This window comes from Salmo salar, chromosome 18 (genome assembly GCF_965601325.2).
Source record: "Salmo salar chromosome 18, fSalSal1, whole genome shotgun sequence".
Taxonomy (NCBI): Eukaryota; Metazoa; Chordata; class Actinopteri; order Salmoniformes; family Salmonidae; genus Salmo; species Salmo salar.
This window is the reverse complement of record NC_138308.1, coordinates 82,391,111-82,463,199: the sequence shown is the minus strand read 5'-3', so window position 1 is coordinate 82,463,199 and position 72,089 is coordinate 82,391,111. Positions and strand designations below refer to the sequence as shown.

General features: G+C 41.9%; 1 protein-coding gene and 1 long non-coding RNA gene across 2 annotated transcripts in view; both read right to left on the bottom strand.

The window, feature by feature from the left end:
- Positions 1–14,150: 14,150 nt before the first annotated feature.
- Positions 14,151–38,101, bottom strand: LOC106577835 (uncharacterized). Its single transcript, XR_001322206.3, has 5 exons — positions 37,897–38,101; positions 20,427–20,571; positions 20,294–20,338; positions 18,143–20,177; positions 14,151–17,997 (listed from the first exon to the last, which is right to left on the bottom strand). It is a non-coding gene; the product is annotated as an uncharacterized LOC106577835 (long non-coding RNA).
- A 28,285-nt stretch (positions 38,102–66,386) lies between these two features.
- Positions 66,387–72,089, bottom strand: part of LOC106577836 (coagulation factor XIII A chain) — an 18,950-nt gene continuing 13,247 nt past the window's right edge. Inside the window, exons 11-15 of the mRNA XM_014156198.3 lie at positions 71,679–71,835; positions 70,425–70,700; positions 70,049–70,209; positions 69,485–69,621; positions 66,387–67,161 (exon numbers count right to left, since the gene is read on the bottom strand). Coding sequence (XP_014011673.1) covers positions 67,020–67,161; positions 69,485–69,621; positions 70,049–70,209; positions 70,425–70,700; positions 71,679–71,835 — 873 coding nt within the window. The 3' untranslated portion in view covers positions 66,387–67,019. The remainder of the gene's footprint in view (positions 67,162–69,484; positions 69,622–70,048; positions 70,210–70,424; positions 70,701–71,678; positions 71,836–72,089) is intronic.

The window sequence follows — 72,089 nt, the reverse complement described above, 5'->3', positions numbered from 1 at the left end:
GGTACCTAATGGCAGTCAGGCTACCTCTGGCGAGTACATGGAGGGCTGTGCGGCCCCCCAAAGAAATGCCACCCCACACCATGACTGACCCACCGCCAAACCGGTCATGCTGGAGGATGTTGCAGGCAGCAGAACGTTCTCCACGGCGTCTCCAGACTCTGTCACGTCTGTCACATGTGCTCAGTGTGAACCTGCTTTCATCTGTGAAGAGCACAGGGCGCCAGTGGCGAATTTGCCAATCTTGGTGTTCTCTGGCAAATGCCAAACGTCCTGCACGGTGTTGGGCTGTAAGCACAACCCCCACCTGTGGACGTCGGGCCCTCATACCACCCTCATGGAGTCTGTTTCTGACCGTTTGAGCAGACACATGCACATTTGTGGCCTGCTGGAGGTCATTTTGCAGGGCTCTGGCAGTGCTCCTCCTGCTCCTCCTTGCACAAAGGCAGAGGTAGCGGTCCTGCTGCTGGGTTGTTGCCCTCCTACGGCCTCCTCCACGTCTCCTGATGTACTGGCCTGTCTCCTGGTAGCGCCTCCATGCTTTGGACACTACGCTGACAGACACAGCAAACCTTCTTGCCACAGCTCGCATTGATATGCCATCCTGGATGAGCTGCACTACCTGAGCCACTTGTGTGGGTTGTAGACTCCGTCTCATGCTACCACTAGAGTGAAAGCACCGCCAGCATTCAAAAGTGACCAAAACATCAGCCAGGAAGCATAGGAACTGAGAAGTTGTCTGTGGTCCCCACCTGCAGAACCACTCCTTTATTGGGGGTGTCTTGCTAATTGCCTATAATTTCCACCTGTTGTCTATTCCATTTGCACAACAGCATGTGAAATGTATTGTCAATCAGTGTTGCTTCCTAAGTGGACAGTTTGATTTCACAGAAATGTAATTGACTTGGAGTTACATTGTGTTGTTTAAGTGTTCCCTTTATTTTTTTGAGCAGTGTATTTTATGGCATACCTGAATATACAGATACTTTCATGTAATACATTATAGATCACTAAGAAATAACTCAGTGGCACACAGCAGAAGAGCCTATTGTAGGAAAATGTGTAATACAATAGCATATAAAATATAAGTGTCAAAACTATAAAATGCAGTGCATAGTCTCTCTTGACATTTAGCAGACACTCTTATCCAGAGCGACACAGGTCATTGCATTCAAGGTCAGTAAGACAACCTGTAATGGAGACCAGCCTAGCGGTGGAGGTTTCAGTGTTTGCCGGGGTAGGCCATCATTGTAAATACAAATTAGGTCTTAACCTCCCTGGGCAAGGTGGGACGCTTGCGGTCACTTCCTGTGAATTTACTTAATTACTCACGATTAACGTTCACAAAATACATAACAATTATTTTAAGAATTATAGATACAGAACTCCTTTATGCAATCGCGGTGTCAGATTTTAAAATAGCTTTTCAGCAAAAGCACATTTTGCAATATTCTGAGTAGATAGCCCGGCCATCACGGCTAGCTAATTTGACACCCACCAAGTTTGGCCCTCACCAATCTCAGATTTACTATAAGAAAAATTGGATTACCTTTGCTGTTCTTCGTCAGAATGCACTCCCAGGACTTCTACTTCAACAACACATGTTGTTTTGGTTCGAAATAATCCATAGTTATATCCAAATACCTCTGTTTTGTTCGTGCGTTCAGGTCAGTATCCGAAGGGTGACATTTCGTGACAAAAAAATTCAAAATATTCCATTACCGTACTTCGAAGCATGTCAAACGCTGTTTAAAATCAATTTTTATGCGATTTTTCTCGTAAAATAGTGATAATATTCCAACCGGGTGACGTTGTATTCGTTCAAAGACTGAAAGAAAAACATGGAGTCCTCTCGTGGACGCGCACTCCAGTGTCATTGTTCCCTGCCTGACCACTCACAAAAACTCCTGCTGGGCACTTTCTGTATGGAATCTTCTCAGGTTTTGGCCTGCCATATGAGTTCTGTTATACTCACAGACACCATTCAAACAGTTTTAGAAACTTTAGAGTGTTTTCTATTCAAATCTACTAATTATATGCATATTCTCGTTTCTGGGCAAGAGTAGTAACCAGTTTAAATCGGGTACGTTTTTTTATCCGGCCGTACAAATACTGCCCCCTAGCCCCAACAGGTTAACTGACTTGCCTAGTTAAATAAATGGGTGTTGATAAGGAAGCGAGGAGAGAGGACGCAATGATTACGCAATTGAGATTCTCCCAGGGCTTAAATATAATCCCATCAGGCCTCACCTTGGACTGTACCATTTTAGACCAATCACAATTCACTGGTACAATTGTCTTATATACAGGCGTGGAATACACAGTATGCACATATTCAGGTAATAATACATATATCAGCATAAGTATATACACTTAAAATAATCGTGTTGAAACATGCTTATAGCATACAATAGATTGGGCTAACATTTCTCTCCCTGCCTGAGATTCAACCACGTTACAGAACCCAGTAGCACAGGGGAAGTAGCGCTCTTGAACGCAGCTCTGTTTGATAACTGCTTTCAGTTCAGTTGAGAGACTGAGTCTGAATCGAGAAGTGAATTTAGTAAAGTTGACAATGAATGGAAAACAGTAGAATCAATGAATGGAGCAAAAAGAAAGCTGAAAGAATGGAGCTGAAAGACAGCTGAATGAATGGAGGAAAAAGAAAGCTGAATGAATGAAGCAAAAAGACAGCTGAATGAATGGAGCAAAAAGAAAGCTGAAAGAATGGAGCTGAAAGACAGCTGAATGAATGGAGCAAAAAGAAAGCTGAATGAATGAAGCTGAAAGACAGCTGAATGAATGGAGCAAAAAGACAGCTGAAAGAATGAAGCAGAAAGAAAGCTGGATGAATGGAGCAAAAAGACAGCTGAATGAATGGAGCAAAAAGAAAGCTGAATGAATGAAGCTGAAAGACAGCTGAATGAATGAAGCAAAAAGACAGCTGAAAGAATGAAGCAGAAAGAAAGCTGAATGAATGGAGCAAAAAGAAATCTGAAAGAATGTTGCTGAAAGACAGCTGAATGAATGGAGCAAAAAGAAAGCTGAATGAATGGAGCTGAAAGACAGCTGAATGAATGGAGCAAAAAGACAGCTAAAAGAATGAAGCAGAAAGAAAGCTGAATGTATGGAGCAAAACGATAGCTGAAAGAATGAAGCAGAAAGAAAGCTTTCTAAAATTGGAGTGGATGATGAAAGTAGGCCTTTGTTGGATAAGGATTTGTTTCTTGTTGGACTGTGTTATTTTAATAAGGAATGTTTTCTCGGAAATCTGAATAATTAATGTTATCTGGGAGATCTGAATAAGGAATGTTATCTGGTAGAACTGAATAAGGAATGTTATCTGGGAGAACTGAATAAGGAATTTACTAGTAGATCCATTGGAGGTCTCAAAGGAGGTGAAGTAATTGGAAAGTGGAGTCAGAGTGACCAGGAGTGGGCTCGTTCTGATTAATTGTATTTCTGAAAAACCGAAGGAAATTGCATTTGGACTCGCAAGAATCGCAATTCCAAAGTAACATGCTTTGAATTTTGAAGTAGGGCCCCTATTAAAGGAGCAATCTCTAAAGTGTCTATGGAAGTTGAGGCTGAATATCTCAAGAAAAGAATCCAAGGAGTGGTTGGTGCCCATCGCCTGATCCAAATTGCACCTCCCTACACATATAAAGCTAGACTACAATATGTAAGGTGTGCAGTAAGAACATTCGTCCCCAAACCTCTACAGTGCAAAAACTGCAAATGTTGTAGAAGGATGATGTACACTAAAGATCGGTGTATAGTGTGTTGCAACTATCGTGGGGATCATGAATTCATGGAGTGCCCTATAAGTGTGAAAGAGGTGGAAGTGACAAAAGTTAGGGCGGTACATCGGATATCTTATGAGGAGATTAAATTAGCAGATTTTTTTTTTGCCGATGGTAATGACGGCTATATTGGTTAGCTAATACAGTGCACTACTTTTTATTTGATGTTTCATTTTTTATGAATATTTTTCTATGATTTTTCAGGACCCCTACTTCTCACAGCTATGCTGGCATTGGAAGATATCCCATCCTCCCAGGCCCCTGAGCCTGAGTACAGATTGGATTTTTGTTTTTAACAAAAAAGAAGAGGATGTTATTTTTGTTGTTGGTAGTCTGTAGTCTTTTCCAACCCGCACATTGTTCCCTTTTTTGTGGGATCTTTTTGTTTTCACCTCGCACAAATTGTGGCGGCAATACATCTTTTGGGTGCAGTCTGCCAATAAACCTTGAAGAGGAAGAAGAAGAAGAAGCTTGGATTGGTACATTCGGATGAGATGCAGTTACGTCGGGTTGCCACCAGAATGCAAGAAAAGTCAGAATGAGAGGAATCTGGTCCAGCAGGAGTGAAATTTTGGGGAGAAAGTGGATCCTTGCCTTTTGGTGGATCCATTTTTGGTTTCACTGGGTGGATGGGGAAGGAGTTTCACTGGGTGGGTGGGAAAAGAGTTGGGTGAAGTTAAATCAGTGTAGGTAACCTGTAGTGGACTTATATTTGTTTGTATTTCTTCTGCATAGAGGGAGTGGGCATTCCGTGTCACACAACTTGGGTCAAGATCTGTTTCTTGTAGTGGAATAAGGTGGTGGGTTTTTAATGTGTAGGGTTAGTTGGAAGGGTTTTTATTATTATTTATTTTATGAAATAATTGGTATATAGGTGTAGGGTTAGTTAGTGGTGCATTTTTTACCTTTATTTTTGTTTTACAAAATCACGTCATCTTCCCTGAGACCTGGGGCCTATTCGAGACAGTTAAACATTTACAATGTTGCAGACAGCCTACTTCAGGTAAAAAATAAGACACAAGTCACTTGTCATGTTCTGTGAGGAATATTGTCCTTTCTGAAGTGTATTTCGAGAAACGCTTCACCCCTCTGAATGCATGTGTGAAGTAAACTGTCTAACTCCAAACTAATAACTGGAGTACTGTACTGGTGAGAGTGCATGGTGTCCTATCCTGGGTGGTGGGGTTGGAAACACTATATTACACATCAACCAGCTCTCTCTTCCAGGTCATCCACCAGGTAACGGTCTGCTTCCCTCAGGACCTGGTAGGACTGCTCTTGGGCATGAGTTCCCTTCCGCACAACCATGTCCAGCAGGGCCTGGTTCTTCAGGGTCATTGTGGTTTTGCTGACCACTTCCTCCCTCTCCACTTCAATCAGAACCCCTCTGTCCTGGAGACGTAGGAGTATGGGCTACAACAGTCCCAACGCCATCTTGTGTTTCTTGATAAAGGCTTGACCAGTGGGGATAGAGAGGTTGGCTAAAGGGGATACTGAGAATGGGGCTGAAACTGGATGAGGAGAAAAGTCTTATCTCCTTGCATTTACAAGGGACCTACGGTATAATATTGGCTTAGTTAAACAATACAATCAGATTAAATCCTCCACAAATATATATATAAACACTTTAAATGTGTACTTACTATTAGTGTGCAGTTGCCTCATTTCAATGTCTTCATTTCGATGGATTGGCCCCTCATTTGTTCTGCACTGTGTTTGGGAAACGCCTCCATTTGTGTTCTGTCTCCCATTCATGTTCACTGGTTTTGAAATGGTACCATAGCCAGCTTGCTTTTTCAACTTTTTCTATCTCTTTATTTCTCCTCTTCTTTCTCCTCTTCACCTCTTCCATCCAGTATTTTCTCTCCACGTTTGTTTCCTCATTGCTTTCTTTTTCTAGCAGAGGTTTCTGTTCATCTTCTGGAGATTCTGGACAATCGGTTGGGGTCTAACCGTCTACTTTTGGCTCACTAAGAAGAGACTTTACTCTTGTTATTTCCTCATCCTTCTGTTTATTGATCACCTCGAGTTCTGTGATCTCCTGATAGGACTCCTTGGATTCGTCAATGATACATGTTGACTTCATGTTTTGAATTGTTGTCAAAATGTTTGCGTTCACCCATGTGAGATTATAACATCTCTTCGATGTTATAATCTCAGGATCGATGGCTTCCTGCTCCATATAGAAATTCTCACATGGGTTTAAAAAATCATTTTTACCCCTTTTTTGATCTTGTCTCATCTCTGCAACTCCCCAACGTGCTCGGGAGGCGAAGGTCGGGTCATGCGAAACATGACCCGCCAAACCGCGCATCTTAACACCTGCCCGCTTAACCCAGAAGCCTGACACACCAATGTGTCGGAGGGAACACTGTTCACCTGACAACCGAGGTCAGCCTGCAGGCGCCCGGCCCGCCACAAGGAGTCGCTAATGCGCGATGAGCCAAGTAAAGCCCCACCCCCGGCCAAACCCTCACCCCCGGCCATAACCCTCCCCTATGGGATTCCCGATCACAGCCGGTTGCAATACAGCCCTTGATCGAACTCGGGTCTGTAGTGACGCCTCTAGCCCTGCGAAGCAGTGCCTTGGACCGCTGCGCCACTCGGGAGGCCCGTCCTCTAATGTCTTGATCAACTCCATGCTCTGCTGCTGGTGTGACTTGTTGTCATGGAGATGTCCACATTTCTCGATCAAGTCTTTAAAATCATTTTTGATAATCTCCTCACTGAGGCTAAATTTAGCAATGTTTTCCCCTTTTGTGAATTATACTACAGTAGGATGTAATACTCTCGTGGTAAGCAGATATTCCAGTATGTTCTGCTCACTCTCGTTAAAGAAGACTTGTCAGATGTGATTTTGATAACCAAGAGAACAGCGTTGGGCCCATATTCACATGACTTTACAGACTCTTTTATCAGATGTTTTATCTTCATTTTACTCGATCTGAGTGTCCAGACTGACTCCAGTCTTCACACGTTTCTTACTTAATGTCCAGAGAGTGAATGTCTTGTCAAGGATTATGTTTGCTGCAGTACTCTCTCAGCATCTTGACCACCAATGATCACAAAGTCCAGACGATTAAACAGGACCTCTGGTGATGATTTAGCAGGGAAAAGACAAATAGAAAAATGTGAGGTTTTATTTTGTTAAGTAGGAGTAGTTGATAACAGATGTTATGATAACTATAAGTAAACAAATGTCATGATTCCTTCTCTAAATTTGCAAACAGCATACAGTATATACAGTGAGGTCTAAAAGTATTTGGACAGTCACAAATGTTTTGTTGTTTTGGATTTAAACTGATACAGTCAAATGATGCAGTCAAATGATGCAGTCAAATGATACAGTCAAATGATACAGTCAAATGATAGTCAAAAATTTAGTATTTGGTCGCATATTCCTAACACGCAATGATTACATCATGACTATTACATTTTGTGACTACAAACTTGTTGAATGCATTACGGATAATCATGAATGTATCGTGAATTATGATGAGTGAGAAAGTTAGAGGCATATACAGTTAAATCAGAAGTTTACATACACCTTTGCAAAATACATTTGAACTCAGTTTTTCACGCTTCCTGACATTTAATCCTAGTCAAAATTCCCTGTTTTAAGTCACTTAGGATCACTACTTTATTATAAGAATGTGAAATGTCAGAATAATAGTAGAGAGAATGATTTATTTCAGCTTTTATTTCTTTCATCATATTCCCAGTGGGTCAGAAGTTTACATACACTCAATTAGTATTTGGTAGCATTGCCCTTAAATTGTTTAACTTGGGTCAAACATTTCAGGTAGCCTTCTACAAGCTTCCCACAATAAGTTGGGTGAATTTTGTCCCATTCCTCCTGACAGAGCTGGTGTAACTGAGTCAGGTTTGTAGGCCTCCTTGCTTGCACACGCTGTTTAGGTTCTGCCCACAAATTTTCTATGGGATTGAGGTCAGGGCTTTCTGATGGCCACTCCAATACCTTGACTTTGTTGTCCTTAAAACCTGTTTGGGGGGCATGTCCCACTAGCGGGACACCTACGACAACATCCGGTGAAATTGCAGAGCCCACAAATTGTCTATGGGATTGAGGTCAGGGCTTTGTGATGGCCACTCCAATACCTTGACTTTGTTGTCCTTAAGCCATTTTGCCACAACTTTGGAAGTATTCTTGGGGTCATTGTTCATTTGGAAGACCCATTTGTGACCAAGCTTCAACTTCCTGACTGATGACTTGAGATGTGGCTTCAATATAGCCACATCATTTTCTCTCCTCATGATGGCATCTATTTTGTGAAGTGCACCAGTCCTTCCTGAAGCAAAGCACCCCCACAATAGGATGCTGCCACCCCCGTGCTTCACGGTTGGGATGGTGTTCTTCGGCTTGCAAGCATCCCCATTTTTCCTCCAAACATAACGATGGTCATTATGGCCAAACAGTTCTATTTTTGTTTCATCATACCAGAGAACAGAGGCAAAAAGTGCGATCTTTGTCCCCATGTGCAGTTGAAAACCATAGTCTGGCTTTTTATATGGCAGTTTTGGAGCAGTGGCTTCTTCCTGGCTGAGGGGCCTTTCAGGTTATGTCGATAGAGGCCTCGTTTTACTGTGGATATAGATACTTTTGTACCTGTTTCCTCCAGCATCTTCACAAGGTCCTTTGCTGTTGTTCTGGGATTGATTTGCACTTTTCGCACCAAAGTACGTTCATCTCTAGGAGACAGAAGGCGTCTCCTTCCTGAGCGGTATGACGGCTGCGTGGTCCCATGGGATTTATACTTGCGTACTATTGTTTGTACAGATGAACGTGGTACCTTCAGGTGCTTGGAAATTGCTCCCAAGGATGAACCAGACTTGTGGAGGTCTACAATTTTTCTGAGGTCTTGGCTGATTTCTTTTGATTTTCCCATGATGTCAAGAAAAGAGGCACTGAGTTTGAAGGTAGGCCTTGAAATACATCCACAGGTACACCTCCAATTGACTCAAATGACGTCACTTAGCCTATCAGAAGCTTCTAAAGCCATGACATAATTTTCTGGAATTTTCCAAGCTGTTTAAAGGCACAGTCAACTTAGTGTATGTAAACTTCTGACCCACTGGAATTGTGATACAGTGAAATAATCTGAAATAATCTGACTGTAAACAATTGTTGGAAAAATGACTTGTGTCATGCACAAAGCATGACACACTAACCGACTTGCCAAAACTAAAGTTTGTTTTAACAAGAAATTTGTGGAGTGATTGAAAAACGAGTTTTAATGACTCCAACCTAAGTGTATGTAAACTTCCAAATTAAACTGAATATGTTCTTTTTTTACCTCCCCTGTTATTGGTAATGGTGAGAGGTTAGCTTGTCGTGGGGGGGTATAATCTTTGTTCCTCTAACTTTCTCACTCATTATTCACAATTCATGTGTTCAGAAACATTGTATTCTTATTTATAATAAATAGTTTCTCAAATGACACTTGTAGTGGAAATTTCAGTACTGAGAGAGACTTGGACAATTAGAGATCTTATATAGGCCCTAAATGTTCAGTCAGTCATTTCTACCCTTCCCATAAGCCACCTTGGTCCATCTCCTGGTTATCTGCACGGGATGTTGTTTTACTTCTAACCCGGCTTAGTTTCCCAGATGCCAGGAAGATGAGACAATGAGGCATTGTTCTAAACTCTTCAAGGCTATCTCTAGCTCGGTGACACCCACCACATGTTGTCTATGGAATGCCAGCTTTTAGATTTTTATCAACAAGTCATTGACAACCGGGTTCTTTGTATCAGTCTATGGAGAGAGGACACATTGGGAGTTCAGTGAGGCAAGGAAAATGTCAACCTTTTGATATAGCCTGCATCGTTTGGAGACCGCCAGACTGCCACTTCCTGCAGCTTAATGTTATCAGTTGTAGAATTGGTTATATTTCAAGCTTACATAAATAATGCTATTTGTAACTTCTTTAGCCCTTCTTACGTCTCTTACCTCACCTGGTCATTTATTGATTTAAAGGGGAAGTTCACTATTTTACAACCTTAATGTTAGATGGTTTCTCACCCTGAACTATGGGCCAGGAGAAACTCTAGTCCATGGTTAAGTTCTTCAGAAAAGCCACTACAAACTTCAGCTAACTTTAGCCATCGCTAGCTAAAATAAGTCGTCTTGTGATATCAAATATCACATCAAACCAAATAGTTGAGTTCATGATTTTGAATGGTTTATACTCAAATGTCAGAATGTGAATTTAAAACATTTTTTTTAAAGCAATGTTAAACACTGAGTGTACAAAACATTAGGAACACCTGCTCTTTCCATGACAGACTGACCAGGTGAAATCTATAATCCCTTATTGATGTCACTTGTTAAACCCACTTCAATCAGTGTAGATGAAGGGGAGGAGATTTGTTAAAGAAGGATTTTTAAACCTTGAGACAATTGAGACATGGATTGTGTATGTGTGCCATTGAGAAGGTGAATGGGCAGGACAAAATATTTAAGTGCCTTTGAACGGGATATGGTAGTAGGTACCAGGCGCACTGGTTTGAGTGTGTCAAGAACTGCAACACTGCTGGGTTTTTCACACTCAACGGTTTCCCGTGTGTATCAAGAATGGTCCACCAGCCAAAGGACATCCCGCCAAGTTGACACAAATATGGGAAGCTTTGGAGTCAATATGGGCCAGCATCCCTGTGGAACGCTTTCAACACCTTGTAGTGTCCATCGACATCAAAACAATGAAATAACACACATGGAACCATGTAGTAACCAAAAAAGTGTTAAACAAATCAAAATATATTTTATATTTGAGAGTCTTCGTAGCCACCCTTTGCCTTTATGACAGCTTTGCACACTCTTGGCATTCTCTCAACCAGGTCCACCTGGAATGCTTTTCCAATAGTCTTGAAGGAGTTCCGAAATATGCTGAACACTTGTTGGCTGCATTTCCTACACTCTGCGGTCCAACTCATCCCAAACCAACTCAATTGGGTTGAGGTCGGGGGATTGTGGAGGCCAGCTCATCTGATGCAGCACTCAATCACTCTCCTTCATGGTCAAATAGCCCTTACACAGCTTGGAAGTGGGTTGGGTCATTGTCCAGTTGAAAAACAAGTGATAGTCCCACTAAGCCCAAACCAGATGGGATGGCGTATCGCTGCAGAATGCTGTGGTAGCCATGCTGGTTAAGTGTGCTTTGAATTCTAAATAAATCACTGACAGAGTCAGCAGCAAAGCACCACCACACCGCGTCTCACAAAGAGATTGTAGATTGTTTTATAACCAGTATTCCAATCTAGTCAGCTGTGTCAAAAGCCTTGTTTATACCTGGTGCTGTTATGCATCCTTGGTCCTGATGTTGTACATATTGTATTAAAGTGTCTCTTATCCCGCCCACTTTGTCTGCATTGTGACCAGATTTCCTTGTCCCTCCCTGCTTGCAAATTGTCTGACAGATATTATTTTTAAATAATTAGAGCGTTCAAATGCTAGTTCAAAACCCCTAGGTGAAAAATATGTCGATCTGCTCTTGAGCAAGGCACTTAACCCTAATTGCTCCAGGGTTGCTGTTAGTAATGGTTGATACCTGGCCTTGACCGCACTCTCTGAGGGTGTCTCAGGGGGAGTGGGATATGAAAAAAATACACATTTCCATTTTACACCACACACTCGTACAGGTTACACACATGTGAAACAGGACAAATATAAGCACCCCCTATTTACACTTGTGAGATATCCAGACAGGATGCGTAAACATTGTGATCTGATCACAAATCAATGTTAATTTTGATTGTCTACACCGGTCTTCAAACGTGGGCACAATCAGGACAAAGGTCACATCTTAGCACCATGTATAAATGGGCCTTACATTTTTTCGCTAAAGTGATGGAAGAGTGTGGTTGAACCTTTTGAAACTGTATTGTATCTGCATGCACCTCTCTCTCTCTCCCTGCCTTTGTTCACTCCCCTTCACCGATCTGAGACAACATGTATGTAAACCGGTCGGTTTATATGCGTTCACACCTTTTTTTTACACCTCCAGTCATATCAGATCTGTGAAGGGGAGTAAATGAGAGCAGACCAACCTGAATAGAAACAAAACTTCTGCTACTCTTCGTCCACGTGAGGATACAATATTTTGCATTTCCCGGGGATGCCAGTCAGCTTGCTTGGTCCCACCCTAAGGGGGGTGAAACGCTCTGTCCACAACGTTAGAGACGAGCCAGCCAGGATCAGACTTGTGTTTGTGCGTGCGCGTGTATGTGTACACGTACGTGTGTGTCTGTGCAGGGAAACATATTTCTGGTTCTCATTCCAATCTTCTTATGACATCTAGTGGACTATTTGGGTATGGGACATACATGTGTGTTGTACTTATTACTGACCAGAGATATGGGACAATCAGACAGACAGACAAAACACTTTGACAAAACAGAACACACACCCAGACAGAACACTTTGACAAACAGAACACAGAGTCAAACAGAACACTTTGACAAACAGAACACACACCCAGACAGAACACTTTGACAAACTGAACACAGAGTCAAACAGAACACTTTGACAAACAGAACACAGAGTCAGACAGAACACTTTGACAAACAGAACACAGAGTCAAACAGAACACTTTGACAAACAGAACACAGAGTCAGACAGAACACTTTGACAAACAGAACACAGAGTCAAACAGAACACTTTGACAAACAGAACACAGAGTCAGACAGAACACTTTGACAAACAGAACACAGAGTCAGACAGAACACTTTGACAAACTGAACACAGAGCCAGACAGAACACTTTGACAAACTGAACACAGAGCCAGACAGAACACTTTGACAAACTGAACACAGAGCCAGACAGAACACTTTGACAAACAGAACACAGAGCCAGACAGAACACTTTGACAAACTGAACACAGAGTCAGACAGAACACTTTGACAAACAGAACACAGAGCCAGACAGAACACTTTGACAAACTGAACACAGAGCCAGACAGAACACTTTGACAAACAGAACACAGAGCCAGACAGAACACTTAGATGATCAAAGAGCCAGATGGAACACTGAACCTAATAAGTCGAACACAGAGAGACAGAGCTGTATTCAGACTGGATTCATGGTCCATAATCCCTGTCATAAATGTACTATAATAATTTATACTTAACAAAATGTAGTCAACAACAACCAAAAAATAGCACATTTTTGAGGGATAATTTTTGCATACCTGAATTGATAGAGACTTTATTGATCACGAATAAGTAATTCAGTGTCACAGCAGAATAGGCTATGGTAGGAAAATACAGTGCTGTGAAAAATTATTTGCCGCCTTTCTAATTTGCTCTAGTTTTGCATATTTCTGATACTGAATGTTATCAGATCTTCAACCAAACCCTAACATTAGATATAGGGAAACTGAGTGAACAGTTAACACAACAATTACATACTTATTTAATTTATTTCATAAAAAAAGTTATGCAACACCCAATGCCCCTGTGTGAAAAAGTAATTTCCCCCTTACACTCAAAAACTGGTTGTGCCACCTTTAGCTGCAATGACTCCAACCAAATTCTTCCTGTAGTTGTTGATCAGTCTCTCACATCGCTGTGGAGGAATTCTGGTCCACTCTTCCATGCAGAACTGCTTTAACTTCGCGACGTGTGGGTTTTCAAGCATGAACTGCTCATTTCAAGTCCTGCCACAACATCTCAATAGAGATTAGGTCTGGACATTGACTAGGCCATTCCAAAACTTGAAAAGTGTTGCTTTTTAGCCATTTTCATGTAGACTTGATTGTGTGTTTTGGATCATTGTCTTGCTGCATGACCCAGCTGCGCTTCAGCTTCAGCTTCAGCTCACAAACGGATGGCCTGACATTCTCCTGTAGAATTCTCTGGATACAGAGCAGAATTCATGGTTCCTTCTATTAAGGCAGAATTTATGGTACCCTTCTGTCACACTACCACCACCATGCTTGACCGTTGGTATGAGGTTCTTAATGTGGAATGCAGTGTTTGGTTTTTGCCAGGCATAATGGCACCCCTGCCGTCCAAAAAGTTATACCTTAGACTCATCTGTCCATCCAGGTTCTTCCAGGTGCATTTGGCAAACGAGTCAACTTTTTGGACAAGATGGGTCCCATTATGTCTGGCGAAAACCAAACACTGCATTCCACAGTAAGAAGCTGGGTTCTGTTTTTTATTTGTAAACTCAGGTTCCCTTTATCTAATATTAGGTTTTGGTTGAAGATCTGATAACATTCAGTATCACAAATATGCAAAACTAGAGCAAATCAGAAAGGGGGCAAAACCCATTTCATATCACTGTACCTGATACCTCAAAATATAACATGAAGTGACAAAACTATAAAATACAGTGACAGACATTCATATTTATTTTCATTTAGGTCATTTAGCAGGCACTCTTATCCAGAGAGACATGCAGTCAATAAATTCATCTAAGGTAAGTAAGATATCAGTCATTGCAAGTAAAAATGTATAAAGCCGCTATCAGTGAAATCAGCGCTAGTACTGTAAGAAAAGACAACTGTGAGTGTTAGTGCAAGAAAAATAAAGTTGAAACATACAGCTATTTGTCACATTGTATAAATGATTGGAGACAGGCAGATTAATTCATAATAGGGGGGTTTAATACCACACCCAAAATATACAACATGCCATGAAAAGCCACGGTGACGAAGCCCAAAACAAACACGTATACAAAAACACAGGGATGTAACCCAAACAAAAGAGCGAGGTAAAACCTCTAATAAATACACATTACAAGACCCGTAATAACAAGTGCCTAGAGGATGGTGAAGTAGACCTCCGGAACTGGTGCAGGGAAGGAGCAGCAGTACCGGGGGAATCCGTGACACTATTTCGAGATTTGGATTAAGGCTCAAAAGATTATACAGTGTAAAATTTTTCAGAGCAAAAAAAAAAACTATTTTTATTTAGTTTCTATTCTATTTTAAATTCGTTGTACCCAAAAGACTGTAAAAACACCAGGAAATCAGCTCCAGGTGATTTTAATTTAAGAAATCTGTTCCCAAATATTCCCACGCATAATAGAGAGACACATGATCGTAAACAAATGTAAGCTAGGTTTGAAATTACTATGTTTTAGTCGAACATTATATCTATTTGGGTTTCTTGCAGTCAATTTGCAGTCTACAATTATTTGTGATTATGTTCCGGCCACCCGGACCATCCACTCAACAAGAAAATTGTCTCGCTGCTGAATCTAGTTGATGATCCCTGGTGTAAAGAGTAAGATTAAAAAAACAACATTGTCCACAATGTCCTTCCACCACCACACCAGGGGGTGTCAAGCTTCAACCACAAAGTTGTTCTGATCAGGTTATTTACCTACCCTGAGTTGGTTGTGTTCAGTTAGTACACCTGTGTAGTAGAGATTGTTATACATAAGCCTTTCACAGTCAAGTCCCCTTCCCTGAGACCTGGGGGCCTAACCAAGACAGTTAAACATTTACAATGCTGCAGACAGATCATGTACAGTAAAAGATAAAACATAATTAACTTGTCATGTTAAGTGAGGAATATTGTCCTTTCTGAAGAGTATATTTTGTCAAATGCTTCACCCCTCTGAATGCATGTCCGAAGTTAACCGTCTCAAGTTAACCCCTCTTCTTAGAAATTGACAGGCTCTTCGTCCGGTAGACAGCACAGATAACTTCAAACTTATAACTGCAGCGTTTCACTGGTGAGAGTGCATGATGTCCTGTCCTAGGTGATGTTGGAACACGTTATTACACACCAACCAGCTCTGGCTCTTCCAGTTCTTTCCACAGTTTGTTTCTCTCAGGTAGAGCTAATAAATGCAGGTACTACCTAGGGTTGCAAAGCTACCGGTAGTTTCCTAAAGTAACCCAAATGTTCTTGATTTTTGGTAATTAATTAATCTATGGTAATCTATAGTAATTTCCGTAATACTTGAATAAAAAAAATATTCATATATAGTTAACATTTTGGATATGTGTCTATATTGTCCATGAGTTTCTAGTTGATAGATTATATGGTTCAAGATAAAATAGCAGGTTGATGTTTATTGTCATGAATCTTGCCCTCGGAACATAATTTACAGATTTCCGCTAGATGGGCCAGCTGCAAAGTCAAAATTGGCTATTGTAAAAATGTATGACAATTGTTTTATTTTTTAGCTTTTTGTTCTTAATTTAAGGTTATGGTTAAGCATTAGGGTTAGCAGTGTGGTTAAGGTTAGGTTTAAAATGTGATTTTATGACTTTGTGGCTGTGCCAGCTAGTGACCACTCTGCAGACCTGCCTCCAGAACAAGATTCATGGCGAAAAACGCTAACCTACGAGAAAATAGCATAATTAATTAAAAATGCATCTAATCAACAATGGAATTATTTTTTATAAATATTTTATAGCTTTGTCATTCTATTTTTTATTTTTAAATAATCTTATTTTACCTATTTGATCCCGCTTTAAATTACATTCAGCTTACAAAGGCTTCATAAAGCCTTCATAATGCATTCATAGGCACTACATAAATGTGTTACAAAGCATCAATAACTATGTCAAGCTCTATAAAGGGTTCATAAATGTGGAATAACTGTGTGATATTATCCCCAATGTCAAATGTGACATAACCCACTTTGTCAAATTACATAAACCTGTTCATTTTATTTATTTATTGGCCCATCCACCCTCTTCGGAGGACAAAAATTATTTTAGTTTTACAGCTTTTTGTTTTTATTTTCATTTACATTCTGTACTTTTTTTTACACAGTAGTTGTTTATTTGTGATGCTTCTTTTAGAGTTAATACACTTGTGTTTACATCATTGTAATGACCAAAGGGGTCTGAAATTATATACAGCGTCATGCGATATAGACTCTTTATGGATGTGTTATGAATGACTGAAAGTGTCTCACTTCAAACTAAGCATTACAGGAAACTACATAAAGTGTCAATAAATAGGTTATAAACGTTCTGCTGATTTATGAAGGTTCAATCATGAGCCACAGGTTACTGTAAGGTGTGAGAGATATTTAAATGGATTGATGGGCCTGTACAGCTTGTGTTTGTGTGTGTCAGAGCCAAGATGATTTGGAGTAGGCCTAGTCCTACCTGGAGGGCTTGATAACAACCTGTTACAATGGTGCCAACATTTTGTGACTGATCTTTCAGTGGGGGAGAGGGTGAATGTGTCAAAGACCTGACTTGGCCCAGCACCACACGGCATGGCTTGTTATATTCGTGTGTGTGTGTGTTTGTGTACTGAGGAAGCTTTAACTTGGTTCCAGAAGAAAGCCACTTTTAATTTCCTGATGTTGGGGACTTTCATCAAGGTCAGTGTTTCTTAGGTGTAATGTAATCCTGCAGCACACCATGTCACCCTTTATAAAGCACATGTTTATGTCACATTTGACATAGTGTGCAATGTCACATTTGACATTGGTGATTATGACACACAGTTAAGCCACATTTGTGAACCCTTTATAAAGCATGACATACAGTTATAGATGCATTGTAACACATGTATTTAGCGCTTACGAAGGCATTATAAAGGCTTTTTGAAGCATTTATAAGCTGAACATCATTTAAAGTGGGATAAATTATTTTATATATTTTACATTTGATGAGGCCACAGAGAGGGCCAGATATAATTACAGATAATCACAGACACCTGTAATAATCTGAAGTGCTCAAGAAGGCCACTAGATGTCATCTGATAAAATGAAAGTTACCAACATTCTGGTAGTTTACTGGTAAACTTTGAAAGTTACCAGTAATATACTCTCCCTTTGCAACCTTAGTAATACCATACATTAAGTAAAATGAAATTGATGAGAGAGCAAGATAAATGTGTGTCCGCGTGTTGTGTGCAGACGTTGTTTGGTACACATTAGGCCTTGCTCAGTCACGTCACCTTGCCTGAGACCTGGGGGTCTATTTACGAGTTACACAGGTCCTCCACCAACAAAAGGTCTGATTCTCTCAGGACTAGGTAGAAGTACTCTTGGGCACGAGCTCCTTTCCGCACAACCATGTTGAGCAAGGGTCGATTCTGGACTTGGTGGGTTTACTTTCCACATCCTCAATCTCCTCTTGACTCAGAACTCCTCGAACATGGAGACGCGTAAGTATGGGCAGCAAGAGTCGTAGTCGGTTCACCAACTCCATGTGTTTAGTGATAAAGGCTTGACCAGTGGGGGTAGAAGGGTTGGCTGAAAAGGTTACAGGGGTGAAATCAAGAAGAGGGGCAACAACCTGACTTTTTTTTTCTATTTTTATTGTTGAATAAAAATATGTGGAGGCTTGTTCTGCCTCTACCAGAATAACTGAGAATTAAAATAATTTTTGCATACTTACCAATACAGGACCGTTGAGTCATTTCATATGGCCTATCAAACCTTGATATTCTTCTTACTTATTTCTTCCATACAATAAGAGGTAGGAGACTTCCTGTTCAACTCTTTATATAGTTAAAAAAAATCTGTTCTTAACGTTCCAATGGTTTTCTTTGTCTCTTCAGCTGTCTTCTCTTTTTCCAACTCTTCTTTAGTTCTCCTCAACTCTTCTTCAGCTGTCCTCAGATGTTCTTCCAACTCTGCTTTAGTTCTCCTCAACTCATCTTCAGTTCTCCGCCACTTTCCTTCAGTGCTCTTTAACTCTTCTTCAGCTGTCCTCAACTCTTTTTCCAACTGTGCTTTAGTTCCACTCAACTCTTTGATCAGGTTGTCCTTATTGATTGCTTTGTCTCGCAGGTGTTGTGGATCGTTGTCCTCTTTTGCCTGTGTCTGATTATCTGTTTTGACTTTGGGACTTTTCAATACAAGCCTTTACTTCTTGCATTTCTTTATTCTTCTGCTTAATGGTCTTCTGCAGTTTTTCTATCTCCCTCTCACAGGATTCCAAGTCACTGTTAATCTTGAAACTACTCAGCTTTTCCTCAAGTCATGCAATCTTTTTTTCATGGTTTGTTATTAGATTTGTCATCTTCTCCACTATCCTCTCCATCATGTCCATGAAATTCTCATGTCTGTTTCCAGATATAATTTCCTCTAATTGCTTGATCAGCTTTGAATTCTGAACCTTACGTGACTTTTTGTCAGAAAGAACACAATACCTTCCTTCACATTTCTCTATCAACCCTTCAAGATTATAGTCAGTAATGTATCTCTCAATAGTGTGGGAGTAAAGAAGCTAGATGCAGCTGCTATGCTAAAGGAACATGATTGAATAGCAGGAAGTAGCAAGGACAATGAGTACAATGACCGGATAGAGAGCTAGGGGGCTACTAGGGGCAGCTGATATGCTGAGCCACTAATGTAAACAATGAGTACAATGGCCGGATAGAGAGCTAGGGGGCTACTAGGGGCAGCTGATATGCTGAGCCACTAATGTAAACAATGAGTACAATGGCCGGATAGAGAGGTGGGGGCATGCAGTGCAAATGCCGTCTCTGAGTAGGATGTCATGACAGAGATTGCATTAGCTGAGAACATAATAACATTTCCACCTTCTAACATACTATTGTCAGGAGGAGACAGGAGAAGAGTGGTGGCAAATTGACTGACATGTGAACAATATACAATACATTTATTTTTGTTGTGTAAGCTAGGGGGTTCTGCCACCATTGTAATCCAAACCGGAACAGATGTGTGCGTCATCAGGCGATAACAAGCAAGAACTGACACGGAGAGATAATTGTGAAGAACGGTCTAGGGAAGCTATTTTCATATAGAGGGAGGGGACTCTATACGTTATGCAAAGACAGAATCCTATAAAGATAGGACTCTGTAATATGAGAATTTAGTCTTTTCCATGGAGGGGCTCGGCTCTGTTGCGTGTGGTAGGGTCTTTCCATGGAAGGGCTCGGCTTTGCTACTTTGTATTAAAGCCTATATTGAATTCACAAGTTCTTGTAAGAGTGTTATATTTTTGAAGCAATATTCCACGACAATAGTTAGATGCAATTTGTCCAATTCTTCCTCATTTGTGAACAGCACCACTGTATTATTCAATGCTCTTTCGATAAATATATCTTCATATGTGCTTTTCTCTCCTTCCTCATTCTTGAAAATAGATATTGTCGGTTTTAGAGAGTCTGTACAACTGATTCTAATAACCAAGAGGATAGCGTTAGGTCCATCTGTAAATGAGGACCGGACAGATTCTATAATCTGCTGTTTTGTCTCCTCCTTACATGAACTCCCAGATCAACCTGCAGTGCGGATCAAAGTAATTTTACGACTGCCTAGCTTAGTCTCTTTCTTCACAGCTTGTTTTCTCCATGATGTCCAGTAATTGAATTCCTTTTTGTTCAGGATGATGTTTCCTGGTATATTCTTTCTAGCCCCATGGCAACCAATAAGCACAAAATCTAGTTCTTCAAAAGTGACAACTGTTGGTGACAGGGTAAAGCCATACCAAAAATAGTGTTAGATTGATTTTAGAAAGTTTTTTCTAAAGAAATTAAAGAATATTGTGATTAAGTCAATATAAGTTAAAATAACATACCATCTTCTGACTCATCCTCTACAACCAATGGATTGTTTTCAGAGGCTATGGAGAGAACAGAGTAGGATTACTTATCATATATAAATTAACAAACAACTGAACATGTTGGTGGCAACTAAGTAAAGAAACCTACCACTTGATCCACATCCCATTTAAGCCACTGCAATGTAGGACTCCCAATGAATTCAAAACCACTGTGTTAATGTTTGGCTGCAGTTTCTACCGGTAATTGAATCGATGACAATGGTAACCTGGTTCTTCTCCATGTTATGTTAATCCTGGGAGAGAATAGAAATAATTATTGACAGTTAGTCAAGAAAGCTTTAGAATTATAGTCAGTCATCTCCTCGGTGCCTTTATACGTGATACAGCACCAAACCAACCTTATGCTGAGATATTCCCCACAGCAGTTAAATGTTGTTGCATAATCATTAACCACGTTGACATGCACACAGTATTCTGGATAGTAGCTCATATCCTGCTTAAGGTCTTATTTGGGATAAGCTGTTTACATGCACCTTTGGTATCCCACTTACGAGTGCCCCTGTGTCCATGAATAAACAGAATATTCCTCATTTAAGTTCATATGGGTTAAATGGAATAGTAACTGAAATATGAACACTGACTATAGGCATATAACCTCTCACATGTAGCATAATATAATATTAACTCTTGCAGATGTATGCATTTCTTGCAGTTGTCACAGTTCCTGTTATTTGAGTGTGTTTCCTTGGGTTGCTTCTGGAGGGCACCCTTGCATGGTTTTCCAGTTTCCAGGTTACCCTGACTGTTCTCATTAGTTACACCTGTGTTTAATTACCATTTCTCTTCACCTGTCTATTTAGGATCTTCAGTTGGCCTGCAGCGTTGTTCAGGTCTTATGTTTTGTTTAGTGCACGCTGGTGTGATGGGTTGTTGTCTGTTTAAGGCTTTAGTAAGGATCTGGATTTACCCTTACCTCTGCTTGCTGTGTTCCTCTGCGACTGGGTTTGAGTTCGTACAAGCCGGAGAGTAACAGCAGTAAAATTATACAATAAATGTTAATTTTGTCTTGGGAACAGGAGTGGAGAAATATGATATGGTTATGAAATATAATATATAATATCAGTTAGGTCAGCAGACAGTACTGTGTTATCTTTGACTCTGTTAGGCCAGCAGACAGTACTGTGTTATCTTTGACTCTGTTAGGTCAGCAGACAGTACTGTGTTATCTTTGACCTCTGTTATGCCAGCAGACAGTACTGTGTTATCTTTGACTCTGTTAGGTCAGCAGACAGTACTGTGTTATCTTTGACTCTGTTAGGCCAGCAGACAGTACTGTGTTATCTTTGACTCTGTTATGCCAGCAGACAGTACTGTGTTATCTTTGACCTCTGTTAGGCCAGCAGACAGTACTGTGTTATCTTTGACCTCTGTTAGGTCAGCAGACAGTACTGTGTTATCTTTGACTCTGTTAGGTCAGCAGACAGTACTGTGTTATCTTTGACTCTGTTAGGTCAGCAGACAGTACTGTGTTATCTTTGACTCTGTTAGGCCAGCAGACAGTACTGTGTTATCTTTGACTCTGTTAGGTCAGCAGACAGTACTGTGTTATCTTTGACTCTGTTAGGCCAGCAGACAGTACTGTGTTATCTTTGACTCTGTTAGGTCAGCAGACAGTACTGTGTTATCTCTGACTCTGTTAGGTCAGCAGACAGTACTGTGTTATCTTTGACTCTGTTATGCCAGCAGACAGTATTTCAACCACATAAACTATGCACCCAAGATGAACAAAAGTCTTATCAGAAATGTTTTATTGTTTTTCTCAGCTTTTAATTTCCTTAAAACCGGTCAAATTGATGATATTTGGACATTTTGTACAGGACCAATCTCTCCACTGTTTAGGAGTTATTGCGTTTTCTCCCCTGTCCCTAAACAAAACAGACAACTTTACCAGTGTTAACTAGATTACTAATGCATTCATTCTATCAATGTAATACCTTATTCTGGGGGGCACTACCTTATTTAGTCTTTTGGGGCAACAAGTTATTACATGTAGGCCTATTTATTGCAAGGGGAGTGAACGAAGGTAGAAGGAAGGGAACATCTTCCTGTAATGAAATACAGCCAACACGTGAATGGAAGACTGAGGAAATAATAATAATACATTACATACTTTGTTTGCATATTTTGGTAATGGTTGAACTCAAACAAACTTTGAACAAAAGGGAGTTTGATGTTTAAGAGGACCATTTGTTTGCATAAAACTAAGGCCAAACAAAATTGATTCACTGTTTAACGGACCGTATAGCTTACTGGCTACATTCACCCTTAATTTAGACAACCTTCTGCTTATAATTTCTGACATTTGGTAGGCCATATTATAATTTCTGACATTTGGAAGGCCATATATTATAATTTTGGACATTTGGTAGGCCTTTTGTTTGTCAACTATAGTTACCTAGTGTTGCAATTCGGGCTGTTCCTGCCTGTGGGCATTCCTCAAGCATCCCATTGGTTCCTGCATGACCCCACCCCCCCCTATCGAGCATCCCATTGGTTCCTGCATGAACACCCCCTCTCGAGTATCCTATTGGTTCCTGCATGAACACCCCCTCTAGAGCATCCTATTGGTTCCTGCATGAACACCCTCTCTCGAGCATCCTATTGGTTCCTGCATGAACGCCCCCTCTAGAGCATCCTATTGGTTCCTGCATGAACACCCTCTCTCAAGCATCCTATTGGTTCCTGCATGAACGCCCCCTCTAGAGCATCCTATTGGTTCCTGCATGAACGCCCACTCTCGAGCATCCTATTGGTTTCTGCATGAACGCCCTCTCTCGATCGTCCTATTGGTTCCTGCATGAACACCCCTCCTTGAGCATCCTATTGGTTCCTGCATGAACACCCTCTCTCAAGCATCCTATTGGTTCCTGCATGAACACCCTCTCTCAAGCATCCTATTGGTTCCTGCATGAACGCCCCCTCTAGAGCATCCTATTGGTTCCTGCATGAACGCCCACTCTCGAGCACTATGGTTCCTGCATGAACATCCCCTCTCGAGCATCCTATTGGTTCCTGCATGAACGCCCCCTCTCGAGCATCCTATTGGTTCCTGCATGAACGCCCCCTCTCGAGCATCCTATTGGTTCCTGCATGAACGCCCACTCTCGAGCATCCTATTAGTTCCTGCATGAACGCCCCCTCTCGAGCATCCTATTGGTTCCTGCATGAACGCCCCCTCTCGAGCATCCTATTGGTTCCTGCATGAACGCCCCCCCCCCCTCGAGCATCCTATTGGTTCCTGCATGAACGCCCCCTCTCGAGCATCCTATTGGTTCCTGCATGAACGCCCCCTCTAGAGCATCCTATTGGTTCCTGCATGAACGCCCTCTCTCAAGCTTGCCATCTTCATGCTTGTGTGACACTTTTGATATTCTGTATTTCCCCGGATTGTCTACTATGTGATTCAAATGTGGGTCAAAAGGGAAATGGTTGGCGTCCAAAGTTATGGTTCTTTACTGCCGCCTACTGTACTGTAGCCCCCTGCATCCTGCCTATGTACCAGGTCCTGACTTAAAAATGGACCAATAGAAGTATAAAGAGGGGATGCAGGAATGCCCACATGCAGGAACGTCCCGATTTGCGGGCCGCAATTACACTCAGCTCATTTTATCAGGTAGGCTACTCAACAAATGGCTCTAAAGAGGAAGTTGTAATTGACTTTTAAATAAATAATCTTGTCATTGAGCATGGGACATAAAACAAACATCCATATCAAAGATTTGTTATCTTTGTCCACATTCATCAACACATTCATTTTTAATCATTGTTTTGATATTAGGCATGGTACCACAGATCAGTTGCTGTGTTTTTTGGTTCTCTGTGCTTCAGAGAAAAACAGGGAGTGGAGTAGAGGGGCCTGTGTGGTCCAGTGTTTACACCCATGGAATGTCTTTTCAGACCATGCTGTGTTAGTGCAAAGGTTCAAATGTTGTGGAATTACTGGTCATGCTCTAGACTGGTTTATAAATTACCTATCAAATCGTACACAATGTGTAATGGCGGATGGTTGCAAATCTGAGTCCATAAATAAGGGTTATTTGACTCGTAACGATGGCAGAACCCTTGTTGGTGCTCTACCTTTTTTAAAGGTTCTGTAAAGAGCCACGCTCATAAGGTTCTAAATGGAGCCTTTAAAAAAAAGTTCTATATAGCACTAAAAATATATAGATCCGTTTTTTAAAGATGATTTAAAGAACGGTTAGCCCTCTAGCAGAGACGTGAACCCCCCTGTTAGGAGGTGGCAGTTTTATGACTTTAACAACATCATAAATTCTGTGCAGAGACTCTTCTCTCCCTGACCATGCAGTATGGAGAGAGAGAGTTTCACAGTAAGACAAAGGGACTCTCCCGCCCAATTCTACTACCTCCCAGAATTTGAGAATTGAACAATTTTCCTATTTTGAAGAATGTGTAAATGGTCAGGGGGGCAGCTACGATCCGTCCACTTTGTTTCACCTCAAAAGACAGCACAGCCACAATAACCCAACTCTGTTTATACAAGGTCCTTAATTATGAGGCTTGCATCTAAAGGTTGGATAACATGTTTGACTAAGTGTAATAATACGTTTGAAAAGATTATAATGTGATTTAAGTCTTCTAAAATGAAAATTGTTTGTTTTAATGGTAACTCGTGTCCAGTCAGTGGCCACACCCAAGTGAACAGACATTGGTAGGAAATTATGAACCAACCCCTTTTCTACATTTCTATAAAAGCTCCATGACCCAAAGTCATGTCAGTTCCAAATACCATGAGGACTTGTCCTCATGTTTAAAAGGGCTAATTCTAATTTCAACTCTACAGGCCAGAAAACGTGAGAGCTTGCTCCACACGTGAGATGGTATGAACTCTGAACTATTGATTACTCAAGAAGTGAGTCCTAGATTACAGCCTAACAGACTGTAGCTGGAAAGGTAGCAAATCTAGTAAGAACATTGACCGACGCAGAAGACCAGAAGTGAGATGAACATCTCACTCCACGACAATTTTCAGATTGATTTGTTTTACTGTCACATAATGTGACTTGCAGGCCTGATGTGGCCTGTAAACCAGGAGAGTCCTAACACCACTGTGTTAGGGTATAACTAGGCACTCAAATAAAGGCCTTATGATATATGTAATGTATTGTCATAAATTATTACATTTTAAAGGCTAATAAGGTTGATAGAACCATTCAAAGAGGGTTCTAGGAAAAACAATTTATAGATGGTTCTAGGTAGAATGATATACAGGTGTGAGGACAGACGCTGGGAGACGAAAAGTAAGTACAGGGAGTGAACATTTAATAAATGACAGACAGGAAACAAAACACAGTGTCTGGACTGGGGAAACAAAACAACATTAATGCAGACACGTGAAATGAATCAGAGGGAGTGACAGATATAGGTGAGGTAATAAACAGGTGATAGAGTCCAGGTGAGTCCAATGAAGCGCTGATGCGCGTAACGATGGCGACAGGTGTGCATAAACGATGGTGGCAGGTGTGCATAATGAGGGCAGCCTGGCGCCCTCGAGCGACAGGGAGGGGGAGCAGGATAAGGGCGTGACAACAGGGGGTTATTTGAAAAACCAAACCAAAGAACCCTGTATGGTTCTACTTAGCACCTTTTTTTCTAAGAGTGCAGTTACAGCCTAGTTATAGCCCTGTTACAGCCCAGCTAGCAACACTTTAGAGATTAGAGTTGTTGTTACACTGATCATGTACCTTCACAAAATAGTCAATATTGTCTAACTATGCAACATTTAGTGTAGTTCAATGTAATGTTTTTTTTGTTTAATGACAATATGCAACATTTATTCAATTTGATTACATTTTAAATGTCCATGTTTGTTTTCTCTTTTGACTTCTATGTCAAAAAAATACTTACATCTCCCAAATCAAATCAATAAAATAAGACTCAAATATAATTTAATGTGTCTCATGTGTATAATAGCAATCGAGGATAATAACTTTATAGCATAAGAATATCACAAAAAAATATTGACAAAACAAATTTGAGATTGGTGCGTTCGTGCGTGCAGAAGGTTTAGGGGAGTTTGCAAGTCAGAAGTGCATGGGTCAGGCTCGAACCCATGTCGACTTTGGTAGCCTCTGTACATTTATTTTTTATTTTTTTTATTTTACCTTTATTTATACAGGTTTATTCTCATCGAGATAAATATCTCTTTTCCAAGAGAGACCTGGTCCAATAGCAGCAAGGGGAACAACGTTTCAGACAAACCATATTAAATACACTCACACAACATTAAACAAAACGATAAACACACACAGTAAAACAAAAACATATTACATTTAAAAATACAAACATCTTGACTAAAAACAGCTGGCCTAAATACAATTACACTCTTCTATAATATATACATGGATCAAGTGTTTGAACTCCACCAACGAAACTAGATCATCACATTTTAAAATGTTCAAAAGAGAATTCCAGGACCACGGTGCTCAGTAACTAAAACTATTTCTACCATGACCTGTTCTAATTTTTGGTACTGTTTGAAGCAAATCAGAATGGGACTGTAATTGATACTTATTTACTGACCTAACTAAAAAAGAACAGAGATAAAATGGCATTTTACCCAACATGGCCTTATAAATCAGTGTATACCAGTGTTTAAGGCTCTGGAGCAACGAACCGCCCTTGCTGTCTCTGCCTGGCCGGTTCCCCTCTCTCCACTGGGATTCTCTGCCTCTAACCCTATTACAGGGGCTGAGTCACTGACTTATTGGTGTTCTTCCATGCCGTCCCTAGGAGGGGTGCGTCACTTGAGTGGGTTGAGTCACTGACATGGTCTTCCTGTCTGGGTTGGCGCCCCCCCTTGGGTTGTGCCCTGGCGGAGATCTTTGTGGGCTATACTCGGCCTTGTCTCAGGATGGTAAGTTGGTGGTTGAAGATATCCCTCTAGTGGTGTGGGGGCTGTGCTCTGGCAAAGTGGGTGGGGTTATATCCTTCCTGTTTGGCCCTGTCCGGGGGTATCGTCGGATGGGGCCACAGTGTCTCCTGACCCCTCCTGTCTCAGCCTCCAGTATTTATGCTGCAGTAGTTTATGTGTCTGGGGGCTAGGGTCAGTCTGTTATATCTGGAGTATTTCTCCTGTCTTATCCGGTGTCCTGTGTGAATTTAAGTATGCTCTCTCTAATTCTCTCTTTCTCTCTTTCTCTCTCTCGGAGGACCTGAGCCCTAGGACCATGCCTCAGGACTACCTGACATGATGACTCCTTGCTGTCCCCAGTCCACCAGGCCGTGCTGCTGCTCCAGTTTCAACTGTTCTGCCTGCGGCTATGGAACCTTGACCTGTTCACGGGACGTGCTACCTGTCCCAGACCTGCTGTTTTCAACTCTCTAGAGACAGCAGGAGCGGTAGAGATACTCTCATTGGTCAGCTATAAAAGCCAACTGACATGTACTCTTGAGGTGCTGACTTGTTACACCCTCGACAACTGTGAATATTATTATTTGACCATGCTGGTCATTTATGAACATTTGAACATCTTGTCCATGTGCTGTTATAATCTCCACCCGGCACAGCCAGAAAAGGACTGGCCACCCCTCATAGCCTGGTTCCTCTCTAGGTTTCTTCCTAGGTTTTGGCCTTTCTAGGGAGTTTTTCCTAGCCCCCGTGCTTCTACACCTGCATTGCTTGCTGTTTGGGGTTTTAGGCTGGGTTTCTGTACAGCACTTTGAGATATCAGCTGATGTAAGAAGGGCTATATAAATACATTTGATTTGATTTAAGCCTACGCAAGGTCAATGACGACCAGCCAACAGCGCTGTAGAGATCACAATGGTGTGTTAGACGTTTCTGATTTGTAATGAACCTGAGGGCTGCATGATACACTGAATCAAGTGCTCTCAGGGTAGTGGATGAGGCCTGCATATATATAACATCACTAAAATCTAAAACCGACAGTTCTGGGGGGGGGGGGGGGGGGGGGGGGTATGAAATAATTTTTACAGAACTAATTTTTGCTATCGTTCTTTTTTTACATCCGTAATTAGACTGTGGCAACACGGAACACTAATAATTATGAACATGGTCTTTTGCCTGCTAATGCCTGCAATGCAGTGAAGAAAACGATATGACAACAATAACGTCTAATGTAACTGGCCCCTCTAACAGTACAACTGACCCCAGCTTAGCCCCCCAGTTGAAATGGTCTAGAACCGCCACTGTTCAGGTTATGTCGATATAGGACTTGTTTTACTGTGGATATAGATACTTTCGTACCCGTTTCCTCCAGCATCTTCACAAGGTCCTTTGCTGTTGTTTTGGGATTGATTTGCACTTTTCGCACCAAAGTACGTTCATCTCTAGGAGACAGAACACGTCTCCTTCCTGAGCGGTATGACGGCTGAGTGGTCCCATGGTGTTTATACTTGCGTGCTATTGTTTGTACAGATGAATGTGGTACCTTCAGGCGTTTGGAAATTGCTCCCAAGGATGAACCAGACTTGTAGAGGTCAACAAAATTTCGTGGCTGATTGATTTTCCTATGATGTCAAGCAAAGAGGTACTGAGTTTGAAGGTTGGCCTTGAAATACATCCAGAGGTACACCTCCAATTGACTCAAATGATGTCAATTAGCCTATCAGAAGCTTCTAAAGCCATGACATCATTTTATGGAATTGTCCAAGCTGTTTAAAGGCACAGTCAACTTAGTGTATGGAAACTTCTGACCCACAGGATTTTGGGTCTCGGTGAATTATAAGTGAAATAATCTGTCTGTAAACAATTGTTGGAAAAATGACTTGTGTCATGCACAAAGTAGATGTCCTAACCGACTTGTCAAAACTATAGTTTGTTAACAAGAAATTTGTGGAGCGGTTGAAAAACGAGTTTTAATGACTCCAACCTAAGTATGTAAACTTCCGACTTCAACTGTATATACAAAAAATCCCCACTTGGTCGGTTTATCTCTGTATTCTTGCAGGAATAGATTTTGACGGGAGTGGAGCCTTTCGCTTTGCTTCTTCCTCCTCTCTGCTTCAATAAAGAATGACCCAAACCCTTGTACTCAATCTGGGTTCATGACCCATAATCCCTGACCAAAGTTTACACCCCAAAAGTAATGATAGCAATATTTGCATTCCTGAATGGTTCATTAAGTAAATATATTATGATTTCTTGATTAAAAAAAATGTTATTTAGTGTCACACAGCAGAATAGGCTACGGAAGAAAATACATAATACAACAAAATATAAAAGAAAGTGACAAAACTGACTAACATTTACTGTATTTGATTAAATAAATGTCATACCTAAATGGTTAAATATATACAGTATAATGGTTTATTGATCACTAAGATATAATTCAGTGGTTGTGTTTGGAATCCTTAATTACACACCAGCCTGCTCTTGTCAGCATGTCTTCTCTTCCAGGTCCTTTACCAGGAAAGGGTCTGCTTCTCTCAGTACCTGGTAGAACTGCTCTTGGGCACAAGCTCCCTTCAACAAAACCATTTCCAGTAGGGCCTACTCAAGACAACAAACAGTCTATTCAAATCTACAGAGATTACACACCCAATTCTACAGAGTACACACACTATTATTTCAGCCCTTTATTTGATATGTAGAATCAGCTGAAATGCAGTCAGCTGTGTGTATAGAATATACTTAAGCAATAAGGCCTGAGGGTTGTGGTATATGGCCAATATACCACGGCTAAGGGCTGTACTGATGCACGACGCAACGTGCATTGCCTGGATACATCATTTAGCCGTGGTATATTGGCCATATACTATACCACAAACCCCGAGGGGCGTTACTAACATAATTACAACATTAAACATAAATGTTTTGTCATACCAGTAGTATACGGCATTCAGACAATTTATATATCGCTTTTAAAGGACCCAAAGTCACTTCACATTAGTTTAAAAGAAACACAAGAAGAAGAAAAAACAGTCCTCGAACCACCCAGTTTATAAATGTACATATAGCACTGTACACAATTTTCTGTACATTGTCTTGCAGAAAAATGGGGATCCATTCTACTCAGGAGCACCAATAGTCTCCAAATCCTATATGTACTTGTCACCTCTTGACAAGTAAAAGGGGTTGTTTGTGGCAGGGTTTGTTTAGTGTGTTTCGGGGTTTTTTGGGCAATGTTCTATGTTAGTCTATTTCTATGTCTGTGTCTATTCATTCTATGTCTATGCTTAGTTTATTGGGTTGACCTTCAATTGGAGGCAGCTGTTCCCCGTTGTCTCTATTTGAAGGTCGTATTTAATAGGGGTATTTGTTCATTGGGATTAGTGGGTAGTTGTTTCTCCGTATAGTAATTTTGTCCTTATGGGACTGTTTTTTCGTCGTTGTTTTGTTTCAGTGTTTCTGTATCACGTTTCTTCTAAATAAAGAAGAAGATGAGCATTCACATTCCCGCTGCGGTTTGGTCCGCTTTGTACGACGAACGTGACAGAACTACCCACCAACAACGGACAAAGCAGCGGAGGAAGGAGCAGCAGAGGAGCTCTTTGGATTCATGGACATGGGAGGAGATATTGGACGGAAAGGGATCCTACACATGGGAGGAGATCCAGGCTGGAAGGGATCACCTCCCATGGGAACAGGTGGAGGCAGCCAGGAGAGCGGAGGCAGCAGGAGATTGGAGAAAACGCTATTCTGGGACACGGCTGGCAAGGAAACCCGAGAGGCACATCCAATACTTTTTTGGGGAGGCCACACGGGTAGGTTGGCTAGGCCAGGAATGGGATGTGAGCCAACTTCCCGTGCTTATTACGAGGAGCGACGGATCAAGAGAGCACCGTGCTATGCGGAAGTGCGCACGGTCTCGCCCATCCGCACGCCCAGTCCAGCACGTCCTGTTCCTGCTCCTCGCACTAGCCTTGAGGTGCGTGTCTCTAGTCTGGTACCTCCACTACCAGCCCCACGCACCAGGCCTCCAGTGCGTCAGCCCAGTCCAGTACGTCCTGTTCCTGCTCCTCGCACTAGCCTTGGGGTGTGTGTCTCCAGTCTGGTACCTCCAGTACCAGCCTCACGCACCAGGGCTCCAGTGCATCAGCCCAGTCCAGTTCATCCTGCTTCTGCTCCTCGCACTAGCCCTGTGGTGCGTGTAAATAGTCTGGCGCCTCCATAGCCAGCCCCACGCATCAGGCCTTCAGTGCTCAGTCCCCGTCCAGAGCTTCCGACGACAGTACCCCGTCCAAAGCTTCCGACGACAGTACCCCGTCCAAAGCTTCCGGCGACAGTTCCCCGTCCAGAGCTTCCGGCGACAGTTCCCCGTCCAGAGCTTCCGGCGACAGTTCCCCGTCCAGAGCTTCCGGCGACAGTTCCCCGTCCAGAGCTTCCGGCGACAGTTCCCCGTCCAGAGCTTCCGGCGACAGTTCCCCGTCCAGAGCTTCCGGCGACAGTTCCCCGTCCAGAGCTTCCGGCGACAGTTTCCCGTCCAGAGCTTCCGGCGACAGTTCCCCGTCCAGAGCTTCCGGCAATGTTCTACAGTCCGGAGCCTGCAGAGACAGCCCACAGTCCGGAGCCTGCAGAGACGGCCCACAGTCCAGAGCCTGCAGAGACGGCCCACAGTCCGGAGCCTGCAGAGTCGCCCTACAGTCCGGAACCGGCGCAGCCAGAGTCGCCCTACAGTCCGGAACCGGCGCAGCCAGAGTCGCCCTATAGTCCGGAACCGGCGCAGCCAGAGTCGCCCTATAGTCCGGAACCGGCGCAGCCAGAGTCGCCCTACAGTCCGGAACCGGCGCAGCCAGAGTCGCCCTACAGTCCGGAACCGGCGCAGCCAGAGTCGCCCTCCAGTCCGGAGCTCCCAGAGTCGCCCTCCAGTCCGGAGCTCCCAGAGTCGCCCTCCAGTCCGGAGCTCCCAGAGTCTAGGGCCGGAGCCTGAGCCACCTCCATAGTAGGAGGATTGGGGAGGGTGGGGTGTAGCACAAGAACCGTCGGTGACGGTGGCCACCCTCCCTTCCCTCCCTTTAGTTTGGGATTATTTTGGTTTTGGGGTTTATTTTTGTTTTTGTTTGAGGTGCATCCGGGGTCTGCACCTTTGGGGGGGGGGGGGGGGGGGGTACTGTCACATCCTGACCAGTAAAAGGGGTTGTTTGTTATTGTAGTTTGGTCAGGGCATGGCAGGGGGTGTTTGTTTAGTGTGTTTCAGGGTTTTTTGGGCAATGTTCTATGTTAGTCTATTTCTATGTCTGTGTCTATTCTTCTATGTCTATGCTTAGTTTATTGGGTTGACCTTCAATTGGAGGCAGCTGTTCCTCATTGCCTCTAATTGAAGGTCCTATTTAATAGGGGTATTTGTTCATTGGGATTTGTGGGTAGTCGTTTCTCCGTATAGCCATTTTGTCCTTACGGGACTGTTTTTTCGTTGTTGTTTTGTTTCAGTGTTTCTGTATCACGTAACTTCTAAATAAAGAAGAAGATGAGCACTCACATTCCCACTGCGGTTTGGTCTACTTTGTACGACGAACGTGACAGTACTGTGACGTAGGATTCTTGCTATATTCATGAGAACCTTAAGGGTACAATTTAAAATTATTCATGTGATTTACCTTTTGTCTTTAAAATCTATAATAAATAGCAGAAACTATTGTACACTCACTCCTTCGTTCTACCACTACAGGCCACCTTGTCATTTCAAGAATCAAGCTCCGGAGCGTTGAAAACAGCGCCTTCTCCAGCGTTGCACCCAGACTCTGAAACTCCCTCCATCGCTCTATTTCAGTCCCACCTCAAGACCCATCTCTTCACCATGGCCTACCCATAACCCCCCCCCCCCCCCCCCACTATCCACACACTCACTCATGCACTCATACTTTCTGTTTTTCTTCTGTTTATTTGGGCACTGTTTTTGTTTAGATTTTTGGTTTCTTGCGTTTCTTTAAAACTAATGTGAAGCGACTTTGGGTCCTTGAAAAGCACTATATAAATCCCATTCATTATTATTATTATTTTTGTTAATTGTAGTCGTAGTAGTACACGCTTTAAAAAAAAAAAAAGTGCCATCTAGAACCTAAAAGTGTTTTCAGCTGTTCCCAAAGGAGAACCCTTTGAAGAACCTTTTTCCAGGTAGAACCCTTTTGGTTCCAGGTACAAACCTATTTGGGTTAATGTAAAACCCTTTCCACAGAAGGTTCTACATGGAACCCAAAATCTACAATCCTCGGGGGCCGGAGTGGTGTCACACTTTTTCCCGTCCCTAATCAACACAGCTGATTAAACTAATTGCATTCTAAACTGAAGATCATGATTAGTTGATTATTGGTTTCAGATGTGTTAGTGTGACACCAATCAAGCCCTAGAGGACAGTGTTGCCTGAAATGTAATTTTAGGAATGGTAGGCCTACCATTTCTAAAACACCCCCAAAAACAATGGCCGGTCTGGATACAAACAAAAGACCTCAGCGTCAGTCCGTGCTTTAATTTTTCTAGGCAAGTCAGTTAGGAACAAATTCTTATTTTCAATGACGGCCTAGGAACAGCAGGTTAACTGCCTGTTCAGGGGCAGAATGACACATTAATACCTTGTCAGCTAGGTGATTTGAACTTGCAACCTTTCGGTTACAACGCTCTAACCACTAGGCTACCCTGCCGCCCCTGCTGCTTACTGGGGTGTAGCCTACCATGTCTCCTGCAATGGAACTTTATGTATTCCCATCCATGTGATAGGCCCACCGTTTGTAAAACAGGCAATTGCATTGGCTTTATTAGTCCTGATTCCTGTGACTAATCAATTTGGCTATTTCATCTCTGAATATCAGTTATCTAACTTTATCTGGATTTATCACAAGCCTATTTGTAATGTGTTTACACAGTGGGAAATGCAGAAGTATTTTATTTTTCACTATGATCAGCTCGTAAAAAATGTACAGATACAAACTTGAAACCACTGATCATGACAATTTAGCCCACGAGATGAAGCTCGTACACAGCAGTTGTGAGTAGCCTAATTGTCCATTCCATATTGTCCATTTTACTTTGACCTGTCCTGTTATTAGGATATGTTGTTTGTTAACATGTCAGCACATTTATTTGATTGGGCGCCATTTAGGTTAGCCTATTTGATCGGAGAAACCTGCATGATGTAAAAAGTTTCTGTCTCATTACATTGTCATACATTTTTATCTCCAGCCTGTAGGCTACAGAAAAGGCCACATACTCTTTCTACCATATCCTCTATCTGCTACATGATTTATGTTAGAAATCTTTTTCGACGTAACGTTGGTGGAGCGCTGCAGAGATGTGTCTCTCTAACAGCACCCTGGAGAGGCGCTGGGAATGGACAAGATCATTCTTTTGTGTCCCTGCTTTTGACAAAGTGGGAACTACTTATCATAGGGCGGCATCAGAGCTCACCTAAAAAGCCTATTTTTCAGCCTTCTGAAAATTAAATATTTGTAGTCCATCCCAGACTTCTAAAAAAACGCAGGTAATAACCATCTGAATCTAGTTCCTCTAGTCAAGGACTCCACAGTCTAGAAGTCAGTATCCTCTACTCAAATGACAGAACGTGAACGTAAAACTGAATTTGATTTTTATGATGGATATTCCACAGTGATTTACAGTCTGTTCAGCTGTGTCTAAAGGTTGTCGGTTATGAGGTAGGATTGGTGTGGCTTTTGAAAATGTGATGTGTCTGCATGTTCCAAAATTAAATCTCTCTCATATATATATATATATATATATATATATATATATATATATATATATATATATATATATATATATATATATATGGTCCTTGTAGACATCATACATCCTTTCCATTAGAGTTTAACTCAACTAGTACTGAAGTATGTAAACAAAGTATGTTTAGATTGTCAGTGTTCCATGCAGGTGTTGGCTGTGTTTCATTCCAGGAAAATCTTCACTTCACTATGCCCTCGTTCTTCACTCCACATCACAGATCTGAGACAACCTGCCACATTGTTTTGGCATATCCAGTCTGTGAGGAGGTGATGAGAGCATAAGGGAGGGAACATCTTCCTGGAATGAAACACAGCCATTGTCTCCCTTGTTCTCTCTGTAGAACCAATTAATTACATAACTTGTCATACAGTACCACTGACCTTGGTTATATGACAGCCATAAAACCAAACAAAATGGTTAGAGTTGTGTGATAACATTTAGTTTATAGCTGTTGAGATTAAATACCCTTGAGATTAAATGCTGGAAGATGTTGCATGGAACATTTTCAAAATATCTACAGTACATTAAAAATGTATTAACCTACTGAGTTAAATGTTTGTAAAGAGTAAACACTAGGAAAATCAATTTTCATCCATATCAAAGATTTTTTTCTCTTTGTCTACATTCAACATCAGTCGAAGGACAGAAGGAATACACTAGAACTTTCTTGCCGATCTGGTAGGACAAAAAAAAAAAACATGTCTCTGTGCCCAAGTCATCCCCAGTGAGATCATTTGTTTTCACTTGTCTTATCTGTGCTTCTTGCGTTCTTGTCTTATCTGTGCTTCTTGCGTTCTTGTCTTATCTGTGCTTCTTCCCTGTGCTTATGGCACCGATAGACCCGTGAGCTGGCTGTGTGTTGCTTGTTCTAAAAAATAACAGAACAGTGGTGATTCTACATGCAAAAGTGAAATTGGTGTGTTTATACTGTTTTTCAAATGCACAGATCACTTTATACATCTTCCCAAAGAAACAACAGGTCATTTTAAAATGTGAAAAATCTTTCTGCTATGAAACATTTTGACCCCAGTTCTCTTTGTCGTTCCACGTACTCAAGTGACTTCAAGTGACATTTAGTGGTTTGCCTGAACACAGGAACAGTTGCTACAGTCTGTACAGTGTCTTTGCTTTCACTCTGATCATAAAACTGCACTTAGAGCACAAATATGAATTACTTTTTTATTTAATATAATATAAGATAATTGTTTTACAAATAGATGTATTGGATTATACGTATTGGATAATTTGTTTGTATAAACCTTCGATGTATAAAAACAGGAATAGTGTAATCTGATTAAGTTTATATTTGATTAGTTGTTCATTATTGCTTTAATACATTTATGCATGGTACCACAGATCAGTTGCTGTATTTTATGGTTCTCTGTGATCGGAGAAAAACAGGGACTTTTCATAAAGCAGTTAAAGCATCATCAGGGGACTAGAGGGGCCTGTGTGGTCCAGTGGTTAAAGCCGTGAGATGTACAGAGGCTACCAGAGACGACATGGGTTTGAGTCTGACCCATACACTTCTGACTCGCATACTCCTCTAAACCTTACGTACACAATATTTTTTGCAGACACTTATTCCTAGATAACTATTATACACATTAAACACACACAATTATATTAATGTATTATTTTAATGATTTGATATCATTTTGTTGATATAAGTATTTTTTTGCCTTAACGTCAAGAGACATGTCACGACTTCCACCGAAGTCAGTTCCTCTCCTTGTTCGGGCGGCGCTCGGGTCTACTAGCCATTGCCGATCCACTTTTCTTTTTCCTTTGGTTTTGGTTTTGTCTTTGTTTTCACACACCTGTTTTTCATTTCACAATTATTTGTTCCTGTATTTAAACCCTCTGTTTCCCCCATGTGGGGTTATTTATCGTTCAGTTCGATTTATGATGGCTGGGTTTTTCGACGGGTGCTGTGTTTCACCCGTGCGTAATATTTACCGTATTGTTATTGGTCAAGTGTATTGTTACCTTGTGCCTTTATTTTAAGTAAAGTACGTTACTCACTCATTCTGCTCTCCTGTACCTGACTTCATGCACCAGCTACACTCACCTACTGACAAGACAACAAAAAAATGACATTGAACTAATTTAATAAATTATGCATATTGTGGTTAATGTTATTATTTTACAGGTATAAAAGTGAGAACAAAACAATTACATTGAACAACAATAAAAGTTGAATAGTTAGAAAATATTGCCTATTTTGTGAAGCTACAGTACATGATCCATTTACTAAAGTTAACAAAAAGAACCCTGATCTCTAAAACGTTGCTTGCTGGCCTGTCTCCTGTGTTGCTCACGGCTTGAAGGTGACCTGGGCCGACACACAAAGACGTACTTGTTTTTGTTTACATTTTAGCAGACACTCTTATACAGAATGACTTACAGGAGCTAGTAGTGTTAAGTTACTTGCTCAAGGGCACATCTGTTTTTCACCTAGTCAGCTCGGGGATTCTAACCAGCGACCTTTCAGTTACTGGCCCAACGCTTTTAAGCCACCTGCTGTCTCTACATTGTAATTATCACACACATTGCATCTTACACACAATAATGTTCTACTGTATAAAGTACCAAATAACAGTCATTTGGCTTGGAGTCATAGTGGATCCCTTTAAAAATAGAACTAACTTTACAGTGGTGATTCTACATGCAAATGTGAAATTGGTGTATTTATGCTGTTTTTCAAATGCACAGATCACTTTATACATCTTCCTCAAAGAAACAACCGGTAATTTGAAAACTAGGCATAATAATTCTCTCATGTTGATTTGTTGACAATATGACAACAAAATAACACCCTCTGTCTGGGAAAACACCCCATAATGTTATATAAAATATGTTATATTTAATTATCTGTTCAACACAATCAACAGGCACTCACCAGACAATGAAGCCATCTTCTCATGAAGACAAGTATCCTCTACTATAACAGAACATTCACTCAACTTTTTTAAAGCAATGTTTTATGACGGATATTCCATATTCTGCTGTGACGGAGGAAGGGCGTGTTGGGCGTGTTGAAGGGCGTGTTGAAACCTGTATCGCTCTCTCCTCCTCCTAATTCCCCGTAGTCACATGACTTCTCATATCCCCCACAGACATATTGAGGTTTGTCTCATCTTAAAACCTAAACAGTTGCTACACTCTGATAAATCTGCACTAAGAGCACAAATATAAATTACTTTGTTACTTATTTGCATGTGTAGATAATGGTTTTACAAATAGAAGTATAGGATTTGAAGTATTGGGTAATTATTTTGGATAAGCCTTGGATATTTAAAGATACAATAGTGTAATCTAATTAAATTGTTATTTTGGCAAATGTTTAATCATTGTTTTGATATTAGGCATGGTGTCTTTGGCATCATTAAAACTGAAGACTTATTTATCAAATAACTCTGAAATTATTATTACACGATTAAACAGATTAATCATGTAACTGTAATTAACTAGGAAGTCGGGGCACCAAGGAAAATATTCAGATTACAAAGTTAATAATAATTTTCCTAATATAACTTTCAGATATTTTAATATCTGATCAATTAGTCTTGGAATTAATGAATTATTATTTACCTCACGTTAGTCTCATTCCAAACGTCGTAAATTGTTGGTTATCTGCACGAACCCAGTCTTCACTATGAGTCATCCATACATCAATTGTCTTAAAATCATTTATTTACTATTTGGGTAATTCACAGAAATGCATAACAAACAGTAGATATGGTTACAAAGAAATGATAGAGGAATGTCCCCTAGTAGGCTAAACTGGTATGGCGGCTTGTGAGACAAAAGGGGAGTGGGGTCAGCTGAGAAGGCGCTACAGAGTTGATAATTATAACAATTGAAATGCTAATCCTTTGCACCTGAACGCTCACTCATTCGGGAATAATATAATATATTTACGCTCAGTGTGTTGTCGTGATCTCTGTTGAAAAGTTCTCTCTCTCTCTCTCTCTCTCTCTCTCTCTCTCTCTCTCTCTCTCTCTCTCTCTCTCTCTCTCTCTCTCTCTCTCTCTCTCTCTCTCTCTCTCTCTCTCTCTCTCTCTCTCTCTCTCTCTCTCTCTCTCTCTCTCTCTCTCTCTCTCTCTCTCTCTCTCTCTCTCTCTCTCTCTCTCTCTCTCTCTCTCTCTCTCTCTCTCTCTCTCTCTCTCTCTCTCTCTCTCTCTCTCTCTCTCTCTCTCTCTCTCTCTCTCTCTCAGAATGGATAGTTCAGAGTGACATTCATTCATTCATGTCGTTATAGAATAGATGTTTCGGCGGTTGTCGGTCTTCGCGTTCAATGATACCGAATTCCTAGCTGCAGACTAGTAATTAATATCAAAGACTTCTTCTTATTCTGTCGGTATCGATAGTCTAAGAGTTTAACCACATGGTATGGTTAAAAGTTCAGCAAGAGAAATGCATGCTCTGCAATCTTTAGCCATCTCGTAATTGAGGTAAGCTTGGTCTCCTCTCAAACCTTGGCCCTCTCGTTATCGAGGTAAGCTGGTCTCCTCTCAAACCTTGGCCCTCTCGTTATCGAGGTAAGCTGGTCTCCTCTCAAACCTTGGCCCTCTCGTTATCAAGGTAAGCTGGTCTCCTCTCAAACCTTGGCCCTCTCGTTATCGAGGTAAGCTGGTCTCCTCTCAAACCGTGGCCCTCTTGTTATGGAGGTAAGCTGGTCTCCTTTCAAACCTTGGCCCTCTCGTTATCGAGGTAAGCTGGTCTCCTCGCAAACCTTGGCCCTCTTGTTATGGAGGTAAGCTGGTCTCCTTTCAAACCTTGGCCCTCTCGTTATCGAGGTAAGCTGGTCTGGTGATAGAAAACCTAGGTGGGGGTTTTATTCGGAACATCGAGAAGGGTTGTCTCATGACGCCAAGTCCTGTCTGTGCCCCTGGGGGCGTGCCAATGACTTAGTGAAACTTTAAACAGAAATACAATTCTCTCACATTAACATCATTACATAGCATCTGTGACGTAGAAGTCCGTCACTGGCCGCGGGCAGCATTTGGTACTTTAACGCACGCACACATTCATCACTCCTCCCTGCTCCATTATCAGATAAGTTAACAATGTGGGTCGACACACAAGTTAGCTTCTCTATCTTAGTACATACATTTCACACTTACTTCAGTAACCGGTTATGGTATAAAGAAATAAACAGACAGGTGTTCATATTTAATATAAGCAATATTTAGTATACTTATCGATGTTATGGATGAGCACGTTGTTTGTTCTGTTCCTCTCTCTCTCCATCTCTGTAGCTTCCAGGTATGCTGGATAAGGACCCGAGCTAAGGGAATTGGGCTTACTTTGTAGTGCCTGTCCGGAATAGCTCATTAATGTAAATGGACATATTGGAAGACAGTCAGTAGTGATGTAATTTTGTAAATGTTATATTATGATGTTGTTTCATAAACGTGTTGCAATGTATATATTTTGGTATGTTTAGATAAATGGAAACTGTAGGTTGAATAGGTAATTGCTTAATTAATTAGTGTTAATTGTTCTGAGGGGAGGGGCTACCCCTACAAAAGGAGCCTCTCTTTCAGTTCATGGAGAGGCATTTTGGATTGAGCTGTGGGTGGGGCAGCTTTGTTTTTAAGCTGTCCCATAAGGTATACGTTTGATGGCAGTACTGTTGTTTTTGTTCCGGAATCACTATGTAAATAAACACCTTTGCACAGAAGAACTTTTGCGGCTACACCGCCATCTTTTTCTTTTTATAGAGGTTAGGTTTTCCAGTTTAGCCTTCTGGCCTACTCTACGTGACATATGGTGGCAGCAGTGGGATGGCGCACCGCAAATCAGTGAATTCCAACAAGAGAGGTAAAGGAATGCGTTCAGGATTGCATTCTCAGCAGCAGCATCAACTGTCAGAAAAGGTAATTGAAGTTGAAACTTGGTGGAATACCATGGAATCTTCTCGTGAAGAGGTTAATTATGAGAAACTAGGAGCCCGACCAAGGGGCCAAACACAACCAGAACTGTTTGAACTACCGGTTGAACCAGCAGATACAGCCATAAGAGACCAGCTGACTGAAGGAGCAGTTGGGGGACCAGAACCACACCCAACCATGGTAGCCCTTTTCCAGCAACTTTTCACCTGCCTTGAGAAGAGGGACGAAGACCTCAAGCAGGAGTTCCGGGTCCTACGCCAATCTATCCTCACAGCTCCTCACCAAGCGGAACTCGTCAGTGAGAGCCCAAGATTGGGTCTGCCAACACCAGGACGACAAAGGCTTGACGCAGCAGGGACTTCAACTCCACAGCAGGATCCCCAAGCAGTAATGAGGCCAGCCCCAGCACCAGGAGACCAGTCCAGCAGTGTTAACCTGTTAGGGCTAGGGGGCAGTATTGACACGGCTGGATAAAAAAACATACCCGATTTAATCTGGTTACCACTCCTACCCAGTAACTAGAATATGCATATACTTATTACATATGGATAGAAAACACCCTAAATTTTCTAAAACTGTTTGAATGGTGTCTGTGAGTATAACAGAACTCATTTGGCAGGCAAAACCCTGAGACATTTTCTGACAGGAAGTGGATACCTGATGTGTTGTATTACCTTTAAACCTATCCCATTGAAAAACACAGGGGCTGAGGAATATTTTGGCACTTCCTATTGCTTCCACTAGATGTCACCAGCCTTTACAAAGTGTTTTGAGTCTTCTGGAGGGAGATCTGACCAAACAAGAGCCATGGAACGATGATGGCCCATTAGACACCTGGCGCGCGAGTTCATGTTGGGTACCCTCGTTCCAATATGTTATAAAAGAGTATGCATTCGTCCACCTTGAATATTATTCATGTTCTGGTTAAAAAAGGCCCTAATGATTTATGCTATACAACGTTTGACATGTTTGAACGAACGTAAATATATTTTTTCCCCTCGTTCATGACGAGAAGTCCGGCTGGCTTAGATCATGTGCTAACAAGACGGAGATTTTTGGACATAAATGATGAGCTTTTTTGAACAAAACTACATTCGTTATGGACTTGTGATACCTGGAAGTGACATCTGATGAAGAGAATCAAAGGTAATGGATTATTTACATAGTATTTTCGATTTTAGATCTCCCCAACATGACGTCTAGTCTGTATCGCAACGCGTATTTTTCTGGGCGCAGTGCTCAGATTATTGCAAAGTGTGATTTCCCAGTAAGGTTATTTTTAAATCTGGCAAGTTGATTGGGTTCAAGAGATGTAAATCTATAATTCTTTAAATGACAATATAATATTTTACCAATGTTTTCTAATTTTAATTATTTCATTTGTGGTGTTGACTTGACTGCCGGTTATTGGAGGGAAACGATTTCCTCAACATCAATGCCATAGTAAAACGCTGTTTTTGGATATAAATATGAACTTGATAGAACTAAAAATGCATGCATTGTCTAACATAATGTCCTAGGAGTGTCATCTGATGGAGATTGTAAAAGGTTAGTGCATCATTTTAGCTGGTTTTATGGTTTTGGTGACCCTGTCTTTGAATTGACAAAACATTACACACAACTCTTGTAAATGTACTGTCCTAACATACTCTAAATTTATGCTTTCGCCGTAAAACCTTTTTGAAATCGTAAAACGTGGTTAGATTAAGGAGATGTTTATCTTTCAAAGGGTGTAAAATAGTTGTATGTTTGAAAAATTTGAATTTTGACATTTATTTGGATTCAAATTTGCCGCTCTTGAAATGCACCTGCTGTTGATGGAGTGCACCACGGGTGGGACGCTAGCGTCCCACCTAGCCCATAGAGATTAATGTTCATCTTCCAGCATTCTTGAGGAAGGAGCCAAAGATGCCCTCATACCAGCAGGGGGAGGACATTGAAAACTACTTGCTGAGGTTTGAGCGAATGGCCAAGACGTGGCAGTGGACGGAGGCAGAGTGGGCCTGCAGGCTTGTCCCATTGCTCACGGGCAAGGCCTTAGAGGCTTACACAGCAATGGATGAGGGGCTGTCCAACGTCTACAAGGGCTTGAAGGAAGCGCTGCTGGTGAAGTTTGACATCTCCCCGGAGACCTACCGTCAACGCTTTAGAGCTGCATCGACGCCATCAGGTGAGTCACCGACAGAGACGTACCACCGCCTCAAGGGTCTCTACCGACGATGGGTTCGACCAGAGGAGAAGACACAGGACGAGATCGGTGAGGTCATCATCCTCAAGCAACTTCTACAAGTTCTACCACACGACATTCGAACCTGGGTTCGAGAGCACGAGCCCAAGGACGGGCTTATGGCGGCCAAGCTTGCGCTGCAGTACCTTAATGCACGTAAAGGGGGCCCACCACGACCTGCAGCACCCGCTCCAAGGAGTCTTCGAGACACAAGTGACATCAGAGATACCCGAGATGGTGGAGGTAACTCTGGGGGTTATGTGTCTGGGAGGAGGGAGGTAAGGGATCATGCAGTTCGCTCTGATGGGAGGGGTCTGACCTGTTTTTACTGCCGACAGCAGGAGCACAAGGCTTCAATGTGTCCGCTACGTAAATCCAAGCTCTCAGGTTACTGTTATGTGCCCAGAGAGGGGGATGGTGTTCAGAATAGACAGACTGGGAGGAGAAAGAGGAACTCTCCAAGGTAAAATCCTTTCTGGTCCGCAGAGTAGAAGAAGAGGATGAATCGGATGGGGTCACAGAGGCATGGAAAGGACGAGCAGAGGTCATATTGGCTCACCTAGAAGAAGACAAGCAAGATGAGCTGAAGCAGCTGTTTGGCAAGTATCCGGCCCTCTTCAGTCAGAGGCCAGAAAGAACCAAAGTCCTGGAACACGTCATTCGTTTGAAGCCTGGCCAGAACCCTGTCCGCCAGCATCCTTACCGTGTGCCTGAGAGGCTGGTGGTAGCCCTCAAAGAAGAGGTCCACACCATGATAGAGATGGATGTTGTCGAGCCATCATCAAGTGAATGGAGCAGCCCTATTGTCATTGTCCCAAAGAAGGATGGCTCTTTGCGTGTCTGCATGGACTTCCGTAAGGTGAATGCCATTTCCCAGTTTGATGCCTACCCCATGCCCCGCATTGACGACTTACTGGAGAGAATCGGTAGAGCTCATTACATCACCACATTGGATCTCTGCAAAGGGTACTGGCAGGTGCCCCTGGACGAACAATCCAAGGCCTACACTGCGTTCCGGACACCGATGGGCCTGTTCCAGTTCAAGGTCATGCCGTTTGGCCTTCATGGGGCCCCTGCGACTTTCCAGAGGCTTATGGACAAGGTCCTCCAGGACTGTGACGATTACTGTGCTGCTTACTTGGATGACGTGGTGATCTACAGCCACTCCTGGGAGGAGCACATACAGCATCTTAGCAGAGTCCTGGGGAAGATCCATGATGCAGGCCTCACGCTTAACCTCCTGAAGTGTGAGTGGGCAAAACAGGAGACAAAGTACCTGGGTTACCAGCTGGGTAAGGGTGAAGTTCGACCTCAGGTGGACAAAGTGGAGTCCATCAGGAACAGCCCTCAACCCAGAACCAAGACACAGGTGAAGTCCTTCCTAGGTCTGGCAGGATGGTACCGGAGATTCATTTCGCAGTTTTCGACCATCGCTGTCCCTCTGACCAACCTCACTTCAAAGGTGGCCAGCAACCCTGTGAAGTGGACTGAGGAGTGTGAGGAAGCCTTCATGATACTGAAAAAACGACTGTGCTCATTCCCTGTTCTCCAGACCCCTGATTTTCAGAAGAGGTTTCTCGTGCAGGTGGATGCTTCGGCTGTGGGAATTGGAGCTGTACTGGCCCAAGGGGAGCCAGGAGAAGAGCTTCCTGTACTGTACCTGAGTCGGAAGCTGTTGCCGAGGGAAACCAGGTATTCGACAATCGAGAAGGAGTGCCTGGCTATAAAGTGGGCCCTAGATAACCTCCGTTACTACCTCCTTGGGAGGGAATTTGACCTGCACACAGACCACAGAGCACTGACCTGGATCCAGACCATGAAGGACCGGAATTCTCGTGTGACCAGGTGGTATCTGGAGCTCCAGCCCTTCAGGTTCTGTGTCCGTCATAAGGCAGGAAAAGAGAATGTCACGGCAGACTACCTATCCAGGCTCCCAAACCTGGTCGCTTTAGGAGAGGAGGAAGGTAATGTGATGTAGAAGTCCGTCACTGGCCGCGGGCAGCATTTGGTACTTTAACGCACGCACACATTCATCACTCCTCCCTGCTCCATTATCAGATAAGTTAACAATGTGGGTCGACACACAAGTTAGCTTCTCTATCTTAGTACATACATTTCACACTTACTTCAGTAACCGGTTATGGTATAAAGAAATAAACAGACAGGTGTTCATATTTAATATAAGCAATATTTAGTATACTTATCGATGTTATGGATGAGCACGTTGTTTGTTCTGTTCCTCTCTCTCTCCATCTCTGTAGCTTCCAGGTATGCTGGATAAGGACCCGAGCTAAGGGAATTGGGCTTACTTTGTAGTGCCTGTCCGGAATAGCTCATTAATGTAAATGGACATATTGGAAGACAGTCAGTAGTGATGTAATTTTGTAAATGTTATATTATGATGTTGTTTCATAAACGTGTTGCAATGTATATATTTTGGTATGTTTAGATAAATGGAAACTGTAGGTTGAATAGGTAATTGCTTAATTAATTAGTGTTAATTGTTCTGAGGGGAGGGGCTACCCCTACAAAAGGAGCCTCTCTTTCAGTTCATGGAGAGGCATTTTGGATTGAGCTGTGGGTGGGGCAGCTTTGTTTTTAAGCTGTCCCATAAGGTATACGTTTGATGGCAGTACTGTTGTTTTTGTTCCGGAATCACTATGTAAATAAACACCTTTGCACAGAAGAACTTTTGCGGCTACACCGCCATCTTTTTCTTTTTATAGAGGTTAGGTTTTCCAGTTTAGCCTTCTGGCCTACTCTACGTGACAGCATCCCATCATCTCACAAATAGCTTCATCTTTATTCATTCATTTTATACAACAATTAGATGTAAGCCTCATAACTGAGGCTATTATATAAACAGCATTATGGTAATGTGGCCGTATTGTCTCTCATGAGTTTCACAAAATTGTACCAAACGGACCAGTTCGTAGCTGGATTCTTCACCCATCTTTTATACATTCTCCAGAACATAAATATTGTTCGGACCTCCAGTTCTGTGAGGTGGAAGAAATTCCTTTGGTTTCTCTATGAAAACTCACTCTCTCTCTATACTGTGGCCATGAGGAGATAAATTCCTGGAGGAGACTACGACCTCTCTGACCACAGCAGTCTGGGTGTAGGAGACAGAGGGAGATGGTGCAGAGGTAGGGGGATGGTGCTCGCTGTGTCCAAAGAGGGCAACATCATGACAGTACCACAGATCAGTTATATTTATTTGGTGCCCTGTGCTTCAGAGAAAAGCAGGGACTTTTCATAAAGCAGTTAACCTCTCTGGGCTACGTGGCACCAAATCGTCCCACCTACGTAACAGCCAGTTGAATCCTGTGGCACGATTTTCAAATACCTTTGAAATGCTATTACTTTAATTTCTCAAACATATGACTATTTTACAGCTATTTAAAGACAAGACTCTCGTTAATCTAACCACACTGTCCGATTTCAAAAAGGCTTTACAACGAAAGCAAAACATTAGATTATGTCAGCAGAGTACCCAGCCAGAAATAATCAGACACCCATTTTTCAAGCTAGCATATAATGTCACAAAAACCCAGAAGACAGCTAAATGCAGCACTAACCTTTGATGATCTTCATCAGATGACACACCTAGGACATTATGTTATACAATACATGCATGTTTTGTTCAATCAAGTTCATATTTATATCAAAAACCTGCTTTTTACATTAGCATGTGATGTTCAGAACTAGCATACCCCCCGCAAACTTCCGGCGAATTCACTAACAATTTACTAAATTACTCACGATAAACGTTCACAAAAAGCATAACAATTATTTTAAGAATTCTAGATACAGAACTCCTCTATGCACTCGATATGTCTGATTTTAAAATAGCTTTTCGGTGAAAGCACATTTTGCAATATTCTAAGTAGATAGCCCGGCATCACAGGGCTAGCTATTTAGACACCCACCAAGTTTAGCCTTCACCAGATTTACTATTAGAAAAGTTTGATTACCTTTCCTGTTCTTCGTCAGAATGCACTCCCAGGACTTCTACTTCAATAACAAATGTTGGTTTGGTCCAAAATAATCCATAGTTATGTTCCAACAGCAGCGTTTTGTTCGTGCGTTCAGGACACTATCCGAATGGTAAATAAGGGTCACGCGCACGGCGCAATTCGTGACAAAAGATTTCTAAATATTTCATTACCGTACTTCGAAGCATGTCAACCGCTGTTTAAAATCAATTTTTATGCCATTTTTCTCGTAAAAAAGCGATAATATTCCGACCCGGAATCTGCAATTAGGTAAACAGCCGAAAGAAAATACAGCATGGGGTCGACTCGGGCACGCGCCTAATTCCTTTGTCCTCTGATCGGCCGCTTGGCAAAGGCGATTATGTATTTCAGCCTGGGGCTGCCTCGACATCGTTGAGCTTTTTCCCGGGCTCTGAGAGCCTATTGGAGCCGTAGGAAGTGTCACGTTACAGCTAAGATCCTGACCCTTCAATAAACAGAGGCAAGAACAACAACACCTTGTCAGACAGGCCACTTCTTGCATGAAATCTTCTCAGGTTTTTGCCTGCCATATGAGTTCTGTTATACTCACAGACACCATTCAAACAGTTTTAGAAACTTTAGGGTGTTTTCTATCCAAAGCCAATAATTATATGCATATTCTAGTTACTGGGCAGGAGTAGTAACCAGATTAAATCGGGTACGTTTTTTATCCGGCCGTGTAAATACTGCCCCCTAGCCCTAACAGGTTAAAAACTGGAATAGAGGGGCCTGTGTGGTCCAGTATTAACATCTGTGGAATGTACAGAGGCTACCAAAGTCCACATGGGTTTGAGTCTGACCCATGCTCTTCTGACTAGCATACTCCCATAAACCCGGTGTAGGCAGTCATTGTAAATAATCATTTGTTCTTAACTGACTTGCCCAGTTAAATAAAGGTTAAATAAAAATAATGAATAAATAACCTACAAGTATGCATGCACGAACACACAGATCTGAAATATTTCCAAATTCAATGTTTTATAACCGGTATTACACAGTCATGTGTAAAATCTGTTCAGCTGTGTCTAAAGGTTTTCTGCTACTGTATGAGGGAGGAAGGGTGTGGTTTAACCTTTTGACGCTGCGTTGTCTATATATATATATATATATATATATATATAGTCCTCTCTATGCGCACTTTTAAAAAAAAATACAAAAACTTTATTGATTCTTTGGTAAGGGATATGGTTATATATGGAACCACAATGACCTTTGAGTCCTTCAATGGTTCTTTGCAGTTGAGAAAAGGGTTCTTTCCTCTTTTAGTGATAGTTAAAATCTAGGGGCGGCGACTCATTAGAATATTTTGGGGCGTAGTTTTCTTACAGCTCTTTTTGTTCAACCGTAAGTGAGAGTGTTATTCCAATTTATGTGATTATATTTAAAACATGATTTTAGTCAGTTATGGGATCTTGTTAAAGCTGTGTGAAGGCCTTGTGTTATAACTGTTATCTAAATCAGTGATGCTCAAACTTTGTGTGGTTCTTGAAGTAGATTTCTTTATAGAACCATCCTCCATAAAGTTTCTTTAAATGATCTTTTAAAAAAGGTTTCTGTACAGCACCAAAACTGATTGTAACAATAGCGGAAACCTTTTTAGTGCTATATAGAACCTTTTTTTAATGGTTCTTTATAGTGCCATAAAGGTTATATTTAGAACCTTATGAGCATGGCTCTTTACAGAACCTTTAAAAAAGGTAGAGCACCAAGAAGGGTTCTGCCATCGTTACGAGTCAAATAACCCTTATTTGGCACAATATATATTAAAAAATGTAAGACTAGTTCCTCAGAAATATGTGGCTAGAGTTGGTTTAGAATAGCTTTCTACCGTCTTCTAATACAGAAACGGCTGCAAATGTCTGCAAAGCATCTTTGTGCAGGTGCAAGGATACACATCGACCAACAGTCTCACCACATTGTAGGGTATGTTTCATGAAGATGAAGACAGTGCTGTGCTACTTGTGTAACAAACTGTACTTTCACTTTGAGACACTTATTTTCATCATGCTTCAATTTCTAAATATAAATACATATTTAACCTGTTGAGGACAGACGTTCCCTAGCCAACAGCCAATGGCATCACACGGCGCGAAATACAAAACCAACTAAAATACCACAATTCAATTTTCTCAAACAATCAACTATTTTACACCATTTTAAAGACAAGACTCTCGTTAATCTAACCACATTGTCCGATTTAAAAAAGGCTTTACAGCGAAAGCAATACATTAGATTATGTTAGGAGAGTGCATAGACACAAATAATCAGACACCCATTTTCCAAGCAAGCATATATGTCACATAAACCCAAACCACAGCTAAATGCAGCACTAACCTTTGATGATCTTCATCAGATGACACTCCTAGGACATTATGTTATACAATACATGCATGTTTTGTTCAATCAAGAACCAGCTTTTTACATTAGCATGTGATGTTCAGAACTAGCATACCCACCGAAAACTTCCGGTGAATTTACTAAATTACTCATGATAAACGTTGACAAAATACATAACAATTATTTTAAGAATTCTAGATACAGAACTCCTTTATGCAATCACTATGTCCGATTTTAAAATAGCTTTTCGGCGAAAGCACATTTTGCAATATTCTGAGTACATAGCTCGGCCATCACGGCTAGCTATTTTGACATCCACCAACTTCGGGGTCACCTAAACTCAGAATTACTATTAGAAAAATTGGCTTACCTTTGCTGTTCTTCGTAAGAATGCACTCCCAGGACTTCTACTTCAACAACAAATGTTGTTTTGATTCCAAATAATCCATAGTTATATCCAAATACCTCCATTTTGTTCGTGCGTTCAGGTCACTATCCGAAGGGTAACGCGCGAGTGCATTTCGTGACAAAAAAATTCAAAATATTCCATTACCGTACATAGAAGCCTGTCAAACACTGTTTAAAATCTATTTTTATGCTATTTTTCTCATAAAATAGCGATAATATTCCAACCGGGCAACATTGTTTTCATTCAAAGGCTGAAAGACAAAAATGGAGAAGTCTCGTGAACGCGCATCTCCAGTGTCACTGTCCCCAGGCTGACCACTTAAACTCAGCTGCTGTACTTTGCCCAGAGACAGCAGACACCCCATTCCACTTTCTGGCGGCTTTAGAGAGCCAATGGAAGCCTTAGAAAGTGTCATGTTACGGCACAGATGCTGTAATGTTGATAGAGATGCAATAGAAGGACAACAAATTGTCAGACAGGGCACTTCCTGTATGGAATCTTCTCAGGTTTTGGCCTGCCATATGAGTTCTGTTATACTCACAGACACCATTCAAACAGTTTTAGAAACTTTGGAATGTTTTCTATCCAAATTTCTATCCAAATTATATGCATATTCTAGTTTCTGGGCAGGAGTAGTAACCAGATTAAATCGGGTACGTTTTTTATCCGGCCGTGAAAATACTGCCCCCATCCCAAAGAAGTTAAGGCTCATTTTTAAATTGTGGTATAATAAATATAAATAGAGATTTTAGCATGAAAGAAGTTGATATCATGGTGGCCTTTGTTGGGCACTCCGAGGGGAAAGAGGCTACTGTTGGAGTACGCTAGGTTTAGAACATGGGTTAGGTTTAGAATAAGGGTTAGGTTTAGGGCTTTTGATGGGCACTTTGAGGGGAAAAGAGAATACTGTTAGCCTGGCTGACGTGCAGACCACATGACACAGAGAGAGGAGAGAGTCTGGAGGACTTTGAGTTTGGTATCAGCCAGACTACTTTTAGGGAGACTCTCACCACAAGGCTTGTAAAGAGGGCAGATGGGAAACTAGCACAGAGCTGTACAACTAAGAACTGTATGGTCAGATAATTACCATTTTGACAGCATGCATCAATCCATTTTACTGAATAGAAATCAAAGTAGGCATACAAGATAATGCAATAAGAAATTATTTGATTTCACATGATCTTATCTGGACATTTATAAAAAGTATATACTGTATATGTTCGTTTTGTTAACTTTAATCTTTTTAATTTGGGTTATTTAAATATTTTTCTTGCATAGAAGTCAAAAGAGAAAATAAAACAAGGACATTTAACCTTTTATCAACATCAATACAAGTTGCATATTGTGGTTAAAAATGTCAATATATTGTAATTCAACATGATCATATATTGAACCATGCATTAATGTTCAAGCCCGTTCTATAAACTGTTGTTTAGATTGAACTACACTGATAGTTAGAAAATGTTGCCTCTTTGTGTAGCTACATGATCCATATATAAAAACAACAAAACAAGTCCAATCTCTAAACTGTTGCCAGCTGGGCTTTAATTGGGCTGTAGATGTTCTGTCTCCTGTGTTGACCAGGGCTTGACAGTGAGCTGGGCCTGTCCATACACCTGTCTGAATCCTTGTTTATACCTGCCGCTAATGTAGCGGACATGAGTCCGTCATGGACACGTGATGAGGTAGCCCCGGCTGCGAACTTCAAAACCAGTGTCTGGTTAAGACATATTGATGCCATAAGTCAGTGGTGCCACCTGTCAATGATTTTAGAAGGCGGGTAATTATGATTTAAATGGTTTCACTGTCCAAATCAGTCTACACTTTAGAGATATCCAGACACAATGTGTTCCTGATTACAGAAAGATGTGATCACAATGGGTCATTTAATCTTCTACACCTGAATAAAAATGGACACAATCAGAATGGGGAAAAAGTGTGAGGGAAAAAGACGTGTGGAAATGTATGTACTCACTACTGTACGTCGCTGTGGATAAGAGTGTCGGCTACATGACTAAAATGTAAATGTTACATCAGGACAACAGACTCATGTTTGCACCAGGTATAAATGGCCCTTGAGGGCAGCACGGTCCAGACTGGCTATCAGCTGGGTGGGCCCCGTCCTACGTGGGTGGGCCCTGCCCCCCGCCCTATGTGGGAAAGGGGGAAACCTAGTCAGCTGTACAACTGAATGCATTCAACTGAAATGTGTCTTCTGCATTTAACCCAACCCTGCTGAATCAGAGAGGGCCTCCACCCTACGGGGTTGAAACGCTCCATCCACATCAGGGACGAGTCTGCCGTGATCAGACTGGAACACACACACACGTGTGTCTGTGAGCAGGGAAACACTTTTTCCTCACATATGGTCCTGGTGAAATCTGATCCTCATTCCAATCTTCTGACATCTAGTGGCCTGTTTGGGTATTGAACTTACATGCACACTGAACTTACTACTGCTTAGGGAGCCAAGGACCAGAGACAAAGTTAATCAGACAGAAGGAACACTGACAAACACAGAGAGACAGACGAAGGCTGAATTCAGCAGGGTTGGGGTCGATTTGAATTGAAGGCAATCAATTCAGGAAGTAAACTTAAAATCCAATTAAATAATTGAAAAAAGGGTATCTATTTTTAATGACTTCTTAATAAACTGAAAAGTAGAGGTTATTTATTTCAAACGTTGTTCCATTTTATTTTAAATTCAAATCACATCCTGAATTGACTGCCTTTATACTGCCTTCAATGATGAGATGGTCTTAATGGGATTTGTTGTTGCAACAGTGGAAAGGCAGGCAGGAGGAAGAGAGATCAGGTGGAAACATTCTAGCCAATGAGAGGGCAGATATACGTGTGAACAACAGACACAACTCTGATATAAAGCCAGTTTTCTTAAAGTTGCCCAGATGCCACGTACATCCACTTATATCAATACATTCTAAAAACCTAACCATTATGAAATTTAAATTTGATCAAATAAGACTCACTTAGCAAATTAGCAATCCCATTTTCTGCAGACCAAATCTGACACTCTCATAGGCCTATATACAAAAAATCCCTACTTGGTCTGCTTATTGCTGTATTCTTGCATGAATAGACTTTGATGGGAGTGGAGCCTCTCGCTTAGCTTCTTCCTCTCTGCTTCAATTCAGAATGACCCCAACCCATGTATTCAAAATGGGTTCATGACCCATAATCCCTGACCAAAATTTACAGGCAAAAATTATTGCTAACAATTTTTGCATACCTGAATGGTTCATTAAGTAAATATATAATGCTTTATTAATCACAAAAAAAGTAATTCAGTGTCACACAGCAGAATAGGCAACGGAAGAAAATACATAATACAACAAAATATAAAAGTGACAAAACTGACCAACATTTACTGTAATTTATTTTTTGGAAATGGCATACCTAAACGGTTAAATATATACAATATAATGATTTATTGAACACTGAGAAATAATTTCGTTTCACGCAGCAGAATAGGCTATTTAAGACAGTTAAAAGATACATTTTACATAGAGTAGGCTAAGACATCATTAACTTGCAAGTTATGTGAGGAATATTGTCTTCTCTGAACAGTATATTTTGAAAAACGCTTTACCCCTCTGAATACATGTCTACAGTCAACTGTCTCTGAAATAAATCCCACTCATTAGAAATCGACAGGTTCTTCATCCAGAAGGAAGCACAGATCATGTCAAACATAACTGGAGTACTGGACAGAGTGGTGTCCTATTCCGGTTGAGGTCGGAATCCTTAATTACACACCAGCCTGCTCTGGTCAGGATGTCTTCTCTTCCAGGTCCTTTACCAGGAAAGGATCTGCTTCTTTCAGAGCCTGGTAGAAGTGGTCTTGGGCGCAAGCTCCCTTCCACACAAACATATCCAGCAGGGTTTGCTTCTGTTTGGTCTTGGTGGGTTGGCTGACCACCTCCTCCCTCTCCTGGTCCTTCAGAAACCTTTGATGGTGGAGATACATGAGTATGGGCTGCAAAAGTCCAAGGCGGGTCTCAGCATTAGAGTGAGTAGAAGGGTCTGTGTGGTCCAGTGGTTAAAGCCGTGGGATGAACAGAGTCGGCATTGGTTCAAGTCTGACCCATGCACTGATGACTCGCAAACTCCCCTAGACCTTCCATATGCAATATTTTGAACTGATATACATATTCCTACATAACTGTTATACACATTAGACACACGCAATTATATTAATGTATTATTTTAATGATTTGATTTTGCATTGAAGTCAAAAGAGACAACAAAAAATGACATTTAACATTTAACTAATTTTATAAATGATGCATTTTATGGTTAATATTCTTATTTCACAGGTATAAAGTGAAAACAAAACAATTACATTGAACTACACTAAATGTTGCATAGTTAGAAAATGTTGCCTCTTTTATGAAGCTCCATGATCCATGTACTAAAGTTAATTAAGAAAAACAACCCCAATCTCTAAACTGTTGCTAGCTGGGCTGGATCCTGTGTTGCTCAGGGCTTGACCTGGGCGCACACACACAAAGACCTACTTATTTATGTTTACATTTTAGCAGACACTCTTTTACAGAACAACTTACAGGAGCTAGTAGTGTTAAGTTCCTTGCTCAAGGGCACATATGTTTTTCACCTAGTCAGCTCTGGGTTTTTTATTCCATTTTTTATTTCACCTTTATTTAACCAGGTAGGCTAGTTGTTCTCATTTACAACTGCGACCTGGCCAAGATAAAGTAAAGCAGTGCGACACAAACAACAACACAGAGTTACACATGGAATAAACAAACATACAGTCAATAATACTGTAGAAAAAATGTGTATATATACAGTGTGTGCAAATGAGGTAAGATAAGGGAGGTAAGGCAATAAATAGGCCATAGTGGCGAAATAATTACAATTTAGCAATTAAACACTGGAGTGACAGATGTGCAGAAGATGAAAGTGCAAGTAGAGATAAAGTGCAAGCAAAAATAAATGACAGTATGGGGATGAGGTCGTTGGATGGGCAATTTACCGATGGGCTATGCACAGGTGCAGTGATCTGTGAGCTGCTCTGACAGCTGTTGCTTAAAGTTAGTGAGGGAGATATGAGTCTCCAGCTTCAGTGATTTTTGCGATTCGTCCCAGTCATTGGGGGCAGAGAACTGGAAGGAAAGGCGGCCAAATCAGGAATTGGCTTTGGGTGTGACCAGTGAAATATACCTGCTGGAGCGCGTGCTACGGGTGGGTGCTGCTATGGTGACCAGTGAGCTGAGATAAGGCTGGGCTTTACCTAGCAAAGACTTATAGATTACCTGGAGTCAGTGGGTTTGGCGAAGAATATGAAGCGAAGGCCAGCCAACGAGAGCATACACACAGTGGTGGGTAGTATATGAGGCTTTGGTGACAAAACGGATTGCACTGTGATAGACTGCATCCAATTTTCCAATAGAGTGTTGGGGGCTATTTTGTAAATGACATCGCCGAAGTCAAGGATCGGCAGGATAGTCAGTTTTACGAGGGAATGTTTGGCAGCATGAGTGAAGGATGCTTTGTTTTGCGAAATAGGAAGCCGATTCTAGATTTAATTTTGGATTGGAGATGCTTAATGTGAGTCTGGAAGGAGAGTTTACAGTCTAACCAGACACCTAGGCATTTGTAGTTGTCCACATATTCTAAATCAGAACCATTCAGAGTAGTGATGCTGGACGGGCGGGCAGTGATCGGTTGGAGAGCATGCATTTAGTTTTACTTGTATTTAAGAGCAGTTGGAGGCCACGGAAGGAGAGTTGTATGGCATTGAAGCTCATCTGGAGGTTAGGTAACACAGTGTCCAAAGAAGGGCTTGAAGTATACAGAATGGTATCGTTTGCATAGAGGTGGATCAGAGAATCACCAGCCGCAAGAGCGACATCATTGATGTATACAGAGAAAAGAGTCAGCCCGAGAATTGAACCCTGTGGCACCCCCATAGAGACTGCCAGAGGCCTGGACAACAGGCCCTCCAATTTGACACACTGAACTCTATCAGAGAAGAAGTTGGTAAACCAGGCGAGGCAATCATTTGAGAAACCAAGGCTGTCGAGTCTGCCAATAAGAATGTGGTGATTGACAGAGTCAAAAGCCTTGGCCAGGTCGATGAATACGGCTGCACAGTAATGTCTCTTATCGATGGCGGTTATGATGTCGTTTAGGACCTTGAGCGTGGCTGAGGTGCACCCATGACCAGCTCTGAAACCAGATTGCATAGCGGAGTGGTCGGAAATGGTCAGTAATCTGTTTGATAACTTGGCTTTCGAAGACCTTAGAAAGACAGGGTAGGATAGATATAGGTTTGTAGCAGTTTGGGTCTAGAGTGTCACCCCCTTCAAAGAGGGGGATGACCGCGGCAGCCTTCCAATCTTTGGGAATCTCAGACGATACGAAAGAGAGGTTGAACAGGCTAGTAATAGGGGTTGCAACAATTTCGGCAGATAATTTTAGAAAAAGAGGGTCCAGATTGTCTAGCCCGGCTGATTTGTAGGGGTCCAGATTTTGCAGCTCTTTCAGAACACCAGCTATCTGGATTTGGGTGAAGGAGAAATGGTTGGGGCTTTGGCGGGTTGCTGTGGAGGGTGCCGGGCAGTTGACCGGGGTAGGGATAGCCAGGTGGAAAGCATGGCCAGCCGTAGAGAAATGCTTATTGAAATTCTCAATTATAGTGGATTTATCAGTGGTAACAGTGTTTCCTAGTCTCAGAGCAGTGGGCAGCTGGGAGGAGGTGCTCTTATTCTCCATGGACTTTACAGTGTCCCAGAACTTTTTTGAGTTAGCACTACAGGATGCAAATTTCTGTTTGAAAAAGCTAGCCTTATCTTTCCTATCTGCCTGTGTATATTTGATCCTAACTTCCCTGAAAAGTTGCATATCACGGGGGCTATTCGATGCTAATGCAGAACGCCACAGGATGTTTTTGTGCTGGTCAAGGGCAGACAGGTCTGGAGTGAACCAAGGACTATATGTATTCCTAGTTAAAAATAAAATTGAATGGGGCATGCTTATTTAAGATGGTGAGGAAGGCACTTTTAAAGAATAACCAGGCATCCTCTACTGACAGGATGAGGTCAATGTCATTCCAGGATACCCCGGCCAGGTCGATTAGAAAGGCCTGCTCGCAGAAGTGTTTTCGGGAGCGTTTGACAGTGATGAGGGGTGGTCGTTTGGTCGCAGACCCATTACGGATGCAGGCAATGAGGCAGTGATCGCTGAGATCTTGATTGAAAACAGCAGAGGTGTATTTGGAGGGGGAGTTAGTTAGGATTATATCTATGAGGGTGCCCGTGTTTACAGATTTGTGGTTGTACCTGGTAGGTTCATTGATCATTTGTGTGAGATTGAGGTCATCAAGCTTAGATTGTAGGATGGCCGGGGAGTTAAGCATGTCCCAATTTAGGTCACCTAGTAGCACGAGCTCTGAAGATAGATGGGGGCAATCAATTCACATATGGTGTCGAGGGCACAGCTGGGAGCAGAGGGTAGTCTATAGCAAGCGGCAACAGTAAGAGACTTGTTTTTGGAAAGGTGAATTTTTAGAAGTAGAAGCTCGAATTGTTTGGGTACAGACCTGGATAGTAAGACAGAACTCTGCAGGATATCTTTGCAGTAGATTGCAACACCGCCCCCTTTGGCAGTTCTATCTTGGCGGAAAATGTTACAGTTTGGGATGGAGATTTCAGGGTTTTTGTTGATTTTCCAAAGCCAGGATTCAGACACTGCTAAGACATCCTGGTTGGCAGAGTGTGCTAAAGCAGTGAGTAAAACACACTTAGGGAGTAGGCTTCTAATGTTAACATGCATGAAACCAAGGCTTTTACGGTTCAGAAGTCAACAAATGAGAGCAATTGGGGAGTGGGAGGGGAGCTAGGCAATGCAGGACCTGGATTAACCTCTACGTCACCAGAGGAGAAGTAGGATAAGGGTACGGCTAAAGGCTATACGAACTGGCCGTCTAGCACGTTCGGAACAGAGAGTAAAAGGAGCAGGTTTCTGGGAACGATAGCATAGATTCAAGGCATAGTGTACAGACAAAGGTAAGGTAGGATGTGAGTACATTGGAGGTAAACCTAGGCATTGAGTAATGAGAGAGATATAGTCTCTAGAGACGTTTAAACCAGGTGATGTCATCACATATGTAGGAGGTGGAACAACATGGTTGGTTAAGGCATATTGAGCAGGGCTAGAGGCTCTACAGTGAAATAAGACAGTAATCACTAACCAGGACAGTAATGGACGAGGCATATTGATATTTGAAAGAGGCATGTGTAGCCAATTGAACATATGGGTCCAGTGATTGGTTGGGCTGGCTGGGGACACGGCGATTCAGACAGTTAGCAGGCCGGTGCTAACGAGCTAGCAGTTAGCAGGCCGTGACTAACAAGGTAGCAGTTAGCAGACCGGGGCTAGCAAGCTAGCAGTTAGCAGACCGGGGCTAGCAAGCTAGCAGTTAGCAGACCGGGGCAAGCAAGCTAGCAGTTAGCAGACCGGGGCAAGCAAGCTAGCAGTTAGCAGACCGGGGCAAGCAGCTAGCAGTTAGCAGACCGGGGCAAGCAAGCTAGCAGTTAGCAGACCGGGGCAAGCAAGCTAGCAGTTAGCAGACCGGGGCAAGCAAGCTAGCAGTTAGCAGACCGGGCTAGCAAGCTAGCAGTTAGCAGACCGGGCAAGCAAGCTAGCAGTTAGCAGACCGGGCAAGCAAGCTAGCAGTTAGCAGACCGGGGCAAGCAAGCTAGCAGTTAGCATACCGGGGCTAGCAAGCTAGCAGTTAGCAGACCAGGCTAGCAAGCTAGCAGTTAGCAGACCGGGTTAGCAAGCAGTTAGCAGACCGGGGCAAGCAAGCTAGCAGTTAGCATACCGGGGCTAGCAAGCTAGCAGTTAGCAGACCGGGGCTAGCAAGCTAGCAGTTAGTAGACCGGGGCAAGCAAGTTAGCAGAAGGGCCTTTGGGGGACGTTGCGATGGAGGTGAGTCTGTTTTTGCCACTTCGTGCGGTGACGTCGATAGACCAGTCGTGGATTAGTAGGGTTCCAAGTAGCTCTAGGTAGCTAGCAGGCCGCGGTTACGCAGAATGGGCCTTCACCGGACGTCGCACCTGAGGGGCCTGTTGGAATCCTCGGGCAGATTATGTCGGTATTCCAGTCACAGAGGATCGGTGGGGTTCCGAGCCCCGTACCGGAAGTAGAAGGGGTCCGGATATTGTAGCCCAGGAGTGGGCTTCGGTGGTAGCCCAGGAGCCCTAGCCAGGCTAGCTTCAGGCTAATTGGTGCTTGCTCTGGGATGGAAAACGCTAGCCAGGAGTAGTCACCCGGGATTGCGGTTAGCTAGTTGCGAAGATCCAGATGAAAATGTTCAGAGTTTGCGATAGAAATCCGGGGTTATGGAGAGAAAAAAAATAGGTCCGTTATGTTCTGGTTTGAGTCACGTTGTACGAACTGGCGAGAGCTTTCCGAGCTAAAGGATAGCTGATGACCGCTAGCAGTGGTTTCCTGACTGTTAGCTGGTAGGTGGTTAGCTGGCTAGCTTCAATTGAGGGATTCCTGATCTGAAGTAAATAGAAATACTTTAGGAAAAAAAAACAGATCCACGCCACATTGGGTGAGGCGGGTTGCAGGAGAGTATTTAGAAGTTGAGGTTTAGGAAAATATTTTAAAAAGATATAAAAAGATTTATACAAGGGACATCTTGGATCTAAGAAGGCCTATGCAACTGCAGGCCTAATTAAAAATGTACCTACAGTCTGTCATCACTATTATGTTGATTGATTAATTCCAGTTAATAATTTGATTGAAAAGGTCTCGGCAGTCTAGCCAGCCCAAGTTTGCATATTAATCAAATTTGATCCATTTCACATTTTCTCCTGACACACAAATAGACTATAAATACATAACGCTATCAATTAGTTTACCCTGACCAGATGGACAGGGTGCATAGGCTGTATGCAGCTGCTATTATTAGTAGCCTACAGTTGATCAGACTGAACAATTATCTTGTTTTCATCCCATACAGTATTTCCCCTACAGACTAATGTTTAGGTGTAGCCTAGGCTGTTGCAACATTTATGTAAATAGTTTTTGCCTGTGCCTGTCCGGAGTGATTTTGTGTTATCACCTTTGCTAAATAAATACCGGAGGAAAGTAGAAAGCCTGCTTGAGCGTGCGTGAAAAAATGCCTACGTCAACCTCTCTTTTTAATCTCACAATTAATGGATGATGCAATGAAAGCGATCAAATCATTCTGAATTGATAAAACATCCCAGAGAAGACAGAAACTTCCATATATTCAGCAAGCATCATAATGTGCAATTATCTCTGCAAGCTCCTTGTTGTTACCCTTGTTAGCTGAACTGTCCCTCTCGTCGTGACCCTAAGTAAAAACCAACTCTTGCCAATAAGCTGCCTGTGACCTTGTTTCTTCTTACCTTCACGTTGTGTTGCACAGTTTGAATACGCAGACATTCATCCATTACATGATCGATGCAAATCTTTCCAAGAAGCTTGAATCTGATGTGGGCAATGAAACGGGTTCTTCAACAAAAAAATCCACTACATTATTGTTAGCATTAGCTAGCCATTCTGGCGGAGAAAACTGCACTCTGGTAGCTAGCTAGTGACTTGCTATGAAATTGCACTAACTCAACACAAAAATATATAAATATCTAATCTACCTCCTCAGTCTCCTGTAGTTTGAAAAAACTAATTGGAATTGAATAATATCCCAAAAATGCTAAACTAACACGGAAACCAAACCGGCTGCGCACGTGCGCCATTGTGCATACATTTATTTTTTCCAGACCACACCAAATGCGATCACAACACGCAGGTTAAAATATCAAAACAAATTCTGAACCAATTACATTAATTTGGGGACAGGTCAAAAAGCATTAAACATGTATGGCAATTTAGCTAGCTAGCTTGCACACGCTAGCTAATTTGTCCTATTTAGATAGCTTGCTGTCGCTAGCTAATTTATCATGGGATATAAACATTGAGTTGTTATTTTACCTGAAATGCACAAGGTCCTCTACTCCGACAATTAATCCACACATAAAACGGTCAACCGAATCGTTTCTAGTCATCTCTCCTCCTTCCAGGCTTTTTCATCTTTGAATTTATATGGTGATTGGCATCTAAACTTTCATAGTATTACCACGACGACCGGCAAAACAGTTCGTCTTTCAATCACCCACATGGGTATAACCAGTGAGGAGATGGCACGTGGGTACCTGCTTCTATAAACCAATGAGGAGATGGGAGAGGCAGGACTTGCAGCGCGATCTGCGTCAGAAATAGGAATGACTTCTATTTTAGCCCTTGGCAACTCAGACGCTCGTTGGCACGCACGAGCAGTGTGGGTGCAATAATTGAATAACATGGATTTCTAAATTTATTTTGCAACGCTCGCGCACACGCCGTGTCCAATCTGGTCAGCATGTGACACTCTTCACTCTCAATCTCTATCTAATATGTCACCAACTCAGCAAACTTCTCAACACATAGAACCCCCATAATGCTCTTTGGCACAACCCCAATACACCACACTTTTTTGTTCTCTGATCCTCATCCTATGATTGGATAGACAACATGTCAGTTCATATTGCAAAAGCTTTAATTGGTTGGAGGACGTCCTCCGGAAGTGGTCATAATTACCAAGAAGGTCTATGGAAGGGAGTATGGCCTACGGACCTCCTAGGTTTTGTATGGAAGTCAATGTAGCCAGCCAGAGGACAGGAAATAGCTGTGCTAATAATAATGTGCTAGCCTAGAGTGTGTTGTTGAGACTACTGTGGACCTTTATTGCAAAACAGTGTGTTTTAATCAGGTATTTGGTGACGTGAGAAAATTTGGGTGTGTTCGTAAATTCAATCTGGAGTGCCAGAGTGTGCTCAGAGCGCACTGGACACTCTGCCGTGGAGTAGGGTTGATCCGAGCATTCTGACCTCCCAACGGCAGTAAAGCAGCCAAGCTAACTGGGTAATGCTGGCTAGCTTGCTAGCTACTTCCAGACACAAATGAGAGAACACCTTATTCTGACCGTTTTACTCGCCATAGCAGAGCTGGTTAAGCTGTTTTCATGTTATCCAGAGCGTTGGTGACTGTGACTGTGCTGATGGCAACAATTTAATTACTTTTTTTCCAACATTTACTTACACCGGCCATATTCAACGGGGGTTGAGCGTAAGTAAATTCATCAGTTATTCTGCCCTCTGGCACACTCAGACGAGAGTGCTCTGAAATCGAAGTAGATAACCAGAGTAAATTTACGAACGCACCCTGTGACAAACAGAACACAGAGCCAGATAGAACACTTTGACAAACAGAACACAGAGCCAGACAGAACACTTTGACAAACTGAACACAGAGTCAAACAGAACACTTTGACAAACAGAACACAGAGCCAGACAGAACACTTTGACAAACAGAACACAGAGCCAGATGGATCACTGAACCAAACAAGTAGAACAGATACAAAAAAAGTACTGAACCAGTTTGGCAACACAATACTCAGAAGGGTAAAAGATTTTGGGGACATTATTAAAACTTATTGCAGGTGTTTCAGACAATCCACGTCCATTAAGAGATGTTAATGGGAGTTGAGCATCCACAGTTATGTCTGTCATTTGTAAGTATGCATTTTGGACATAGATACCATAGATAATACTCTATTGACTACAAGGTTGAGACATTGTCTACAATTTCCATCCTATTTCTCTCAATCACGACATACAGGGCTTCAAGCGCCAACCTCAGCTCTTTCCTGATTTGTTTTATTTCAGTGTCATACACCGATTACTTCCCAGCCTATATGGGCTTTTAGGACACTATTTCTTCAAGTATGTGTGCACTTAAATAATAAAATGCATAATTAATAAATAAATGGAAGTACAGCTACCGCCTTTTCACATTAGGGCAAACAAATTCTTTGCGGATAGTCCAGAAACTTTAATTGAGTATAAGGTCATGGAAACAGATCACGCTAGGCAGAAAGAAATTATTGATATGGTTTATTACAATGTAAAAAAATGTGCAGTAAGTTATGACAAGAAGGGCTGTACCACAAATTTCTGCCTGCTCAAGAATCTTGCTGAGAAGCCAGTACAATGCAGCTGGGTTAAATACACAATCTAGTTAGAAGGATATCACACACTTTATATAACTAATAAGGTAAGGCACAGCAAACGGAACAGAAGCCACGCAATAGTTACAGGTGAATATTACAGCAAACAGTGCACAGTGAGAAGCCCATACGGGGCTGCAATAGTTAGTTACACTAAGCGGAGCTATAAGCAAATGTTCTATACAAATGTTAGCCTTCCACCTTTTAAAGAGTATATGTTAAAATACAAGCAAATCAACAGGTTGTGCTTTACCTTGTTGGGCTTGAGAGCTGCCACACTAATACACAAACAATTAGTCATTGTACTATGACAAATCAAATAATGATAAGTGTATTGGATTTCTAAAAAAATACAACTTTTACATTATCGTGTAGTTTACCAGTACAATGGTCCAACGGTGAAGTGGACATACTTTGTAGTCATATCCCGAAAGAAAGAAATTCTCACCACAACACATTTTTATAGCAAGTTAGCCAAATGAGATAAGATTTTGCTACCATGGAAAGGCCGACACCTGTGTGATGGAAATGTTATGGTTGTGCTGTTCTAATAACCAATTTTTGTGTTCATGCAAGTGACTGATTGAACGAATTCTCACTATCAGTATATGCAATTTAGCAGTACGCCCACACCCTTGTTTTGAAAACGAAAGATATCTCAGTTTCAAGGTCTCAGCTTTGAGAGAAGAAGCCTTGTGAGGTATTGGTCTGTCACATGCATGGACCAGTATTGGTCGGTCACATGAATGAAGCAAACGTTAATGATGAATTAATTATGAATTATGAATAAGCTAAATAATGCAAATATGACTTTTCTGAAGTATATAAGAGATCTAACGGCCAGACAAAATCAAACAGGCCTATTTATATAATGAATATTAATTCAGAGGGCAGAAATGAAATATTAAAGCATTGGACCTCTCACTAAAGGCTTCAGTCATACCAAAACTATACTTAAATCTGAACTGGTTCTGTACCAGATTAGTAAGAATGTCTCCCCCCGTGTTCAAGAATGGCCCTTTTCCCTTCATTCAGATTACATCCTCTCACTTTCAGTTATTTGAAAATGAAATAATCTCCAAAATATCACTATTTTTAAAACAAGCCATAGAAAGCTGGTTGCAATTTCAGTTTAATCCACCAGAAAAGACAGAACAAATATTATGGTTACACTCAAATATACTAATTGATAAAAACTTAGGCCTACTTAAAATAAATATATATATATTTGTAATTGATATCATAAATAGGACTAGTGTAGTTGTCACACATGCAGTTAACAAAATACAAACAAAATGCTCTAATCAAAATTACAACCAACAGATTAAAGCATTGCCGCAAAAATGGAGAAGGCAAGTGGAAAGGGGAGAAGGTAAGGAACTTGACTGTCATCCCTGCATTAAAGAACAAAATTGGCTAAAGAAATTGTGAGAAATAAAAAGTTTACCAATACATTTATAGCTGCGCCATACAGGTTACAAAATAGTTGAGAGATTTTTGATGTACCAATTCCATGGCACATGGTTTATGACCTGATATGACCACAGCAAAATGACCACAGATTCAAAACTTTGAGTTTAATTTACCCTCTCTGGGCTAGGCGGGACGAATTCGTCCCACCTACGCAACAGCCAGTTGAATCCCGTGGCGCGATTTTCAAATACCTTAGAAATGCTATTACTTCAATTTCTCAAACATATGACTATTTTACAGCATTTTAAAGACAAGACTCTCGTTAATCTAACCACACTGTCCGATTTCAAAAAGTCTTTACAACGAAAGCAAAACATTAGATTATGTCAGCAGAGTACCCAGCCAGAAATAATCAGACACCCATTTTTCAAGCTAGCATATAATGTCACAAAAACCCAGAAGACAGCTAAATGCAGCACTAACCTTTGATGATCTTCATCAGATGACACACCTAGGACATTATGTTATACAATACATGCATGTTTTGTTCAATCAAGTTCATATTTATATCAAAAACCAGCTTCTTACATTAGCATGTGACGTTCAGAACTAGCATACCCCCGCAAACTTCCGGGGAATTTACTAACAATTTACTAAATTACTCACGATAAACGTTCACAAAAAACATAACAATTATTTTAAGAATTATAGATACAGAACTCCTTTGTGCAATCGAGGTGTCCGATTTTAAAATAGCTTTTCAGTGAAAGCACATTTTGCAATATTCTCAGTAGATAGCCCAGCCATCACGGCTAGCCATTTAGACACCCACCAAGTTTAGCCCTGACCAAAGTCAGATTTACTATTACAAAAGTTTGATTACCTTTGTTGTCTTCGTCAGAATGCACTCCCAGGACTGCTACTTCAATAACAAATGTTGGTTTGGTCCAAAATAATCCATCGTTATATCCAAATAGCGGCGTTTTGTTCGTGCGTTCAAGACACTATCCGAAATGGTAAATCAGGGTTACGAGCATGGCGCAATTCGTGACAAAAAAATTCTACATATTCTATTACCGTACTTCGAAGCATGTCAACCGCTGTTTAAAATCCATTTTTATGCCATTTTTCTCGTAAAAAAGCGATAATATTCCGACCGGGAATCTCCGTTTAGGTAAACAGAGGAAAGAAAACAAAGCATTCGGTCGACGCGGGCACGCGCCTGAGTCTCACAGTACTGTAAGCAGCCACTACCCAAACGCGCTACTTTTTTTCAGCCAGAGCCTGCAAAGCCACGATTCAGCTTTTTGCCGCCTTCTGAGAGCCTATGGCAGCCGTAGGAAGTGTCAAGTAACAGCAGAGATCCTTTGTAATGGATAGAGATGGCAAAGAAGGCCAAGAAATGGTCAGACAGGGTACTTCCTGTACAGAATCTTCTCAGGTTTTGACCTGCCATTTGAGTTCTGTTATACTCACAGACACCATTCAAACATTTTTAGAAACTTTGGAGTGTTTTCTATCCAAAGCCAATAATTATATGCATATTCTAGTTACTGGGCAGGAGTAGTAACCAGATTAAATCGGGTACATTTTTTTATCCAGCCGTGTCAATACTGCCCCCTAGCCCTAACAGGTTAAGTTATTATACAAAATTTGTGCAACCAATAGAATGTTATATATTACATTACATTTTAGTCATTTAGCAGACGCTCTTATCCAGAGCGACTTACAAGACAATTTATAAAAAATGTTAAGTACTGGTCCCCCGTGGGAATCGAACCCACAACCCTGGCGTTGCAAGCGCCATGCTCTACCAACTGAGCTACAGTGAGCTACAGAAAGGATCTTTCACTTTGCCTCCCATCATAAAACTGCACTTTACACTATGATGAATCACTTTGTTGCTTCATTTGCATGTGTACATCACTGTTTTACAAATAGAAGTGCACAGAATATTGCCAAACCATTGTGTATTCTTTTATTTGGGTGATATAAAAAATGTTGTGCTAGAAGTCAAAAGTTAAAACAAAAAAATGACACTTAACTTGTCCTTAACGTCATTACATAACATACTGTAGTTCTATTTTGTGAAACAACATGATCATAGATGCATTCATTAATATTTAACAACAAAGCAACCCAATCTCTAAACTGTTGGTAGCTGGGTTAGAGTAGCTACATGTATTATGTAGTTGTCTTTTAATTGTAGGCTATAGAAGTCATGTGAAAACAAAACAACAGCATTGAACTACACTAAATGTTGCATAGTTAGAACATATATATATTTTGTGAAGCTACATGATCGGTGTACTAAAGTTAACAAAAGCAACAATTCAACCCTAGAGCTCTATTCAATCTGTATTGCTGAAGCGATATCGATTCCGCGATAAGGTCATTTCCGATTGAGCCGACATATGCAGCGTTTAACGTGATTGCAGACTGCGCTAAAGGGGGAACATTGCCTTTAAATTTTAATCACTCAGTAAAGCTGAATTTCCTCGATGCGGATTGAATAGAGCCCATAATCTCTAAACTGTGACAAGCTGGGCTGTAACAAGGCTGTAACAGGGCTGTAGATGTGTTGTCTCCTGTGTTGCTCAGGGCTTGACGGTGAGCTGGGCCTGTCCGTACACCTGTCTGAGGGCAGCACAGTCCAGAATGGCCATCAGCTTAGTTGGCCCCGCCCTACGGGGGGTGAAACCCTCCGTCCACATCAGGGACGAGCCTGCTGTGATCATACTGGAATAGAAACATACATACAGTACATGAGTGCAATCCCACACAAGCCCACACATACACATGCACACACACACACACACACATGCACACACACACACACACACACACAGGTAAGCTAAGGACCCTGGGACTAAACACCTCCCGCTGCAACTGGATCCTGGACTTCCTGATGGGCCGCCTCCAGGTGGTAAGGGTAGGCAACAACACATCTGCCACACTGATCCTCAACACAGGGGCCCCTCGGGGGTGTGTACTTAGTACCCTCCTGTTCTCCCTGTTCACCCACGACTACGTTATCAAACACGATTCCAACACCATCATTAAGTTTGCTGATGACACAACAGTGGTAGGCCTGATCACTGACAACGAAGAGACAGCCTATAGGGAGAAGGTCAGAGAACTGGCAGTGTGGTGCCAGGACAACAACCTCTCGCTCAATGTGAGCAAAGACGAAGGAGCTGATCGTGGACTACAGGAAAAGGTGGCCCAACAGGCCCCCATTATCATCAACGGGGCTGTAGTGGAGCGGGCCAAGAGTTTCAAGTTCCTTGGTGTCAACGAACTAGTTTGTGTTACCAACAAACTATCATGGTCCAAACACACCAAGACAATCGTGAAGAGGGCACAACCAAACCTTTTTCCCCTCACGAGACTGAAAAGATTTGGCATGGGTCCCCAGATCCATGTATCACCGCCTGGTATGGCAACTGCTCAGCATCTGACTGTAAAATGCTACAGAGGGTAGTACGTGCAGCTCAGTACATCACTGGGGCCAAGCCTCAACGTCAACAGTGAAGAGGCAACTCCGGGATGCTGGCCTTCTAGGCAGAGGTCCTCTGTCCAGTGTCTGTGTTATTTTGCCCATCTTAATCTTTTCTTTTTATTGGCCAGTCTGAGATATGGCTTTTTCTTTTCAACTCTGCCTCGAAGGCCAGCATCCCGGAGTCGCCTCTTCACTGTTGACGTTGAGACTGGTGTTTTGTGGGTACTATTTAATGAAGCTGCCAATTGAGGACTTGTGAGGCATCTGTTTCTCAAACTAGACACTCTAATGTACGTGTCCTCTTGCTCAGCTGTGCACCGGGGCCTCCCACTCCTCTTTCTATTCTGGTTAGGGCCAAGTTTGCGCAGTTCTGTGAAGGGAGTAGTACACAGCATTGTACGAGATCTTCAGTTTCTTGGCAAATTTTTCGCATGGAATAGCCTTCAATTCTCAGAACAAGAGTAGACTGACGAGTTTCAGATGAAAGGTCTCTGTTTTTGGCCATTTTGAGCCTGTAATCGAACCCACAGATGCTGATGCTCCAGATACTCAACTAGTCTAAAGAAGGCCAGTTTTATTGCTTCTTTAATCAGGACAACAGTTTTCAGCTGTGCCAACATAATTGCAAAAGGGTTTTCTAATGATCAATTAGCCTTTTAAAATGATAAACTTGGATTGGCTAACACAATGTACTATTGGAACACAGGAGTGATGGTTGCGGATAATGGGCCTCCTTACGCCTATGTAGATATTCCATAAAGAATCTGCCGTTTCCAGCTACAATAGTCATTTACAACATTAACAATGCCTACACTGTATTTCTGATCAAATTGATGTTATTTTAATGGACAAAAAATGTACTTTTCTTTCAAAAACAAGGACATTTATAAGTGACCCCAAACTTTTGAATGGTAGTGTATATAATAGGCGGTGTCAGAGGAAAGCCCATAAAGTTGTGAGACTCCAGTCACCCAAGACACAGACTGTTTTCTCTGCTACCACACAGCAAGCGGTAGCGGAGCGCCAAGTCTAGGTCCAAAAGGCTCCTTAACAGCTTCTACCCCCAAACCATAAGACTGCTGAACAATTCATCAAATGGCCACCAGACTATTACATTGACCCCCCTCCTCCATTTGTGTTGTACACTGCTGCTACTCACTGTTTATTATCTATGCATAGTCACTTCACCTCTACCTACATGTACAAATGACCATTTACTAACCTGTACCCCCACACACTGACTCGGTACCGGTACCCTCTGTATATACCCTCATTATTGTTATGTTATTGTGTTACTTTTAATTATGTTTTACTTTTGTTTATTGGTAAATATTTTCTTAACTCTTCTTGAACTGCACTGTTGGTTAAGGGCTTGTAAGTAAGTATTTCACAGTAAGGTACCTGAATACCTGTTGAATACCTGTTGAATACCTGTTGAATACCTGGAATACCTGGAAGTGACCTGTTGTATGTGCAGCGCATGCGACAAATAAAGTTTGATTTGATATACACACACACACACACACACACACACACACACACACACACCCCCCTGCTCACCTGTAATGTTTATACTTGGGTGGCATGACTCCTGGCCCCTCCACACGAACATACACATCCTCCAGGTTAAACTTGAATGGGTTTGTGAACTCCACGGTCACCATCATCTCCTCACTCACCTTGGCGAGACCAGACACCTACAGGGGGGCGGATGACAGTTTAGAACAGTCCTGACCCTAGTCGCGAAGACCCAGCTAAGATCGAGAAATGCAGCATATTTGTAAAATCCACTGTACTTTATATACAGAACAAATTGATTCATTTTGTGCTTTCCACGATGTTCAAAGTTACCACCAGGTGACCAGACCAGGAAAAAGTCCATCAAACCAGGTCAGGTCACATGGTCAGGTCACATGATCAAATGGTCAGGTCACCATATGGTCAGGTCACATGGTCAACAAAAATTCTTAGCCTCAGATGAGTGTCAGCAGCCTCAGAAGAGTGTCCTCCTATGTGGATGAGTATGTTTTTTTATTGAATGTAATTTCATTTAATACAATATAAATTAATGGTTGAACATTAGTTGGATGGAGAGTTTGACGTATGTAGCATTATATGACCTACCTCTACAGAGAGTTTGGGTGTGTGTAGGGTGACGACCCTCATGCTGGTGATGATCTGGCCGGTCTCCTTGACCTTCCCGGTGGCAATGAAGTGGAGGTTGGCCTGCTCCACCAGTTTTCTCATGTAGTCCTGGGAACGCACCGCCATCACCTGCTTCTCAGCTGGGAAAACACACAGGGAAGACTTAGGATGTGCTTGTCTCCTTGAGTTTTATTTTATTTTTCATGTTTTTTTCTGGGGCTCCTGCTTAAGAAATATTGTAGAGCAACTAGCTTGCTCCTAGTAGAGAGAATGTTGATCTTACATGCACCCCTTAACACATACGGACATACACACACACACTCCTCAGCCCCTCCTCTTCCCTCAACCCGCCTACCTTTCTTGGGATCCAGAATCACTCTAGGTGTCTTGAAGAGGAACTCAGAGCTGGTGACTCCAGTGTAATACACCACGTTGCCACTGACGTACACGTCCACGGTACGCGCCTGGTCACTCGTGTTGTTGAACTCCAGCTTCAGCTCAAAGTCGTCCCCCACCCTCACCTCCATCAGGGGCATGTCCAGCTCCACGTCAGCCTCCGGAGGGGTGGCCTTCTCACGATGACAGCCGTACTCCTCCGCCTTCTCCAGCACCGTGCGCTCCTCGGGACTACCTGTTGATGTGGCGAGAGGGAGAGATTATAAGGTCTCTCTCAGAAGTTTCTAGAGTGGTGGTACCCCATTTACAAAGAGACAAAACCCCTTCTTTTTCCATTTTGTTACCTTCTTTAGTGGGTGTCAGAACAGAAATGACAAGATTATGTTGTAATTCTGTTATTGCATCAAATGCTTGTTTTATGCAACAGAATAAGGGGTTGTTAGAACACTGATCTGTGTGTGTTCTACTGAGGAGGGGCCTCTGGAAGATTTACGATGTCTTTGGGTGATATCGCATTCCAGAGCATGAGTTAATGTTTCTGTTCTATAAAGTAACAGGGAGAGATGACTCCAGGGCCAGACCTTGGTCTCTACACAATAAGAACTGTTTTTGCAGCAGCTGGGAAGCTGTGAATTATAAGTATCTTTCATACAAATCTTAACCTTGTGACCCATTCCAAACAGCTGTTGTTCATCATGTAGCCTGAAGGGCGTGTATCTTGGCTATAAAATACCTTTGTACTTTTGTCTCGGGGTTCTCAACGAATGATTCGTCGACCAGCCATCGGTAATGTATAGCACTCAATCGATTCTCTTTATATGTGTGTGTTGTATTGACCTGCTCCCTTATTAATACGTGAATACAGATTTAGTTCAAGTATAACTCTGACTTGTGTGATAAGTTTGTCTCTCCTCATTTGATAGTAAAGAAATTAACCATCACAGGGGTAAGATTCACGTGATGGAAAGTCAGATATGGCGGGGTGTTAATACTTTTTATGGCACTGGAGTAAGCAGGAACTGACAAAGACTGACACTTTTTGAGCCGGTATCCTAGACAAAGCCTAGTTCTGAACTTTAAAACACTGGAGATTCTCCATCGAGCATGCCTTTTAGTCCAGGACTATAGGCTTAATCTGTGTCTGGGAAACCGGCCCTTTAAGTGTTTGCTCTGTGACTCTCCCTCCCCCATCCCTCCACCCCTCCTCTCCTACCCTCAGGGAACTTGTACTGATCAGTGATGTCACGGCGAGCATCCTGGCCGGGGACTTTGGTCACCACCATCCTGCCAACATGGCTGCTGTTGACCTTGACCGGCTCCAGAGTTCCGTCCCTGGGGTTCCGTGAGTAGAACACCACATCACTGTTCACCTACAGCACAGGAAGAATGGAACACGTTCATCATGTAAAACCACTCATTAGTCAATTAGTCATATATTTGGTCATATATTTTGTCATTATTGTAATGACGTAATATATGGTAATATACAGTGCATTCGGAAAGTATTCAGACCCCTTTCCCTTTTCCACATTTTGTTATGTTACAGCCTTATTCTAAAATGTATAAAATAATCTTTCCCCTCATCAATCTACACAGAATACCCCATAATGACGAAGCAAAAACT